Source organism: Ornithorhynchus anatinus, chromosome 9, assembly GCF_004115215.2.
Source record: "Ornithorhynchus anatinus isolate Pmale09 chromosome 9, mOrnAna1.pri.v4, whole genome shotgun sequence".
Taxonomy (NCBI): domain Eukaryota; kingdom Metazoa; phylum Chordata; class Mammalia; order Monotremata; family Ornithorhynchidae; genus Ornithorhynchus; species Ornithorhynchus anatinus.
This window is the reverse complement of record NC_041736.1, coordinates 54,721,352-54,793,440: the sequence shown is the minus strand read 5'-3', so window position 1 is coordinate 54,793,440 and position 72,089 is coordinate 54,721,352. Positions and strand designations below refer to the sequence as shown.

The following is a 72,089-nucleotide window of genomic DNA, read 5'->3' as shown; positions in this document are numbered from 1 at the left end:
AGGACTGAGAGCTGGTTATTTAGAGAAGCCAGACAGTTGGAAAACAATGAGAGAAATCCCAGACTAACTAGAATGAAGCCTAAACTTCTCTTTACCTCACGAAATCCACCTACATGTGCCCAGCCGTCCGATGGATCCGTTTCTTTGGGGATTTGAATTCCTCGGGTCCTTTGGGCTCGGAGGAAGAAACGGCTTCCTTTGAATCCAAATTATTTATGGTACGAAACTATGTTTAATTGTTCGAATTATTTTTGGGACAAAGATCCTCAGATACTATACAGTTACTCAATGACTGTTACAGATGTTAACAAGAAACTCTGTCAAATGGGATTGTGTTTCTGTAGTCTGTTGCAAATTCCGACGATACGAGGCCTTTCTTCCCTCCGTTCCCCCTGTCAAACAACCCCCCCCAGCAGAGGAAATAATAAATTGTCTACGTTCCCACATCTTTCTGTCATCCACACATGCTCTGAACCCCTTTTCCTGGATTTTAAAATATGGCAACAAGTTTCATATACTCCCTATTACATCCCAGTATATTAATTAGTTTTCAAGACCCCTAAGCAGTAAAAAAAAATCCAGTCGTTCAAGGTCACAGTTTGACTTATTTACCATTGACGAATAACCTGGCCGAATCCGCACTGAGCAACTGTGTTCAATAGAAAATATATCGTCATTCAAGTTAACAAAAGAATCTTTCTCTGCCATCTCACTACAATGGCCCTTCAAATGAACATCGCCTGAATAAAATCCTAACCACATTTTCACTCTCATTAACCACAGTAGGGTACCACACAATTTGCCTAGCTCCTGCTTAGAGCTCCGTGCACCATTTTAGCAGCAGCAGTTTGATGGGTTTTATGGCAGGTGATATATGGAGTGGGAGTTTCGGGAGTCGTAAACAGAAGCCACAGTGTATCACAATGTGGTTTTAGGGATATAATGACTGTGTTGTAAAGCAAAGGATGACAATACCGCACTGGGCTTGGGGTAGCGAACCAATAGACCAAACCGCTCGACATAACTCAAGCTCATGACGCGGGATCCTTGGCGGACGCCGGCCTTCCTCTCCCTTTCATTAATTACTTTTGATGAATCTGACGAGGAGCTACTAAAACGGAAATAAATCCACCGCCGCCCCTGGAAAAAGGATACCTTTTCTCTTTCTGGTTCTCACCCGATTCCTTTCCTCCCCCATCCTGTTCAGCCCCCGGCCGGCAATCGGGCGGAGCCGACGGGTAAACAGCTGCATGTGCTCCCGGCTCAGATGGCAGGCTAAGAGGGGCACGGCGGAGAAGAAATGGTCCAGGACAAGGAGCAGGAGCAGACCACCCATCGCCCTCCCGGGAGACAGAGCCCACAGCGGAGGGGTCTCCCACACTGTCCTGACTTAAACCCCTGCAACGGCGAGCGGGAAGCAACAAGGCCAAGTGGACCCTGCGGACAGGGAATGCGTCTGTTTATTGTTATATTGTATTCTCCCAAGCGCTCAGTACAGTACTCTGTATGCAGTAAGCGTTCAACAGATACGATAGAATGAATAAATGCACCAACCCTGCCCGCAGTGGTAAGCAGCGTGTCCAAATGGGAAGACCGTAGACCTGGGAGCCCGGTGACCTGGGCTCTAATCCCGGCTCTGCCACGTGCCTCCTATGTGACTTTGGGTTAGTCACTTGACTGCTCTATGCCTCAGTTTCCTCATCTGAAAAATGGGCACAAAATATCCATTCCTCTTCCCCCTTAGACTTGGAGCCCCGTGTGGGAGCGGGACTGTGTCCAACCTGACTCACTTGTGTCTACCTCAGGGCTTGGTACACCGCTCGAAACATAGTAAGCACTTCACAGATATCATTAGCATCATTATTATTATTACCTTTATTTTGATCATAAAGATTCCATGCCGAGCCGTGAGAGTTCCTGTTTTTTCATCGACGTCTAGGCATCTGGCATGCCGGCTTGGTGGGAGATCATGTGACCCGCTTCGACTCGGATATATTAGACCGAAACCTTCCGTCGGTCAATCGTATTTTTTGAGCGCTCACTGTGTGCAGAGCACTGTACTAAGCACTTGGGAGAGTACAATACAACAATAAGAGACACATTCCCTGCCCACAACGTAATCGGTAGTAGTTATAACAGTAGCAGGTATTTAGCACAGACTGAGCATGACTGAGAAGGAGCTTACAGTCTATTCAGGAGACAAGCAATAATATCTGCAACTCGACTGCTCAAAATAAATGAGTATGTATGTCCCATTAGCACTTACATACTAAATACATACTAAGCTAGCACTCATGCATATATCTTTAAACGCCGTTGCTTTCTTCTACCTGTAATTTATTTTAGGGTCTGCCTTTCCTCTCGCTTGTTCATACCTCGAGGACACGAATTATGACTAAGTCTTTTGTACTCTCCTAAGAGCTTAGTGTACCGAGAAAGTACTCAAGAAATACTATAGACTGATTGATCTATACATGAGTTCCAGGAGGTGTACATAATGAGCCCCTGCACTGTGCTAAGAGCTGGGGTACATATGAGGTCATCCGAGTAGAACGGACCCCTGTCCCACAAGGGACCCATAGTCTGGAAACTTTCTCTTCAGTCCAGAGGCTTCTTGAAAGCGTCACTTTTTCTCTCAGGCCAGCGGGAGGTGGGCAAGCAGGAGGCAGACCACGGGTTGGAATGATCATCCGAAGTCTCTCCGGCTCTTGAAAATGACTCAGCACTAGCCCAGAGCACCCTCCCAGTGTGAGATTTTCACTTTCTGCATACCTCCTGGGGGAGGTTGGGCTGGTGAAAACATGCTGGGGGCTGGTAAATGGTGGTACTTATTTGCAAGGGTGGCATAAAAACATACCCTGCGGGATCTCGCCTCCCAGCCCGGTTCCTTCTGCCAGGCTCGCAACTACGGTCTTTTCGAGGTGTTCAAACGATCCAGTTCGTTTTCTGCTCCTTTTTATATCAAGTAAATGACTGACCCACGTGTATCACATCCCTATTTGTCAACAGATCACAAGCACAGTCTGTGGAGATCTGGTGACAGGTCTCATTAACTGTGAGCTCTCCCAATAATGTGTGTAATCAGTTGTTAATGGCGATATGCTATTCTGTGATGACTGCGCCATTAATGAGTGTCACTACCACTCCACACAGTGGAAGTCCTCTACCTGTCTGAAACTAGGGTATGAAACTCCATTAATGCGGCACTCCTCGCCAGTGACAGCTCGCTCTCTCCAGATGCCCGGGACTCTCTACAGCACGTCACCGGGCACCGCTCCGGACGTCGGAACGCCAGGAGTCACGTGGAGTTTGGAGAGGGGCAAGGGGGCAGGCTTGTCTGGGGCACCCCTCTGGCCCGACTCAATCTCAGGACCCAGGGAAGAAAGAAGCCCCTCTTCCAGACAATCTGACTGAAATCGGGCCAACAGGATGAGTTCTCGGAGGACTGATGTCCTCATCTTGCCACTTGTCTGCTGTGAGACCTTGGGCAAGTCATTTCACTTCTCTGGGCCTCAGGTACCCCATCTGTACAATGGGGATTAAATCCAGCGCTCTCCTTAGTCTGGGAGCCCTAAGCAGGTGGGAACTATGGACAAATTTATTAGCTTGTATCTACCCTAGTGCTGAGAACAGTGGCTGGCACATAGTAAGTGCTTAACAAGTAGAATTATCCCTATCATCTTCAGACATGGGTCCACATCCATTCCAATTACCAGGAGGGTCAGGACTCCTGAGATTGATTGCAACTCACTCATGTTCTCTATCCCCGTCATGCACACAACCCCTCCTGCCAATCAACCCTATTTATTGAGCCCCTCCTGGGCTCAGAACACTTCACTAAATGGTTGGGAGAATACCGTAGATTTAGAAGACACTATCCCTGCCCTCCGGGAACTTTTGATCTAGCAGGGGCGGCAGACACAAAACAACAGATGAAGAAGTTGTGCAATGAGTAAGACCTTAAATAGAAGGGTAAGTGACACGTACAGAAATGCTATAGCATAGATGAGCATATAGAGAGTATATATAGAATATAATGAGAGTCATCCACAGTTGAACAGGAAACCACTGATGGTGAAGGTCTCCTCCTACGAGAGAGTGTGTGTGTATGTGTGTGTGTGGATGGAAAAAGCCAACGTGGGACCCAAAGTCCGGGCCCCAGTGGGAACACCAAAAAGCTGTCACTTGTTGTGATATTGTACTTAATGCTTGTAAGGCCTGGTGGTGATTTTTCCTAAACATGCGGCTACACAATAATTGAGGTATTTGTTAAGAACTTAATATGTACTAAGTGCTGGGATGGATACATGGTAATCAAGTACCACAGGGGGCTCCCAACAAGTAGGAGGGAGAACAGATACTGAATTCCCATTTTGAAGATGAGGAAACTAAGGCATAGAGAAGTCACATGTCTTGTCCAAGGTCACCCAACAGGTAAATGGTGGAACCAGAATTATACCTCAGGCCCTCCGCCTCCCAGTCCTGTGCTCCTTCCCTTTTCTGCATCACCTTTGCTTTTGCATTCACATTGACAAGCACAGGAAAATTCACCCCACCCATACTCCTGGGCCATTTATGATCATATTCTTACACTCTTGTGGCTCCCCTAGCTGTAATTTCTTTTACTGTTCATCTCCTCCACTAGACTGTATTCTCCTTGTGGGCCTGGGAGCTAGAAGGACCTGGGTTCTAATCCCAGCTCCACCACTTGTCTGCTATGTGACCTTGGGTAAATCGCTTCAATTCTCTGGGCCTCTGTTACCTCATCTGTAAAATGGGAGTGTGAACCCCATGTGGGACAGACAGGGACTGTGTCTAACCTGATTACTTTTTATCTACCCCAGGGCTTAGAACAGTACTTATTATTATTTTATTATTATTATTACAAATAATATTATCATTTTATTATTATTATAAGTGCTGAGTACAGTGCTCTACATTCAATAAGCCTTCAATAAACACTACTGGTTGACTGGTTGACTTTCTAGGCTCATTCCAGCTCAGTATACAAATGAGGTGCCAGAGGGCCACAATTCAGCTCTGCTGAATGAGGCAAATAGTTACATTCTGCCCTCCAGGGCAGTCTTGATATGGCTCAGAGCTTTTGAACCATGGTATGGCTGCTTACTCAGTCAGCCACACCAACCAGCTCACCCTCACCTGGAAACTCCACCTGGCTCCCACCTGCCCTGGGAGATTCTTTCATCTGAAACCAAAACTTTCCTTGCCATCGGGAAGTCTGTCCAAAAAGATCCGAGGCGCAGGACCACTGATTCACGGCCTCAGTCCATCCCGACCTCCTCCAATCACAGGGTTTTTACTGCTTTCACCATAAAGAAAGAGAGAGTTAATGTTAAAGACCTGACAAGGGGTCATCACACATTGTTGGAGCGAAATAAAGGAGGAGACATTTGCAAGGAGCTGGAAGAAAGGGAGAGACTCGGCTTACACAAGTTCTTCCTCTCTGGCTGGCAACTCAGTTGCTGAACAGAGACCAGCTTCTATTGTTCCAGAAAAGCTACTTAACCAGAGTCACTGAGGAAAGAGTTGAAAGCTCCTGGATGGGAAATGGAGTTGGGGGCCAAATCTAGGTCCCAAGAGGAGAAAACAGTTCAGCAGAATTAGCAGATATATTCCCTGCCCATAACGGGCTTAAAGTCTATAGAGGGAAACAGACACTGATATGAACAAATAATTTGTTGGTTGTAATTTAAAGATATGAACATAAATGCTGTGGGGTTGGGGGTGGGGTGACTATAAAATGTCCAAGGGGCACAGGTTTTCATGTAAAGACGACACAGAAGGGAGAGAGAGACGGGGAAAAGAGGACTTCATCAGGGAAGGCCTCTTGGAGGAGATTTGAACTTACTAATGCTTTGAAGGTGGAAAAAGTGGTGGTCTGGCATATGTGGAGGGGGACGGAGTTCCAGGTTTCGGGGAGGATGTGGGAAAGGGGTCGACGGCAAAATAGATGAGATCCGGGCAGCCTGCGGAGTCTGGTTGGAACGGGATAAACTCAAACTCAGCTAGGCCCGGGGCAGTTTGGGACAACTCCCTGTCTTCTCAGAAACTCTTGCTCCCCTGCATCAGGATGGTAAAAGGGCCCAGTTCCGATGAACCAAAGTGGGACGGGCCAGTCCTTACCTCCAGAGGGTACCACGGCGTGCCACATCATCAGGATTGACGGAGGGGCCAGCTGCGGTAGAGTCACATAGGGGCTACGGGGGACCTGACCCAGAAATGACCCCTACCACAATCGAGTCCATGCCACTCAGTACCAGGCAAGAAGGATAATAATGTTGGTATTTGTTAAGCGCTTACTATGTGCAGAGCACTGTTCTAAGTGCTGGGGTAGACACAGGGGAATCAGGATGTCCCACGTGGGGCTCACAGTCTTAATCTCCATTTTACAGATGAGGTAACTGAGGCACAGAGAAGTTAAGTGACTTGCCCACAGTCACACAGCTGACAAGTGGCAGAGCTGGGATTCAAACTCGTGACCTCTGACTCCGAAGCCCGTGCTCTTTCCACTGAGCCACGCTGCTTCTCTGACCGTGAAGGATGACCGTGCTTCGGCCGGGATCTGCACGACCACTCTCCAGACCCCGAGACCCCCGTGCTGCCCTACTGCAGTCGGCCCCTCGGTCGATCCTGACAGACCGTGATCTCCGGCAGTCGTAATCTCACGAGACTCTTTCCTCCAAGAAAAGGAGATCCTTCAGAAACAGCGAGCGGGTTCACAAAGAGTCAGAGGTTTTCTCAGCCAAGAGCCATTTGTAGCTGCTTTGAAAACCCTCTTTTTCCACTCGGGAGAAAACCATGTCTCCGATGCCCCATTCTGACACAAACCTGAAGGCGGAATTCTAAACAGGGCTCTGCAATGCAGAATTGAATTACATTTCATCTCTCTCGGCCAGCCGCCTTCCCCGCTTTCTGTTCATTTGCCGCAGCTGCAGAAGTATTGAGTGCCGAGAGATAAACTTGGTTTTCGAAACCGTGCGAGTCATTATGAATGGCCTTGTGTCCAGGAAAAGGTTGAGGAGGTCTTTTGTTGTTCTAGTTTAGTTTGTCCCTGACATAGCAGCCTAATCTTTTCACATAATAACCGTCCTGATACACAGGCCCGAGTCAAAGTCACAAGTCAATAAATCCATTCCGTCCTCTCTTTCAGGCAAAGTGTTGAATAGCGGAGAGTGTACAGTGTCACCAAATCACGCAGTCTATCACGTCAAGGTCGCCGGCGCACCGCGAGAAAACTTTCTTCCTTATTAACGGCCAGGGCGTGAGCGGCCAGAGAGAGGTCTGCACGGCCAGGGCTGACGCGGGGGACTCAAAGGCCAGTGAAGAGGAAAGCCAGGGGGTGCTTGAGGCTGTAGTGGCCGTTACATAGAAAGGTTGGACTGGTATAGAGAGCAAAGGCCTGGGAGTCAGGGGAGCCGGGTGCAAAGCCTACTTCTCCCATCAGCGCACTGTATGAGACCACGAGCAAGTCACTTTAAACCTTTCAGGGGCTCAGTTTTCCTCATCTGTAAAGGAAAAGACAGCCAAACTTCCTCCTCTGTAGGTAGTAATAATAATAATAATGATGATGATGATGGTATTTGTTAAGCGCTTACTATGTGCCAAGCACTGATCTAAGCACTGGGGTAAATACAAGGTAATCAGGTTGTTCCACGTGGGGCTCACAGTCTTAATCCCCATTTTAACAGGTGAGGTAACTGAGGCACAGAAAAGTTAAGTGACTTGCCCAAAGTCACACAGCTGATAAATGGCAGAGCCAGGATTAGAAAACACCACCTCCGACTCCTAAGCCTGTGCTCTTTCCACTAAGCCATGCAGTGCTTAATAAATGTCATTCTTAGATTGTGATCCACAAGTGGGACTGAGTCCTAACCCCGTTTCCACCGTAACACTTAACACATAGTAAGCATTTGATAAGGGCCATAATTATTCTTTTCAGCTGGTCTGTTGCCCCCATCACATCCTGCAGTGGATCGGGATGCATTTTTCACCTTCAAAGCCAATTCTTTCCTGAATAATCGCTTCATCTCCCCCCATTACTCCGTACTTGAGTCCGGACACCCTAAGCCCTTCAGTATTCACCCCAACTCCACAGCATTTATGTACGTATCCTGGCTTCTCCTTTCTGTAGCTTAATGCCTGCCTCCCCTACAAGTTTGCAAGTTGCTTGAAGGCAGGGATCACATCTACTTACTCTACTGTGTTCTCCAAAGCCCTAAATGCAGTGGCCTGTACCCAGTAATTGCTCAATAAATTCCACTGATTGATTAATTCATATGGGCCTGGGAGGAGCAGGCAGACTCAGGAGCCAAATTACTATCTGTAATTTATTTTATTTAATACCAGTCCCCTGGAGACTGTAAGATCCTTGTAGGCAGAGCTGGAGTCAACCAACTCTATTATATTTTACCTTCCCAAGTGTTTAGTATAATGCTCTACACACGACGCTCAATAAATAACACTGATCGATTGGTTGATTAACGGAGTCTCAGAGGTTCTCCATGGAGGAACACAGTAAGTGCTGGCCGACTAGGAAAACCAGGTCACCGTGCTATCCTGGATACCAGGTGGTGAAAGCACTCTGGGAAAGCAGCCTGGCCTAGAGAAAAGAGCACGGGCCTGGGAATCGGAGGACCTGGGTTCTAATCCGAGCTCCGCCACTCTTCGCTGTGTATTCTTGGGCAAGTCACTTAACTTCTATGCTTCTGAGTTGTGCAAAATGGGGATTCAACCTGTGCTCCCTTCTACTGAGACTGGTACTTGATTATCTTGTATCTTCCCCAGGGTTCAGTACAGTTCTTGGTACATAGCAAGTGTTCAACAAATAATACAATTATTAATTATGGTCATTATTATTATCCCTGTCCTCCTGCCTTGTGATCTAGAGTGTGAGCTCATTTTGAGCAGAGTACATGTCTACCAACTCGGATAATAATTGTGGTATTCATTAAACACTTACTATGTGCCGGAAACTGTACCGAGATCTGGGTTGGATCCAAGCAAATCAGGTTGGACACAGTCCCTGTCACACATGGGGCTCACTGTCTCAATCCCCATTTTACAGCTGAGGCAACTGATACACAGAGAAGTGAAGTGATTTGCCCACAGCAGACAAGTGGCAGAGCCAGGATTAGAACCAATGGCCTTTTGACTCCCAGGCCCGTGCTCGATCCACTACGCCATGTTGTATTCTCCTAATCAAGTAGTACCATGCTCTGCACAGAGTAAGCGCTGATCAACACCATTAAATGACGGACTGATCACCCAGGATCTCTAGGGCCATAGTCCCTCCAGGGGCACAGGTTGGGGGTGAATCCGCCCTACGGAGTTGGGGAATCCCAGAGAAGACAGTCACTGAATTCACTAGAACCTACACAGGAGGTTCCTTGCCAATCCAGCCCGCTAGGCCGCCGCTGAAATCTGGCTATGTCTTGCGTACGCCGCCCCTTTGATGTCTCTTTTAACATGTACTACACTGCCTCTCCCAGAGAAACCCACGGCGACGCTCCAAATTATCTCTTCACCTTTGGTATAAAAATAAAACTCGCTGATCCAGGTTCCTTAGAAGCAGGCAACTCTGAGTTACCGTTTGTTTACTTTGCTAAGGGACTTACAGCTCTTCCAGGTTCATAAATTCCTGTGGTAGGCTGGGGGAGGGAGTATAAATTAAGTTGAAGAATAGGACGGCATTTGTATACACTCCAATCGTCTAAATGGCTTCTTAGGAAAAAATAGTCCAGCTTTTCAACCTTCATCGCTTTTCTTTCCCCTCAATTTCCCCTCAGTGGATAAGAATAATAATAATTATGGTATTTGTCAAGCGCTTACTATGTGCCAAGCACTATTCTAAGCGTTGGGGTAGATACAAGGTAATCAGGTTGTCCCACGTGGGGCCCACAGTCTTAATCCCCATTTTCAGGTGAGGTAACTGAGGCACAGAGAAGTGAAGTGACTTGCTCACAGACACACAGCTGACAAGTGGCGGAGCCGGGATTAGGACCCACATCCTCTGACTTCCAAGCCCGTGCTCTTGCCACTAAGCCACGCAGCTTCTCTTAATGAATTTGATGAATTTGGTGCACGTCTAAGGGAGGGATTGATCACAAACAGCGTGGCCTAGTGGAAGGAGCAAGAATCTGGGAATCAGAGACCCTGGGTTCTAATTCGGGCTCTGCCGCTTCCCTGCTGTGACCTTGGGCAAATCAGTTTACTTCTCTGTGCTTCATTTCCCTCATGTGCAAATAGGGATTCAATACCTGTTCTCCCTCCTATTTAGACTGTGAGCCTTATGTGGGAACTGATTTATCTCATATCTACCAACTCCATTATATTATGCTATCCCAACCACTTAGTACAGCGCTCTGTACACAATAAGCACTCAATAAATAGAATTGATCTACCCCAGTGCTTAGTACAGTTCTTGACATTCAGTAGGCACTGAACAAATACTGCAATTATCACACCAACCAGACACCCAAGCAGAGTGCTGTTTTTGTGCGGGGGATGGGTCTCCAAACAACGAGGTGGATAGGATAAATGACTTTCGATCCCCACAGGTGAAGGAGTCGTTCCTTCAGACTGGCAAAGACGTCTGTTTGCTCTGGTGTCTGGTATTTAGGAAGTTCTACCAGTGTGAAGAGCTGAATTCCCCCCTCGTCAAGGCTCCAGTTTTCACTGACCGCAACAATACTGGCGGCTTCGCAATAATAATAATAATAATTCTGGTATTTGTTAAGTGCTTACTATGAGCCAGGCACTCTACTAAGCTCTGGGTGGTTACAAGCAAATTGGGTTGGACACAGTACTTGTCCCACAGGGGGCTCATAGTCTCAATCCCCATTTGTCAGATGAGGTAAGTGAAGCACAGAGAAGTGAAGTGACTTGCCCAACGTCACACCGCAGACAAGTGGCAGAGCTAGGATTAGAACCCATGACCTTCTTTGCGATGTCTGTCTGTCCTTAACTCTCCAACCTCCCACTGCACTCAACCAATCCCCCTACTAGACTGTAAATCCAGTGTGGGCAGGGATTGTCTTTATTGCTGAATTGTACTTTCCAAGCACTTAGTACAGTGTTCTGCACACAGTAAGTGCTCAATAAATACAACTGAATGAATGAACCAATCGATCTCTACTATTCACTAAGTGACTATGGCATGTAAAACATTGTACTAAGAATTTGGGAGAGTACCACAGAGTAAGTAGATATAATCCTCTCAAAGCCTCACTGAAGGTACATCACCTCCAAAAGGCCTCCCTAGACTAAGCATCTGCTTAAATACAGACTAGACTTAGTACAATGTTCTGCACACAGTAAGAGTTTGATGCGATCGAATGAAACGATTGAACTCAGCCCCACTTTTCTCCTCTCCCACTCCCTTCCGCATCACCCTGACTTGCTCCCTTTTCTCTTCCCCTCACCCAGCCCCACAGCACTTACATACATATCTATTATTTTATTTATTTGTATTGATGTCTGTCTCCCCGCCTCTAGACTATAAGCTCGTTGTGAGCAGGGAATGTCACTGTTTAGTTTTGTATTGTACTTTCCCAAGTGCAGTGTTCTGCGCACAGTAAGCGCTCAATAAGTACGACTGAATGAATGAATGAATCCCTGCCCTTGAGGAGCTTCCAATCTGGCAGGGAAGGCAGACACTCCAATCATGTAAGGGAAGAGTAGGGAGGAGAAGGGGGAGGGAAAGGAAGTGGGCCAGGGCTGACCAAACAGGAGGCTGGAGGAGAAATGACCACCTTCTTTAACCCATCAGTGCTGTAAGGGTTTTTGAGCAAGCTACTTATCTTCTGAGGGCCCCACATTCCTCATAAGTTAAGAAAACTCTGCATTTATCTACCAGTAAGAAGCACTGCAAGCAGGAACTCAGGTCTAATTAACACCTTAAAATAATACGGCTTTCCTATACTGGCCTAGAGGAGAGATTACTGCACAGTAATTATCACGTTAGAGTGCATATTTTGTGTGTATGCGTATACATATGCATACTATCGTTATAGATATTACAGTTATATATATACATATACATAGATTATTTCAAAATTATACCTGTGCACAGACACACTAAAGATGCCAAATATACACACTAAGTATGCAATATATATGCACACCATATGTAGTGGTCTATGTACACACTAAATATGCACTATGCATATTATGGATATACGACATACACGTATACTACATATTTATAAATACAAAAACAAAATATGCAATACACTCACACCCTGCATATACATACATACACTGTATATTTATACTATATAGTTATGTATACACAATCGCTAAATATATACTAAGTCTAAATAGAGCTGTCCTTGATGTTTTAAAGCAACCCTGCTGGACATGGCATTCCATTAGGGTGCGTCACTGAGGGACACTCTTCCACAAAATTAGAGTAGGGTCCTTTTCCATTCCCTTCCTCATCAATGGATCAAACCATCATACTCACTGAGCACTTACTGCTTGCAGAGCACTGTACTAAGTTTGTGGGAGAGTACAAATACCATAATTATTATTATTACATTATAAACAGAATTGGTAGACATATCCCCTACTCATAAAGAACTTACAGTCTAGAAGGTACATCCAGGGTAATTCTTGGGCCCAGCAATTCAGTTGGGCTGAGGCAGCAGGAGGCACAGCTATCTCTCCCTCAACAGGATCATAAAGCAACTGGCATCTCTCCCTGGGCACCTAGAGAGAAGCAGCCTGGCCTCGTGGATAGAACACGGGCCTGGGAGTCAACAAGACCTGAGTTCTAGTTCTGGCTCTACCACTTGTTTGCTGTGTGACCTTGGGTAAGTCACTTAGCTTCTCTGTGCCTTAGTTACCTCATCTGCAAAATGAGGAGTAAGACTGTGAGCCCCATGTGGGACAGGGACTGTGTCTAACCTCATCAGATTGTAACCACTGCAGGGCTTGGTAGAGTGCCTGGCACATATTAAGTCCTTAGAGAAGCAGCGTGGCTCAGTGGAAAGAGCACGGGCTTGGGAGTCAGAGGTCATGGATTCGAATCCCGGCTCCACCACTTGTCAGCTGTGTGACTGTGGGCAAGTCACTTCACTTCTCTGTGCCTCAGTTACCTCATCTGTAAAATGGGGATTAAAACTGGGAGCCCCACGTGGGACAACCTGATCACCCTGTATTTACCCCAGCGCTAAGAACAGTGCTCGGCACATAGTAAGCACTTAACAAATACTAACATTATCATTATTATTCGATACCATAAAAAAGGGCTCCAAACAAGTGACCCTGCCCCTCCTTGCCCCTCACACCACCTGGAAAAATTGTTATTTCCCCTTTCCCGGGGAGAGAAAACTCCACAGTGTCCTTGACCCAAACCAGGGTGTCTTCTCACTTTTGAGGAAACCAGTCAGTAGTATTGATTGAGTGCCTACTGCACACAGAGAACTGTTCAGTAGAGGCACAAGATTCCTGCAAGGATTTTACAATCTAATAGGGGAAGTCGATCTCCTACATAGAAGAAGAGCTCAAAGAGTCCAGTGGGTGAGTCAGTCTATACAGAAGGGTGACGAGAGACTGAGTGACCTGAGTGAAGAAAGTTATGCCAAGCTAAATCCTCTTCTCTGCAGGTTGCAACGTATTACTTTCTTGCCCCTCTTTCCTCTCATGTAAAAAAATGTCCTTGGGGCCGAGGCGAGATCATTTGACAAGTGTTCATTCTGACAGAAAATGAGAATTTGAACCCTCGACTCTGATCATCAGAGGCTATGGCCACAGTCCCCCTCACAGCCAACTTGCCCTCTCAAATATCTGTTCCCTGGGCCCTTGCTGTCAAAACAAATGGATCAATTTGTTTTTTTAAGATATGTGACAATGGAACTCCTTTCTTAAGGAAGCAGAGTGTCCTAAAAGTGAAGACAAACACATCAGGCTACAGCATATTCCCTCTCATAATTCTTCAGGACCAGCAACTTCAGTCATCCTTCTTGTAATAATGATAACAATAATGATAATAACAATGACAGAGGTATTTGTTAAGTGTTTACTAAGCGCCAAGCACTGTACTAAGTGCTAGGGCAGATACAAGATAACCAAGTCTGTCACAGTCAAAGGAATTTTAGGGCAGCAGTGTGGTCTCCGTGGCGGCTATACATACATCCCATGCAAACCTCCTGAAAATAAAACTGTTTAGTGCCGCTAATTGAAAGACAGCCTTACCCTGCCTGCGATAATTGACATTAAGTACTGTTTGGGGTAGGAAATCAGCCATTTCCAATTGACATTAAATAGGAGATCATTTACCATCTATAGATATAAGCCAGCCCCATTGTGTTGACTTAGTGAGAAATGATTTGGCCCATGTTAAAAAAAATGTTTTGTGAAGTGAGATTTCTCAGACAAGTGAATTTTAAGTCCGCTTAATACCTCCATTAGAAAAACGGAAAAACATTTCTCAGTCTCTCTTCAGGCTTAAACAGGCACCGAATGTTCTTCGGAAGACACCACACATCAACCAATGAATCGATCAATGGCGTAGAGTGCTTATTGTGTGCAGAGCATTGTACTAAATTAGGTCCTAGTGGGCAGGGAACACGTTGACCGACTCTCTTATATTGTACTCTCCGAAGCAGTTAGTACAGAGCTCTGCATCGGTAAGTGCTCAGTAAACACTACTGATTGATTACTAAGCTAGAGGGAATACAGTCCCTCTAGACCGTAAGCTCATTGTAGGCAGGGAACGTTTCTGTTTATTGTTATATTGTACTATCCCAAATGCTTAGTACAGTGCTCTGCACACAAAGTGCTCAATAAATATGATTGAATGAATAAACACTTGGGAGAGTTCAATACAATAGAGTTGGTAGGCACAAACCTTGTGCACAAGGAGCTTGTAGATCAGAAGTACTTGGGAGAAAGCACGACACACCACTCAGTTTGGGGATGGTGATTCAGAAAGGACCAGAAATCTGGGCATCCCTAGATCCCTGTTCCCGTCAACTGCAAACTCCTTGAGGGTAGGGATTGTCTCAACTCTACTGCATTTTCGCAAGTGCTTTGCAGAGTCCATTAGGTGCTCAAAAAAATACAGTAGATTGACCAGTAATAGCAAGAGAGGTAACAGAAATGGCATTTATTGAGCACTTGCTGAGTTCAATACACCATACTAAGCTCTTGGAAAAGTCCAAGAGGAGATTTACATTCAGGTTCTTCAGGGATTTGTTACTGCTGCTTCCATCCTGACTAAGGACAGTCTGTACTAAAACGCAAAAAGAAAAGATGCCACCAGAATCAGTCTGGTCAGAATCAATCTGTATTCCCCCAATTCGCTCTAGTTGCAGGATCACTGCCTTGGCCAGATGGGCTGGGGACGGACTTTTTTTTTCCTTATCGCCTCTTGGAGCAATTATCCAAGTGGAACTGGAGAAAATCCTTTCAGTGTTGGCATAGCTAAGTGCTCTATCGCTAGAAGTGCTAGATCGATTGAGGATCGTCAGAGGCCTTTCTTGTGGCCTATATAATAATTATGGTACTTGTTAAGTGCTTACTTTATGCCCAGCACTGTTCTAAATCCTGGGAGAGTTACAAGTTAATCTGGATGGACGCAGTCCCTGTCCCACATGGGGCTCACGCTTTTATCCCCATTTTACAGATGAGGTAACTGAGGCACAGAGAAGTTAAGTGACACTCGCCCGAGGTCACACAGCAGATATGTGGCAGAGCCGGGATTAGAACTCAGCTTTCTTATGACTCCCAGGCCCACGCTCTATCCACTTAGCCACATTGCTTCTCACATATGACACATATACGGTGACCTGTCCTTTTTTGCTTGAGTGCACCGACCACCTGCTTAATCAAAGTAGAACAGGTGAAACGCACGTCCTCAAGTTCTTTCCGAGACCCTGTCCCTTTGTGTGGATTGCAAGAAGGGGGAAAGAGGGATTTGCCCTCTTATGCATTCCAGGATAAAGAGCTGCACGAGCCTTAAGTGAAAATTATGCTCTTCACATTTTATTTCTCTGCTAAGAGCCAGCCTCCATCAGAGTGTAGTGGACAGGCAGAGGTTAACTGAAGAGCACAGAGTGGTGGAAAAGCCTTCACATAGTCTGTTCCTTTTTAATGATCCTCCACTCATTCTCTCTTCTGGCACCCTAAAAAAGAAACAGAGTGAAAAGTTTTGCCTCTCCAGTCAAGCCTGCAAATTTCCTGTCCTTTTTGGCAGTGGGGTGGAAAAGCAAAATGCTTACCTGCTGTTTGCTCTCTCCAATAGGCATACCTTAATTGTTCGGGGTTTTTATTTGAAGTATCTGGTGGCGAGAGGCTGAGGAAGCAATATTGAAGGGAATTGAGCGGTTTTGGTTAAGCCGGCGCGCTTTGTGCTCAAAGCAACGACCTTACCAGATTTTTCTCAGCTAAGCAGAGTACAGTTTGGGGAATTCTGGTGGGAGACTCTGCAGCTGATCTATTTTTCACTCTAGATCAAAGCCCAAGGAGCAGGTAAAGACCCAGGGCTCAACCATCACCCCCACCCCCGACCAGAGGGAAATTTACATCATCACATCTACAGCTTGGTGCTGGGTGGTTATTAAAAGGTATTTTAAAGGGGGAAAGCAAGGGACCTAATCACCGTAAGTCAAACACTGTGCAAAATGCTGGAGTTGATTCAATACAATCAGATCAGCCATCGTTCCTGCCCCTCAAGGGACCACAGTCTGAGGGAGAACAAACCGACATTTCATCCCCCTTTGCCAGAGGAGGAAACGGAGGCACAGAGACACAAACTATCAGAGGCATTTATTGAGCCCTTACTGTGTGTAGAGCACTGTACTAAGCACTTACAATATAAAAGAGTTCGTAGACATGTTCCTGTCCACAATGAACTTACAGTCTAGAGGAGAAATGAAGAGGCTTGTCCCAGATCTCGCACAGTTAATAATAATAATAATGTTGGTATTTGTTAAGCGCTTACTATGTGCCGAGCACTGTTCTAAGCGCTGGGGTAGACATAGGGGAATCAGCTTGTCCCACGTGGGGCTCACAGTCTTAATCCCCATTTTACAGATGAGGGAACTGAGGCCCAGAGAAGTTAAGTGACTTGCCCACAGTCACACAGCCGACAAGTGGCAGAGCTGGGATTCGAACTCATGAGCCCTGACTCCAAAGCCCGTGCTCTTTCCACTGAGCCACGCTGCTTCTTCACACAGTTGGTCAGGGATGGGCCAAGACCAGAACCCCAGTCTCTTGACATCCACTCACGCTCTCTTTCCACTGAGGTCTTTCTTCAAATTTCTTAATGACGAGGAGTCACCCACCCACCGAATATTCCGCATTATTTTTCCGCTGCCCAAAGGATGCGCCATCAATGCTGAAATGTAAACGACTCATTTCAATCTGAAAGTGATGCTCACTTGAGCTGGAGGGAGATGGGATGGAGAGTTGTCTCACCCCCATCACAGCAGACTCTCACGCGCACAACGGTCCATTCTGAAACTATCAGGGGGAACACCGACAGCCGCCTGTATGTTGGGGTGGAATTCTTTCTTCTGTTAACATATTATCGCTTCGACAAGTTGAAACCAGCTGAAAGTCTCAGTAATTACCGTTACTACTGCACTATTAATAATGAATCTATTTAAATCACTTAACTTATAATTATATAACTATAGATCTTTAAGTCCTGAGCCTACTTGGCTGGACCAAAACTTTCAATGGGAGATTGGTTTTTTTTGTTGGTTTTCCTGGAGAAAACTGGGTAGAATGTGCACAACAGACACTTATTGTACTGTCTCTGTTGAACCAAGCTTACCAGGCTGGAGAAGGAGGTGGGGAAGGTGTTACAAGGGGACGCAGAACCTATTTCCACTTGCCAACAAGCTCATGTTGCATTTCTTGCTGAGGGTTTTGGAAAAAGGCTACGTTCTTATTGGCCAGGCACTTACTGTATGCAGAACACTGTATAAAGTGATTAGGAGAATACAGTACCACATTAAACAGATACGTTCCCTGCCCACAGTGAGTGTACAGTCTAGAGGGAACTGTCACCTAGGCCAGACTGTCCCAGCCAAAGTACTACTGCCCTTCACTTATTCATTCAATTGTATTTATTGAGTGCTTACTGTATGCAGAGCACTGTACTAAGCGCTTGGAAAGTACAATTCAGCAACAAATAGAGACAATTCCTACCCAACAGCGGGCTCACAGTCTAGGAACATCCAGGCCCGCTGCGGTCTGCAGAAGGCGTTTTCTCAACAAAAAGGAATCTCTACATCTACAAGCAACAGTAGAAGAGCAGCTGCTAGGAAAGAGGGGAAAAAGCAGAGGTCAGACGAGAGGCATAACAGGACACTTCTAGCCGCTTCATTTCCTCTACCCCTACACACTGTACACTGAATATTTTAAATTGACATTCTGATTTAGCAAAGGCCCAGTCATTTTTTTCCCCTTTTATTTTTGGTTAAAGAATTAAACGAGACTCTCGTTACTAGGAATGGAAGTGATACGGCTGTGGCTGTGATTAACTCCGATCAGGGTTGAAGTTAATATTGCTTCTCCCCTGCAGTATTTTTAATTACACTCCTGATTTTATATTTGGAGCCCGTCAAAGACCTGTTCTGGTAAATTGTCAAGCAACCACAAGTCAAATATGTGTTAAATATGAGAAAATACTGCCATTTTTATCTGATTTGTGGTTCATTCACACTACGTTATCTACTTTTAATTAAATACCATAAAATACCCATGGTCAGCAGTTTGACTTTTCATTTCCTTACCATGTCAGTAATTCAACTTGATTGTTGCCACGTACCCTAGAATTACATTTTAAAGATGCTACCCCTCCGCAGAACAGATCCAATATCTGGCCAATTGGAGTCAGTGCTTTCAGTAGCCACAGCGTCCTCCCTAGCAGCATCCCCAGGACCAGAGACGCACATACCCCGAGCTCTGGAAGCTCAGAGTGAACGTTTTGGACAATACGGTGGCTTTTTAGCTCTGGATGGGGCTTTTGAGTTTTGAGTTTCGTCTATTTTCCTTGCGGGGGATAGTCTACTAAGCTTGTTACGTAGGGATATGACTTGGTTCCTTCAGGCCCCTCCAAAGTTCTGAAATAAAGGACTTTCCAAGTATTTTTTAATTTTTGAATTGTATTGTTAAGTGCTTACTATATGTCAGGCAGTCTTCTAATTGCTGGGGTAGATACAAGGTAACCAAGTCGAATACAGTCCCTGTCCCTCATGGGGCTCACGGTCTTAATCCCCATTTTACAGATGAGGTAAAAGAGGCACAGAGAAGCAAAATGACTTGTCCAAGGTCACACAGCAGACTAGGGGCAGAACCGGGGCTAGAACTCAGATCTTTCTGACTCCCAGGCCCACGTTCTTTCCACTAAGTCATGCTGGTTCTCTCAAGTTTTAAACCACCTTGGAGTTCACGGCTTTATACACTGTGCTCTGCAGGCAGTTCCATAAAACGAACTGATAATAATAGTGTATCTACTAAGCACATAGTATGCGCTGAGCACTGTACTAAATCCTGGGATAGATACAAGATAATCAGACTGGATACAATTCATTCCAGTCCCATATTAGGCTCGCATTCTAGGGAGAAGGAAGAAAAGGTATAGAATCCCCATTTTAGGGATGAGAAAACTGAGGCCCAGTGACTTATCCAAAGACTTAGAGTAGGGAGGTGCCAGAGCCAGGAATAGAACCCAGGCCCCCTGCCTCCCAAGGTTACACTACTTTAATCCATTTTTCCCTTCAGTTCTTAGTCTAGCCCCTCAGAGGAGCCGAGTTCCAGTGCCAGCTCTGCCACTGGACCGCTGTGTAACCTTGAACAAGTAGCTTAACTTCTCTGGGCCTCAGTTTCCCTTCCATGACCTGGGGATATTTTCCCTCCTTTTTCAGTTGTGAGCCCCATGAGGGGCAGTCTACCTCCAGCCGTTAGCACAGTGCTCAGCACATAGCACGAGTGCTCAGCACATAGCACGAGCTCGATGTATAGAGGCCTTGCTATCGTTGTAACTAGGTAGTCCCGATGCACAGCCCAAAGGGTGGGTGCCCAAGGCCTTTGAGGGATTGCCACCTGCAGCAATCTCTCAGGGAGTCATTTCCCTCCCAAACACATTCCTCTACAATGACACCACCCCCTAGAAGGTAATGTCTGCTCATTCTGTTGTATTATAGTCTCCTGAGCCTTGGTACAGTGCTCTGTACATAGTAAGCAGTCAATAAATACCAATGATAGATTGATTGGAGGGGTGGCGTGTCTGCTTCCGCTCCGGGCCCAGCTGGGGCTCCCCAGGAAGCTCAGATAGGAGAGTCGGGTTCAACAATAATATTATTAATACAACCTTCTCATCCAAGCACTTTACAGCTCCAAAGTGCTTGACAAACGTTAATTAATTGATCGTTAACTACACCCCAGCGAGGTAGGTAAGTATTATTCAAGTATTCTCTTGAACGTTCAAGTCTGGATTACAGAAAATCCAGAGTGGATTGCTGTTTTTTCCTGTTCCACTCTTGCTAAATCCAGGGTTTGGGAGTGACTTATGAATGGAGAATGGACTTGTTTGGAGAACGTTTGAAGCATTTCCAAATTGGAGGGGTTTGGCGTTTTCCTAAATGAAATCAAAACAGTCCCTTTGAGGTAAATTCCCCAAAGCTCGTGAGGTTTTTGGAGTGTCCCTGAGAAAATTGGAGGGCTTTTTTGCTTTAATTGTTCCCCTTTTTTCCCAAGATCATTGGAACATGTTTTTCATCCACTTTTATTTGAAACTCAGGCATGCTAATGTCAATCTCGGTCACTGGGGTGGAAATAAAATGAAAAACACTAAACAAAGGGTTGAAGGAAGCCAGGAGATATATGGTTGAGAGTTTCAGATGGAGATTTAGATTGGATTGGGTCTTTGCGTCAAAAGCAGGGTGGTCACTGACAGTGGGGGCAGACACCGGAGAGACACGTGAGATGTCACCCGTTTCGCTGGGCCCGCGGCAAAGCGGACTGATGTCATACGTGCCGTTTTTCAAGAATCTGCCTGGCTGCACCGTACCTAGAGCGTTTTTCTCTGTGGGGGCCCTGGACTCCATCTTCTCCCAGAGTTGTTGCCTTATTAATAGAGGTGGTATTTGTTAAGCGCTTACTGTGTGTCAAACACTGTACTAAGCACTGAGGTAGGTAGAAGCTCAGTGGCTCAGTGGAAAGAGCACGGGCTTTGAAGTCAGAGGTCATGGGTTCAAATCCCGGCTTGGCCATTTGTCAGCTGTGTGACTTTGGGCAAGTCACTTAACTTCTCGGTGCCTCAGTTACCTAATCTGTAAAATGGGGATTAAGACTGTGAGCCCCACGTGGGACAACCTGATTCCCTTGTGTCTACCCCAGCGCTTAGAACAGTGCTCGGCACATAGTAAGCGCTTAACAAATACCAACATTATTATTACAAGATCATCAGGTCCCACATGAGGTTCACAGTCTAAGCCTTCAGAGAAGCATCGTGGCCTAATGGAAAGAGCACAGATGAAGGAGTCAGAAGGACCTGGGTTCTAATCCCAGCTCTACCACTTGTCTGCTCTGTGACCTTGGGTAAGTCACTTAACTTCTCTGTGCCTCAGTTACCTCATCTGTACAACAGAGATCAGTACTGTGAGACCCATGTGGAATACGGACTTTTCAACTTGATTAGCTTGTATCTATCCCAGTGCTTAGTACAATGCCTTGCACATAATAAGCACTTAACAAATACCATAAAAAACCAGTAGAGTTTAGTGGAAAGGGCACAGGCTTGGGAATCAGGAGAACTGCATTCCAATTCCAACTCTCAACTCTGTCCCTTAACTGCTCTGCGACCCTGGGCAAATCACTTTTTTAAAAAAAATGGCATTTGTTAAGCCCTTACTATGTGTCAAACACCATTCAAAGCACTGGGGTAGATCAAGTTAATCTCTGTGCCTCAATTTCCTCTTCTGTAAAATGGAATAAAATACCTGTTCTCCCTCCTACTTAAACCATGAGCCCGATGAGGAACAGCATCCGCTTCCGACCTGATTATCGTGCATCTACTCCAGCGCTTAGTAGAAGCGCTCAGCACATAGTAAGTGCTTTACAAATACCTCAGTGATCACGATTATTTCACTAATTCTGTCAGAAAGGTATCTGAGTCCCTCATGTTTAGATGCTTTGAATGATTATTTCTGATGATCATGGGGGCCCAAAGCTGCTGCATCAAAACAGAATAGCAGAGAGGAGAGAGACAGACTCAGGAGAAGGGTGAGAGTCTCTGGCAAATCAGTAATGGCTCAAGGATCATAAACTAGGGACAGGGCATCTAACCTCATCTCTCTGCCACAACCTAGTTTACATTGAGGATGGGGATGAAGCAACATAATAGTAATAATAGAAGTGGTATTTAGGCACATACTCGGTGCTGGGGTAGATACAAGATAATCAGGTTAGACAAATATATGAATTTAACACCAACGTACGTTTAGCAAAGCACTATCTTATGGACTCCCTGATCCTGTAGCGGTCATCGCTTTTGTTCACCTGTCCATTCAGTTTTCTCTTCCATATCCCCCTCTTCCCTGGTCTCGCACCGCAAAGCTGGGTTACCATCAGACTCAAGTTGCATTTCAAGGCCACGTTTGTGGAGACCCGGGTCTTGATGTAAAGGATGGCTCTGCCACTTGTCTGCTGTGTGACCTTGGGCAAGTCACTTAACTTCTCTGTGACTCGGTTACATCATCAGTAAAATGAGGATTTAAAGTGTGAGCCCCACATGGGACAAGCTGATTATCTACCCCAGTGCTTAGAACAGTGGTTGGCTCATGGTCAGCACTTAACAAATACCGTAATTATTATTATTAGATGATCCTGAGGAACTGAGCTTGAAGTGCCTTTCTGATAGGTCTCACACCCCAAAGGAGATTGAATACTACAGCCCCGCATAAACCTTCAATTGGTCTGAAACTTAATGCTTCATACGATCAGCCTCCAGTAGAACATCGTGGCATTTTTAATTCTGTTTTTTACTGCTCTGCCTATCAGTGCATCATTGGAAAGGGTGAAGAATTTAGTGGCAAAGCAGACAGAGGAAACATTTTAAAATACTGTGAACACGACCTAAGGCAGTGAAGCTCGTCTGATGAGTCCTGGGAGACACCACACTGGCTGGTGTGTCAAGAGCAGGGTGGCTCTTCAGGAGGACAGACACAGGAAAAAACTTGAAGCTAAAAAGGCAGGATCTGGCCCCACTATTACAATCCATCAGCACAATAACGTACAGTCCCATGTGATCTGGAGCCCTGGACCCTGTATCAGTCATTTCAGACATACTTGTATTGCGATTTGCTTGTATCTACCCCAGCGCCTAGGACGGTGCCCGGCAAATAGTAAGCGCTGAAGAATTGCCACAGTTATTATTAAATACTAATGATTGATAGTCTCGGCTCCCTGCTGTGTGACCTTGTGCAGGTCACTTAACTTGTCTGTGCCTCAGTTTTTTCACTTGTAAAAAGAGCATTAAATACCATTCCCCCTCCCCACAAGACCATGAGCACCAAGTGAGACAGGGACTGTGTTCAACTTGATCATCTTGCAACTATGCTGGTGTTTAGAGGAGAGCTTGGCACATAGCACTGAATAGCATTATTATTATTATCATTATTATGATTGTGTTGGCTTGGCAGGAATCCCAGCAAGCCCAGAGCACCAAGGGCAAGTCTCTTTGGGATTTGGAGAACAGACTGGGCTGTCATTTGGCTGATAACTGGGAGACTGCTGCAGCAGGCCAACCAGAATGGTTTACTTCAGTCCAGAAAGGAGCAGGGTTCTGAGAGAAAGTTTTAATTATAATGATGATCATAACTGTGGTATTTGTTGAGCACTGACTATGTGCCAGCCACTATTCTGAGCGCTGAAGTAGATGCAAGGTATTCAGGTTGGACACAGTCCCTATCCCACCTAGGGTTCCCACTAGGCCATGCTGCTTCTCTTTAAGAGGCTCAGGATACAAAGAGTCAAAAACACATGGCAGCACACAGTGATACAAACACACCCGACAGCACCAGAAGACAATCTTTTCTGCAGCGTGCCCTGCATCTACCTCTTCGGCCCCAAATCAATCAAAAATTCCTCACCGTCGGTGGAGCCTTTAAGGTACAGACATGAGTGGGCATGGTTGAACGTAGGCAGATACACGATGGTCAAATTTGGGAACCCGGGATTGTAAAGCAAGATAATCTGCCAGAGCTCTGGGTATGTCCAGAGAGCTTTGACTTCTCAGACACTGAGAATTAGTGGACATTCTTGGAAAGCCCAGGGGAAAGGAGAACAAAGGCAACTCAAGGAATGGGTAGGTTTCATCATCAAATGGGCACCATTCATCCATCGATCAGTGTGGGCTAATGGATAGAGCACGCAGGCCCGGGAGTCAGAAGGACCTGGGTTCTGATCCCATCTCTGCCACTTGTCTGTTGTGCGATCCTGGGCAAGTCACTGGAGATGAAAAATGGGTATAAGACAAGTGAGCCCTCTGCGGGACATGGACTGTGTCCAATCTAATGAGCCTGCATCTATCCCGGTGCTTAGAATGCAGCCTGGCACACAGTAAGTGCTTAAATTTAAAAAAAAAAAGGCCACCAGCCAGAGTTCAGTGATGCTACTCAGCAAGAAAGCCAGGGATCAGGCAGCCCAGTCAAGGCTTACAATCCCTGCCCCATGAGGGCAGCTGGGCAACGGAGCCAAGCAGGAGAGGTAACCAATCTCTGTGGTTCCAACAGGAGGGCACAGAGCCTACCAGTCTTCTCTCCTTATTTCCTCCTCCTTCATCCTGATCCAGGCCCCTCAAAGGAGGCAACTTCAGGCTAGTCACTTTAGCAATGGTCCCAGGAGTCTCGAGAGCCCCAAGAGGTGTCTCCTCTCCTTCCAGACAAACATTTCCAGGCTCTCCCTGCTCAGATTTGAAGTCATTTCCCCTCTCAACACAGACATGCTTCTGCTGCAAACTCCAACCAGGTTTGAAACTCAGTTGAAAGGCTCCAAGGTAGCTCTGAACTAATAATTCCTTCCAGCTTTTTCAATTTGGCTTGAGAGGTTCCAGAAGAGCAATACAATTTGGGGGCTTTTTTTTGTAAGTACTTAACAAATACCACAATCATTATTATCTTATTATTATAGGAACGATGGAAAAAAAAACATTGTGAGGAGGGCTCTGTGTATTTAGGAGAGACTGGGGAAGGAGTTTGGTGGTCTCAGAGAGATCTGCGATTCAACAAGGGAAAAATCCATCTGGGAGACTGAATGCCTGGTTTCCTCAGGATAACTTCCCTGAGAGATATTAAAGTGTGAATTATACGGAAATGCAAAAATGCCCTAGGTTTCTTATACTGAGAGGCCAAGCCAGAATTGATCATTACATGCCTCCAAAACATTCCTTATAGGCAGCAGTCATGTCTAATATATCGATCAATGGTGTTTACTGACAGTTTTCTGTGGGCAGAACACTGTACTAAGCGTCTTGAAGAATACAACAGAGTTGGTAGAGAAACATTCCTTGTGCATTTTCTGTTGTGCCGTACACGTGCGAACATTTAGTCCAGTGCTCTGCACCCATTCAACGTTTAATAAATACCCTTGATTAAATGATTGTGACGAGCATTAAGTGCAGTGGGGAGAAGATACAGAGGAACGTATCAGGATTGGCTGGATACCACAACTTGAGAACTGAATCACTTATGGAACCTTCCCAGATTCCCCCTAATTGTCCACTGAAAACACTGCAGACCTCCCTGGTTTGTCCCCGACAATGGGTAATAATAATAATTGCGATATTCTTTAAGCACTCACTATATGCCGAGCACTGAACTAAACACTGGGGTTGATACAGATATATACAGAACACAGTCCCTGTCCCACATAGGTCTCACGATCCCAGGGGAGAGAGGAGAGGTATTGAATCCTCACTTTATGGAAGAGGTAACTGAGGCACAGAGATATGAAGGTCACACAGACTCAGTGGTATTTATTGACTGCTTACTATGTGCAGAGCACTCTAAATGCTTGGGAGAGAATAATACAACAGAATTAGCAGAAACATTCCCTACCCAGAAGAGTCAGAATTCGAACGCAAGTCCTCTGAATCCCAATCCTGGGCTTTTTCCATTAGGCTAAACTGTTTTTCACGTAGGCCTGCCTCTGCTGCTGCCGCAAGTGTCTCTGTGGATCGCGGTGACTTCTTCCCGTCCTCTTGTAGCCTCCCAGGGAAGCCTGAGGCCACGTTCATTAATGGCAGAGAAATCAGCACACCGAGACCCCCAGATGAAAGATACCGTAGCGGCACGGGGGATTATTATTTATTTATCCTTATTATTAGCCAGTGGAATGCTCAGCCGTACTAGTATTCATCATTATGTGCTCTAATTACTTTAAAAAAAAAAAAATCACTTTGGAGTAGCCCTCTCCTCGGGAAGGTTTATAGACCAGAGGCATGACACTCAATATACACATCTCATTATGTATTATTAACAGGCGCTCACGCCCGTGTCCTCTTAAAATTGGGAAGTGCATTCAAGCTATTAGAAAGGCTAAGCTGCCAGGATGGAATAGGCCGGGCTTTGAAGGTCTTCCCGCTTCTGGACATGGAGGATTGGGAGCCAAGGAGGCCAACGGAGAGGAATCAAGCCCTAAAACCAAATTCAAAACTCTCACGCTTGGGCCTCTGTCTCTCCTCGAGGCGGCACCGAAGCCCACTTCCCTTTAGGAATGTGTTACTGCTTGACAAGTCGATGAGGCAAGGAGAATAATTATGGCGATTATCAAGCACTTAACAGGTGCCAAGCACTGGGCTAAGTGCTGGGGCAGAAGCCGGATGATATCAGAATCCGTCCCCATCTCACTCCTGACTGAAGAGTTAAAGGGAGAGGAAGTATTTTATTGCTCTCTTACTAATGGGAAAATGATCTTCATTGCATCTACTTCCTCTCATTCATTCATTCGTATTTATTGAGCACTTACTGTGTGCAGAGCACTGTACTAAGCTCTTGAAAAGTACAACTCAGCAACAAAGAGAGACAATCCCCACCCACAGCGGGCTCACAGTCTAGAGGAGGGGAGACGGACATCGAAACAAATGAACAGACATCAATAACATCAATAAAAATAAACAGAATTAGATATATATACACATCAGAACAAGTAAAAGAGGCATTAACATAAATAAATAGAATTATACATATGTACATATATACACAAGTGCTGTGGGACGGGGGGAGTAGAGCAAAGGCAGCGAGTCGGGGTGAGGCGAAGGAGGAGGGGGAGCTGAGGAAAAGGGGGTCTTAGTCTCTCCCTTCTGCATCACTTGAATTTGTATTCTTTATTAACTTCACTCTCAGCCCCACAGCACTTATGTACCTATCCATTAGTGATTTTCATGTCTGTTTCTCCTTCTATACTGTAAGGTCCTCATGGGCATGGACCATATCTCTCAACTCGGTTATAACATGCTCTCCCAAGAGCCTAGTACAGCGTTCTGCACACAGTAAGCTCTCAAGAGATACAAGTGATCGCTTGAGGTGCAGAGAGATCACCCAACTTGCTCAGGGTCTCCCAACAGGCCAGACCCAGAGCTGGGACAGGGAAGCAGTCTCCTTCTCCTCCTCCTCATCATAAAAATGGTGGAATTTTAAAAGCACTTACACTGTAGATGCAGGATAACCCGATAGGTCACAGTCCGTCCCATTCATTCATTCAGTCCTATCTACTGAGCACTTAGAGTGTGCAGAGCACTGTAAATAGCAGCTTGGTAGAGTATACTGCAACAATAAACAGACACATTCCCTGCCCACAACGAACTTACAGTCCCACCTAGGGCTCGCAGTCTAAGGGGGGAAGGAGAACAGGTATTTAATCCATTTTACAGATGAGGAAACTAAGGCAGAGAGTGTTAAGTGACTTGTCCAAGGTCACCCAGCACAGTTGGGATTAAAAGCCACATCTCACAACTTCCAGGCCAGCGCTCTTTTCCACTAATAAGAATAATGATAATGATGATGATGGTATTTGCTAAGGCTTTTGTGCCAGGCACTGTGCTAACCTCTGAGGCGGATAGAAGCTAATCAGGTTGGACACAGTTTCGGTTCCGTATAGAGCTCACAGTCTCAAAGCCCATTTTACAAGTGAGGTAACTGAGGCACAGAGAAGTGAAGTGACTTACCCAAGGCCATACAGCTAGCAAGTGGAGGAGCCAGGATTAGAACTCGTGACCAGCTCACTCCCAGGCCCATGTTCCATCCATTACGTTATGCTGTTTCCCACACCATGCCTGGATGGATGGCTTGAGGTGTGAGGGGGGATTCGGGTGGCTATATATTTTCATTTCTAGTCAATCTTGTGATCACAGGTGGGACTCGACTCTCATCTTAGCTCCTTTCGAGGCAGGAGCGGGCCCAGCAGCCTAACAATCCTGAGCCACAGAACTCAGAAACCTCTTCCCATTTGGTTCCACGTTTCCTCTCGCACAAAAGACTTTTGGAACCAATCAGGCCAGCTCCAAGCTGGTCAGCACCAGCTCTCCCCTGCGCTCTGGGCAGGAGCACTCTGAGGTGAGGTTAGGAGGAAGACGCCGCTAGCCTGTTGGTTCTTGTTCTCTGTTTTGTTCACCTTCTGAGGCTTGGACGGGGCTGCAAGGCCTGAAATCTCATGCCAAGCCTAGCTCTGTAGCCAAGCACACAAAATGTAGGAGTTCCAGACACCCGCTGAAAACGTGTGACCTGCCAATAGAGTGACCTAGTGGATAGAGCAGGGGCCTGGGAGTCAAAGGGACCTGGGTTCTAATTCCTGCTCCGCCACTTGTTTGTTGTGCGACCTTGACCAAGTCGCTTCGCTTCTCTGTGCCTCAGTTACCTCATCTCTAAAATGGGGATTAGGACTGTGATCCCCATGTGGGACAGGGACTGTGTCCACCTTGATTAGCTTGTTTCTATCGCAGCACTGAGTATGGAGCTCTGAACACAGTAAGTGCTCAACTGCTTGATTAATTGTGCACCTTTGCCCACTGGGCTGGTGCATCCCCTAGTCATTTCATACAGCTGTAATCTGTGTTAATCTGCCGAAATTCTAAGACTCGGGAATTTAGAACCCTTCCCAGATAAACTGAGGTTCCAGGACGAATCGATTTTTTGGAGGGGTGAAGGAGTTAAAATACTGTTCTGTTGAGAATGGCCGAAGTCTGTGCCGCTCTACTCTACTGCTACTGTGGTTTGGGGGGTGTTTGGCTGTGGCAGCAGCAGCTGGTCAGGGAACTGGCCACAGGCACGTATGGGGTGAACCCTGGGGGCCTGGGCAAGGGCCCTCTGGCTCCGAACGGCTTCTGAGGGCCTCCTTCCATCCGTTACCTCGACCTGGCTGCTGGCAGCCCCCCGCCCCCTCCCACCGCACCTCTGCTAAATTATCCAGAAAAATAGGTTGCAGTCCGAGCTCGCCAACACGTGGGGTCATTTTGAAGAGGAGCGGGGCACCCAGAAGGGGCACAAATTGTGATCCCCTTATGGGACCCGATAAGCCTTTATCTACCTAGTGCTTGGCTCATAGTGAGCACTTAACAAAAAACACGATTATTGCTATTTTGATGATAGTGATGATGATATGTCCCTTCTGGGTAGGCAGGAGAATAGGTACTCAATCCCCATTTTGCAGATGAGACAACTGAGACACAGAGAAGTTGAGTGACTTGCCCAAGGCCACACAGCAGGCAAGTGGTGGAACCGGGATTAGAACCCAGGTCCTTCTGACTCCCAGACCCGTACCCTATCCACTAGATCATGCTGCTTCTCGTTGCTTCTCACTATGCACTGAGCACTCTTGTTCTCAGCAGAGCAGGGCGTCCAAGCTCGAACCCAGGTCCTCTGATTCCCAGGGCCAGGCTCTACCCATTAGGCCACACTGCTTCCCATGCAGAGTGCGCCAGGCCCACTCTGACCGCTCCTAAACTCCCAGTTCCGGGATCCTCGACAGACACACACTCAACCGCTCTGAAGCGACCATCTAGATGCGCTAAATCACACGGGGTAACCTAACTTTGGCGGCTCCTTTTTGAGTTAGGGCAGGGCGCGTGACTGTCGGTTTGTTTACGTGGGTGGGTAATGGTATGTTTTTAATTAGGTAGGCAAAGACTAAATTAAACCACATCAAATGGATCATGTTTCTTTCATTTCATATCATTCTCCTCTCCGGCCCCGTGCAGGAGGGGGGATTGGCTTGATCACGATTCCTCTTTAATAGTTCCAGCTAAAATCCCCATCTCGTGGCCAGCTCCATAATTGATTAAATACAACTGTGGATCCCCATTATCAGGAAGTGCAATTTTGCTAGTGTCGCTTCAAGTCTAAAATACCTCAAGGGTAATTACTGGATGGGATGCAACACGGAAGGCTTTGAAGTGGGGGGAAGAAAAGATTACGGGGGGGGGGGGGGGGGAGAAATGGAGACTTTCTGTGCCTTCAATTTGCCTTCATAGCCTAGTCTCTGCCCCGGCTGCCAACTTAGCTAGTGTGGGGGAGGGAGGGAGGGTCCGGGTGGATGGGGGGGGGGGGGGGAGGCTGCAGTTCCTCAGGGACAGGGTCAAAAAGGCCATGTAGAATTCCCCTAGTTTTTCCGGTTGGGTCCTAATGGAAGTCTCATGCCGCTCCACTTCCTTTCTCCGACTATCTGCTCTGCCTGACTTGCCGAGACTGGTGTCCACTCCAGCCGCGGAGGAGGGCACTTTCTCCGACCGACTAAATCATTTACCCGGCCGGCAATTATAGGCCACTACACTCGGCACTTTAAAAGGCCTCTTTGCAGTTCAAGCAGAGGAGGCTCTAAACCTAATTCAAAAACGGAGAGGGATTTTTTTTAATTTTTAATTAATAATAGGTTAGAAGTAAAAACCATTATTAGTGACAGTACATAATGGGAAAACCAGAGCTGCATTGTTAAGAGGACTATTTAAAGAAATGTTAATGAATTGAATTTGAAGTTCTTCTTCGTCAACCAGGAGACAACTAATGGTTTCAAAGTGAGAAAGTGAAGAGTTATTAAATGTTGTATATTTATTGCACTAATAACTATACTGCCAGAGGCTGGAGAGATGTAAATTTAGGTCCAAATCCCATTTAACCATTTAGGTGGGGAGGAGTAAGAGTTACACCAAGGAGTTGTATGCACCGGGCTAAGACACATACCAAGGCATTGTGGTGACGAGCGCCTTGAATAAGAAAGGAATCGCTCGTGTTCTTCGCGGGCCAGCTCGGGAGAAGTAAGAATTAAAAGCTTCATTTTTACTGCAGCTTAGAGCGGGACAAGGCCCAAATTCCTGGACTCTGACATTGCCTGGAGTGTGGGATTGGGGGTTTATTTGTGCTTTGGTAAAACCCTTCCAGTGTTCTGGTTTTCAGGCCTCCCAGAAGGAGTTCAAGTTCCTTGCTGTATGGTCTGGTCTGCGTATGGGGGTGGGGGAGGGCGGTGAAATCGCCCCGGCCCCCACCCCCCACCCCTTCAAATAAACTCTCAGAGAAGGCAGCTGCCCCCAACTCCCCTGCAAAAGGCAAAGCCCACCCAAGCCCTTGGGAGCTCTCTGGCAGGAATATTTAGTTCAGTGCTCTATACACAGTAAGCACTCAATAAAAGTGATTAATTGATGGGCTACCTTAGTTTTGCTACTACTGGAAACCAATCTCCACAGCATCATCAGGGAGACTGGTCAACTATCTCATAGTCCCTAGTGTTCTAGACATTGTTAATAATTATAATGGTATTTGTTAAGGGCTTACTCTGTGCCAGACACTGTACAGAGCACTGAGGTGGATACAACCAAATCAAGATAGACACAGTCCCTGTCCCACGTGGGGCTCACAGACCCTATCCCCATTTTAAAGATGAGGTGATCGAAGCCCAGGGAAGTGAAGTGACTCGCCCAAGGTCACACAGCAGACAGGTGGCAGAGTCGGGATTAGAACCCACGATCTTCCGATGCCCAGGCTTGTGTCCTATCCACTTCACCATGCCGATGTGCTGGAGCTAAGGTGACCGGGCCAATGTCAGTGGCTTCATGCACTGAGTTTTTTCATATTTAATAGTAATGAGGTTTTTTTCCCTGACTTCAGAGGGAAAAAAAAGTCTCAAACAATGATGTGAAGATGCCCAATATTAGTCTCTTATTTTAAATCTATGGAACACACTACTAAAGGGCTAAACTCAACACTGCAAGTACATAATTGTTAGTGTCTGTATACACATGCACACAGTGTGTCTACATATATACACACATACATACTGGCAACTCATGGAGTCTCGGGTGGAGCTATGCATGAAGTGTGGCTGAATGAGAAGCAGCGTGGCCCAGTGAAAAGAGCCCAGGCTTGGGAGTCAGAGGTCATGGGTTCTAATCGTGACTCTACCACTTGTCAGCTGTGTGATTTTGGGTAAGTCACTTACCTTCTCTGGGCCTCAGTTACCTCATCTGTAAAATGGGGATTAAGACTGTGAGCCCCTCGTAGGACAACCTGATTACCTCGTATCCCCCCACACACAGCTTAGAACAGTGCTTGGCACAGAGTAAGTGCTTAACAAATGTCATCATTATTATTATTATTATTATTAAAAGGCTAATACAGCACAGACACTCCCTGTCACTTTATGTGGATATAAAGATGCAGCTGGTTCCACTAATGCAATTGTACCCTACCAAGCCTCTCTGCTTTCCAGCCTGCCTCTGAGGGCCCCTAATCTTCAAGTAAACCTTTGCTAAAGGAGAGAAATCCCTTCTATCTACTGCTACCCAGGCGGCTTGTCCAGCCCATGGAGTAGTCTCCCACCAGGGAACCGTGTCCCGCTATTTTAATTATTCATTCTCCTTCCTCTATTTGCTTAGGTTCCCTTTCAGGCCACCATGAAGCAGCTGTTTGGGAAGCAACAAGTAACTAAAACTAATAATAATAGTAATTGTGGTAATTGGTAAGTACCTACTCTGTGCCAAACACCGTACTAAGCCCTGGGGTTGATCAGTCAGTGATATTTATTGATCATTTTGTGCGGAGCACCGTTCTAGATGCTGTGGAAACAACATAAATGGATTGGACCCAGTATGAGTGTGGAATAGCCAGGAATACCTACAGTTTCTTGGAAATGAACAAAATTCAGTTGCTCTAAGCAGGCGCCTCGCAAATGTTTTTAAGGGGATGCTTTATACAGCAGCGTCTATTTCCCTGGACTACCAAAATGCTACACATTGTAACATAATTTTAGGAAAGGGTCATCAGTGCCTTTACTTTAATAGCGGATGTACAGGCTACAGTACTTTGACATCCTAATTAAAGTGTTAACTTTCTATGGAGACAGTAATGTTTGCTCAGAAGAGAAGTAAAACTGTGATGTTTGCAGATATCATTTCAGTTGTATTGCTTCCAGGGAGTATTTTATTTGTACAAACCCGAAATCTTTTCTCTACTCCATGTAAAAAATAGATTAGTCCCTTGATAGCCTCGAAAGTCATATCACTCGCAAGAAAATGAATAATGCATTACATCCTACTTAAATGAAAAGAATCGGGGAAGGTGTGCGGATGGTCGAAAGGCCATCCTCTGCCAGGTCTGAAGACCGTCTGCCTCCGGCAGGGTCTCCTCCAGACGCTCAGAAAGGAAAAGCGAGATTATGTCGGAAGACTTCTGGTGTCCCTTAGACGTCTCCCCCGCTGACCTGTCACGAAGACTGAACCGTGTCCCAGCCCGAAACCAACCGCGTGGACCTCAAGAGGATAAGACGTGTCAGAAGGAGCAGAGTGTCCCTTGGGGTTGGAAGAGAGAGAGCCCCTCTGTGGCAAATCAATCGATCGCTGTTGGTCATTGAGCTTGACTGTGAGCGGAGCACTGGCTTGAGCACTTGAGAGAGTCTGATGGAGTAGGCGTTCCTGATCTTTGTCCTCTATTGTGTGCGGAGCACCATACTAAGCAGTTGAGTCCAGTAGAGTTAGCAGATATGATCCCTGCCTTCAAAGATGATTGCAAGCTACTGCATGCAGAGCAGTGGACTAAACAATGGGGAGAGTACAATAGAATTAGTACACTTGTCACCTGCCCTTAATAATAATAATAATAATGTTGGTATTTGTTAAGCGCTTACTATGTGCCGAGCACTGTTCTAAGCGCTGGGGTAGACACAGGGGAATCAGGTTGTCCCACGTGGGGCTCACAGTCTTAATCCCCATTTTACAGATGAGGGAACTGAGGCACCGAGAAGTTAAGTGACTTGCCCAAAGTCACACAGCTGGGAAGTGGCAGAGCTGGGGTTCGAACCCATGACCTCTGACTCCAAAGCCCGCGCTCTTTCCAGTGAGCCACGCTGCTTCTGTGAGCTTGCGGTCCAATGGGGCCCGAGAAGAGGACTGTGTGGACCCTGACTCCACCTAAGTCTCCCCATTCAGCATTCCTGGAGTCAGCATGGGGGAAAAGCACAAGATTGGGGGGTGGGATATGCAGCTTTCTGCCCCAGCTCTTCAACTGGCCAGCCTCTCGGTGCCTCAGTTTCCTCATCCGTAAAACAGGGGTAGGACACCTAGTTCTCCCTACCTATTAGAATGGAAGCTTCGTCTGAGCACACCATGTTCTCTCTGCCCCTGGTTTAGCACAGTGCTTTGGCCCTGACTGGGAACTCTGGGATTGAAAATTGGCAAGTGCACAACGCATCTCCCTCCTCACCAGAGCCTCCTAGGCCCAGGAGAGAAGGCTATGAAGGAAGTAGGGGAAAAATGAATAAGGGGACCTCAAGGTCCCCCTGTCTGAGTATCCACAGGGCCTCCGCGGGCCACCCACCATCTCCTGTTAGGGGCTGCCACAGGGTGTTGCTGATTCAACAGGCACCCTTCTCCAGCTTCCCAGATAGCACTGATCCGGGGAAAACATTATTCACGCTAACATGCCAATTTCCTGCCTGAGTTAGCTGGAGTCGATAAAACTGTAGAAGCAGTAAGTCCCAGGTGGTGGACACTGCCAGAGCCCCAGGTCAGAACGATCGGCCCCACTGGGTAGCCATGATGTCGCAGTGGGTATCTCATCCCACGAGCATCCTGCATGACCTAGGCGAAAGGGCAGAGGCCCAAGAGTCGGAAGACCTGAGTTCTAATCCCAGTTCTACCATGTCCCTGCAGTGAGACCTTGGACAATGTACTTCATTAGGCCTCTGATTCCTCATCCGTAAAATGGAGACCAAATACCTGTTCTTCCTCCTTCTTCCTCTCCTTTTAGAGTCTGAGCCATATTTGGGACAGGAACTTTGAGCAGGTTTGTTTCATATAAATATAGAATGGCTTTAAAGTGCTTACTGTGAGCCAGGCACTGTACTAATTGCTAGGGGAGATACAAACTAATCAGGTTGGGCACAGTCCATGTCCCACTTGGGTCTCACTTTTCATCCCCATTTTACAGATGAGGTAACTGAGGCACAGAGAAGTGACTTGCCCAGGCTCACACAGCGGACAAGTGGCAGAGCGGGGGATTAGAACCCAGGTCTTTCTAAGTCCCGGGCCCGTGCTTTAACACTAGGCCACACTGCTTCCCAAGGCTTTCTTGTATCCATCCCAGGACTAAGTACAGTGCTTAGCATAAAGTAAGCACTGTTATTAGTACTGGTAGTATCCTGCAGGGGGCGAGGAGTAGCAGCGGTGGTGTGGCCTAGTGGATAAATATAATCCCGTTTCCACCACTTACCTGCTGGGTGACCTTGGGCAAGTCACTGACGTAGAGAAGTTAAGTCACTTAGAGAGCAGCGTGGCTCAGTGGAAAGAGCCCAGGCTTGGGAGTCAGAATTCGTGGGTTCTAATCCCAGCTCCGCCACTTGTCAGCTGTGTGACTTCGGGCAAGTCACTTAACTTCTCTGGGCCTCAGTGACCTCATCTTTCAAATGGGGATCGAGACTATGTGCCACTGGTGGGGACAACCTAATAATCTTGTATCTATCCCAGCACTTAGAACAGTGCTTGGCACATAGTAAGCACTTAATAATAATAATAATGTGGGTATTTGTTAAGCACTTACTATGTGCTTAGAACATGGGTAGATACAGGGTAATCAGATTGTCCAATGTGAGGCTCACAGTCTTAATCCCCATTTTACAGATGAGGTAACTGAGGCCCAGAGAAGTTAAGTGACTTGCCCACAGTCACACAGCTGACAAGTGGCAGAGTCACATTCGAACCCATGACCTCTGACTCCCAAGCCCGGGCTCTTTCCACTGAGCTATGCTGCTTAACAAATATCAACATTATTATTAACTTCTCTGGGCCTCAGTTCCCTCATCTGTGAAACAGAAATTAAGACTGTGAAAGCCATGCGGGACATGGACTATGTTGAACCCAATTAGTTTGCATCTATTCATTCATTCAATAGTATTTATTGAGCTCTTACTATGTGCAGAGCACTGTACTAAACGTTTGGAAGGTATAATTCGGCAACAGATAGAGACAATCCCCGCCCAGTAACGGGCTCATGGTCTAAACGGGGGAGACAGAAGGCCAAGCAAAACAGAACAAAACAAGACGACATCATCAAGATAAATAGAATCATGGGGATAGACACCTCATTAACAAAATAAATAGGGTAATAAATGATATATACAAATAAGCACAGTGCTGAGGGGAGAGGAAGAGGAGGAGAGGGAAAGGAAGCGCTCAGTCTGGGAAGGCCTCCTGGAGGAGGTGAGCTCTCAGTAGGAGAGATTCCAGTGCTTGGCAAATAGTAAGTGTTTAAATACCATAAAAAAGGGAAGGGAGGGCTGATCCAGAGCTTGGAAGTTTGATGTCATTGTAGGGAAGGGAAACACTAAAAATGTCATAATAGAAGATGGTGTTTGGTTCACCACAACCTGGAGAAAACGATTTTTCTGCTTATTTTCTTTGGAACGCAAGTTTCAAACAAGCCTCCCCAAATGGGTAACCAAAATTGAGAACTAGAATCAATTCCCTTCCTACCCCTTCAAGCAGATCTTTGCTACTTTTCAGCAGGATAGTTCAGAGTTTTTATAGGTAAAGAAGGAGAGCGTGTCTATTTTCATTTCTCAAAGAATTCCTTTCTCCACCTCCCTGCACCCTTGGACCTTGCCACACATTGGTGTAACTAGAGCCGAAAGCATGTTTCCGACACAACCAATCTCAACGTCTATTATCAAAATTAGATCTTTTCAGCGGATGACGATTATGTATTGTACAGTTGGGCACAGAGAAATCGGGGACCCCATTGTCAGGCTTTGGGTACTGACTTAGTACGTTCCCTAATTCTCTTTGGTATTGCAAGATGTAGCGCTTCTTCTGAGGCCTCCCTTAAGGTTCATATTGTCTCTCAATAAATGAGAAACAGGGCAAAAACGGTGAGGGGAGGACTACGGTGTGAAAAGTCTTTTTCCTTTCACTCACTGGCCAGTGGTTTGATTACCAGCTGTCCAACCTTCAGTGATTTCAGAAAGGAGATGATTCATCCCGCTTCCCGCAAATAACTTCCATGGGGCTGCTGCTGAGACTGATTCCTCCCTACTCAATCAATGGTATTTATAGAGGCCGTACTGTGTACAGAGAGCTGTGCTAAGCAGTTGGGAGAGTACAATACAATTGAATTGGTAGCCATGATCCCTGCCCTAGAGGAGCTCCTCCTTTCCTTTGCTGGAGATCAGAATTTGAGGCATTAAACTTGGGACCCAGAAAGTAGCCCTTTAGTAGCCTGGTAATTAGTGTGACAAATCACAAAATTCTGCCAGCTCTCAGAAATCTTGTCAAGGGCACTTAGTAAGTACTATCAAGTGCCAAACAATATACAAGACAATTGGAGTGTAGTGGGCTTAGTAGACATGATCCCTGCTCTCAAAAAGTTTACAGTCTAGGACAATCCCTCAGAACTAGGATTCCTGATTCCTGGGTACCTGGCACGGGGCTGGTTTAGTCAAAAGCCCCTAGTTTGCAAAAGCAAGAAAATACAAAAGTCACGAGGGATGTCCCACCAGCTCTGTTCATTCATTCATTCGCATTTGAAAGTTTACTGGGTGCAGAACACTGTACTAAGCCCTTGAGAGGGTACATCAATAAGCAGACATTCCCTGCCCACAACGAGCTTACTGCTAAATGCCAAGAGAGCACTAATGATTACGCTTTGGGGTTAGTTTGAATTACAGAAAAGAAGCATTGGCCCCAGAGCCTGGAAGACCAGCAGCATCCAACTCCTGCTCGCTCAACTCAGCAATTTACAGCCACACTTAGTCGTGAGGGAAGGATGGCAACTCTTTGTGTGGCCAAGTGGATAATGGTCTGGAAGTCAGAAGGGCATGGGTTCTAATTCTGACTCTGCCCTGGTTTGCCGTGTGACCTCAGGCAAGTCACTTAACTTCTCTGTGCCTTAGTCACCTCATCTGCAACACGGGGATTAAGACGGAGCCCAGTGTGGGACATGGATTTCGCCTAACCCACTTAACTTGGATCTACCCCAGCTCTTAGTACAGTGCCTGGCATATTAAACACCATTAAACAAAATTAAGCAGCATGGCTTAGTGGATAGAACACAAACCTGGGCGTCGGAAGATCATGGGTTCTAAACCCGGCTCTGCCATTTGTCTGCTGTGTGACCTTGGGCAAGATACTTCACTTCTCAGGGCCTCAGTTACCTCATCTGGAAAATGGGGATTGAGACTGGGAGCCCCACGTGGGACAGGGGACTGCGTACAACCCAATTTGCCTGTAACCTCTCCAGTGCTTAGTACAGTGCCTGGCACAGAGTAAGCACTTAACAAAACCACAATCATCATCATTAAACGACAACAACAACAACAAAAAAAAACCAGCAGTCTGAGACCAATAGAGTCTGCCCAGTTTCTCCTCCAAGGTCACGATGCGTGTTCTCAAACTAGGGGCATATATTGAAGGAGCTGAGGGACCAGGTTTTCAGTCATCTATCTTTACAGACTTCTCTGAATGGTTTGGGATTTGTCATAGTAACTGACTGCTACTAGAAATAAACTGTAAGTCAATTCCATGCTTCCATAACTCACGGCCCAGGCTTGTTCACAGAGATTTAGTGATTCTGCTGATGGACAACCAGCTTCTTGAAGCTTTCATTTTCACTTAGTGGCTGTAACTCCTACACCATGCTGACCTTCCAGAACCAACTTTCCTCATCTCCCCACCCCTCTCAGATTTCAAATCGCTCCCCATAGCGGGTGAATCAGACCAAGCAACCCTGGAGATCTGCCACACAATGGTAACTTCAAACTCATCCAAGGCAGGGATTACATCTCTCAACCCTTCTGGCCACCCCCTCCAAGCACTGATAATGGTATGTCGTGAGCCCGCATTGGATTTGAGGCACTGTGCTAAGCACTTGGGGAAGTACAACGGGGAAAAAAAAGGCAGCAGGGGTCTAGTGATAAAAGCAAGAGATTGGGAGCCAGAGGGCCCAGATTCTAATCCCCAATCTGTCCTGCTGTGTAACTTTAACTGTCCCTGCGGCCTTAGTCTCCTCATCTGTAAAGTGAAAATTAATTATCTGTTCTTTCCCCCTAAAACCAAGACCCTCAGGTGGGTCAGGGATTGTGTCTGATCTGATTGTAGGTCCTTCAGGATTTAGGTATAAATAACACTTTAGCACCACAATTATCACTATTACACAAGGGTGACAGGCAGAGTTACAAATAGGGGAATCGGAAGGGAGAACACATCTTGTCCACTGGAAGAGTGTCTTTATTTTACAAGGCAGCAAGGAAAGTAACCCAGGAGGAGTGCAAAAATATCCAGCGTCTTGCGAAAAATGGTAGTGGCTCAAGGAACTAGAGTAGCCTCACCCTCCCCCTACTTTCCTTTGAGGGCTCTTATCTCCCAGAAGCTTCTAAACTGTTGATCAAACCTGCAGGAGGTTTGCCACAACAAGATATTTCCCCCTTTCCATTATTTACCATCTGATTCAATGCCATTTTCTGATACATTTTGTCCAAACCATTTAGGAATATGCCGACAGTAGGCAGCGTCTGCCAGTTGAGTTGGGATGCAATTATGCTGTTAGCAAACTCAACCGCAAAATCTCCAAGCGAGTGGGAGAATGCGTGAAATGGTGCCATGAGGGAAGGAGAGAAGCAAAGCTTCACCAGAGGACTTCTGCCTGTCTGCCCCAAGAGGTTGGAGAATTTTTTGCTCCCTCCTTCACCCCCCCAAATGGCAGGGGGCCCCAACCAGAAGTCAGTGGCTATTTCGTGGGGACTGCTCAGTCCTAGAGAAGCCAGCAAGAAGGAGCAGCCCAACATGATACAAGATGTTTGGTGATTGACAGGCTCTTGGGGGAGACCAGAGGAAAAGAGGCTAGTCTGCTGCCTCAGGAGAAGGGAAAGGAATTAACAAATGACACATCTTCACGGGAGAAAAACAAAGTTCCCTCCACACTGTTTCGAGAATTAAGAACAGGAAACTGGCCTCCTCCCCCTCATCCCAAGATCCCACCCCTTCTCTCCCTCCCCAACCCCACTCTTAAATGGTATGTGCATTTTTTATGAATCAGGCCCTTAGTTTTAATTGCTTCTTACAGCACAGGCCAATTAAGGATGGGTTGGCAGAGAAAGGATCTTTCCCAGAGTCTTTGAAGTTAGGAGAGGTGGAGTCTGCTTTGCCTGAGGCTCCCATTCACACATTTGTCCAAAAAAATGTGACCACCATTAAACACCTCTCCTACTAATGCTTACTTTATATGGGTTGAAAGCAAAAACTCCAGACCCCTAAGTTCCCCCTTCGCCCCCATCTCTTGCTTTCAAATAAAATCAATTACAACGTCTCTACTTGTCTGAGCCTTGCAGAGCTAAATCCCAATATATCCAGACCTAGAATTGTACCTTGAGAAGCTGCCAATAGAGCTGGAAAGCCCTCTGAGATCTCCCCTCTTTTTATCTCTAATTGATCCTCTGCACCTTTACGGAATCCTGAGGTTAAAGATTAAGAGTTTTTAAAACATTCAATGGAATTTCTAATTTATACGGAGCACCGCCTAATGGACTCACGGCGTCAGCGGGGCAACTGTTGGAAGTTACAGAGGAGGGAAACTTGAGAAAGAATCAAAATGTGGGTTTTAAAGTCACATAGCAATCTCTCGTATGATGCATAAAACATTTCTCCGCTTTTTCCACTGTTGTGACTTTAGTAAATACCTTCAGTGGGGTTTATAGAACTAACGCTTTGAAGCATCGTTAACAAATAGTGTCTCTCGATTGCAAGCTTACTGGAGACAGGGAATGTGTCATACTGTGCTCTCCCAAGTGCTTGGAACAGCACTCTGCACATAGTAAGTACTCGTTAAATACGAACGACTGACTGAAATAATCGACTTGCAGCTCATCTGGTTCTACACCAGTCTTATGCCCTATCTTCACCCCAGAGCAAAAAGGAGAGGTTTGGGGATGGTGACAGTCATTCATTCATTCATTCAATAGTATTTAATAATAATGTTGGTATTTGTTAAGCGCTTACTATGTGCCGAGCACCGTTCTAAGCGCTGGGGTAGACATAGGGGAATCAGGTTGTCCCACGTGGGGCTCACAGTCTTAATCCCCATTTTACAGATGAGGGAACTGAGGCACAGAGAAGTTAAGTGACTTGCCCACAGTCACACAGCCGACAAGTGGCAGAGCTGGGATTCGAACTCATGAGCCCTGACTCCAAAGCCCGTGCTCTTTCCACTGAGCCACGCAGTATTTATTGAGCGCTTACTACGTGCAGAACACTGTACTAAGCGCTTGGAATGAACAAGTCGGCAACAGATAGAGGCAGTCCCTGCCTTTTTACGGGCTTACAGTCAATGCCTTGGTCTCCCTCTTGAGCCACTGGTTCAAATTCAATTCATTCATTCATTCAATCGTATTTGATAGCCCTTACTGTGTGCAGAGCACTGTACTAAGTGCTTGGAAAGTACAATTCAGCACCAAATAGAGACAATCCCGGCCCACAACGGGCTCACAGCCTGGGGTGGGGCGGGGGGGGAGACAGGCATCAAAACAAGAGGCATCAATATAAATAGAATTATAAATATATACACATCATTAATATAAATAGAATTATAAATATGTACGTATCTACACAAGTGCTGGAGGGGTAGAGAAAAGGGAGCGAGTTGGGGCAACGGGGAGGGGAGGGGGAGCAGAGGAAAAGACGGGCTTAGTCCAGGATAGCCTCCTGGAGGAGGTGAGCCTTCAGTAGGGCTTTAACTTGGGAAAGGCACAACTGGCTACCAGAGGAAGCCGGCCGAAAGCTCCTTGGAAGCAGGAAACTGGGCTTGTGCTTCAGTTGGACTTCCCCCAATGCTCAGTGAAGTGCCTTGCACTCAGTAGGTGCTCACTGTTTTGGCTACTTCCAGCCAAATCCCTGTTTCTTATGGGATTAGGATCAGAACGAGCCATCTCTAGGAACATGAAGAAGCAGATTCCTTCAGCCATTCCTCCCCACCAGGTAACCCTCTAGAGGTTCCAGGGGAAATACTCAATGGTTCCTATTCCTGGGTTCTAATCCCAGCTCCACCCTTTATCTACCATGTGACCTTGGGCCAGCACTTAACTTCTCTTTGCCTCAGTTTCCCCATTTGCAAAATGGGGATTCGATCTCTAGTCTCCCTCCCCCTTAGATCCCCTTTGACATGAGCCCCCTTGTGGGACAGGGACTATGTCCCACCTGATTATCTTGTGTCAACTGTAGCATTAAGTACAGTGCTTGGCACTGTAAGCACTTAAGTACCATTATTATCATCATCATCATTCCCTAGGGGAGTGAGCCAACATACTTCCAAACAAGTCTCTTAGCTGGCTAGAATGAATTTGTCTATCCTGCAACTCTAGACACAGATTTCACTCTCCACAAGAGAGAAAACTCTCAGTCCGCTCTGTAACTACTGTAGCACCTTTCACAAAGAGGTTTGGGAATTTTTTTGTAAAACTACACACCCTGCCACTCTGCAGACATCAGCTAATTGAACAATATAAAAAAAATTCCCAATTTACACTAAACATTACAATGAAGCCTTCTCATTCTCCTAATGAAGGAACTAAGCATCGAGATAAAAGTAAAGTGATTTATTGGGGAGGGGGGGTTCAGCCACTGTCCAAATAAAATAGTAAATCAGCTAGGCAGTAACTACTTCAGCTCAGCTTGTGCTCATTAACTCTTTGCCAGCTGTAAAGACATTCTAAAAGCTCGGTTTTAATTCCATAAGCCAGCCCATAAGCCGATCCTAAACAATAATTAGTATTGGACTTGTTAAACGGTGACTGGAACCTTCCCCCAAGCTCTTCAGGACGTGCTTGCTTAGAGTCATTCCTGAAATGCCAGCCATTCAACAAGCCTCACTCCTTTCTCTTGTTCACACCCCTCCCTCTCCTTTCACATCCACCAGACCACTACCCTCCCCATGTTCAGAGCTCTTCCAAAAAAAATACCCCACACAAACATGCACACTTCCTCCAGGAAACCTTTCTTGATTAAACTTCATCTCCCCACACAAACCCAACTAAACACTGAGTTTTCACCCCCTTACATACTCCCTGGTGCATCATCCAGAGTCCTCATCCCCCACCCCACACTCATTTCCCCTCCCCCTCAGCAGTTAAACTCTGTGACTTCTCCCTGCTTGGAATTTATTGTAGTTTCATTCGCCAGTAGACTGTGAACTCACTGAAGGCAAGAATCATGCCTACTGCATTGTATCAAGGGCTTAGTAAGGTGCTGTGGAAACAGTCAGTGTCTAATGAGGAACATCATGGCCTAGTGGCTCCTCCAGGTCCAGGAGCTAAAGGAACCGGGCTTTAATCCTGGCTCCAGCCCTTGCCTGCTGTGTGACCTTGGGCAAGTAACTTCACTTTTCTGTATCTCATTTTCCTCATCTGTAAGGTGGGGATTCAGTACCTGATTTCCTTCAGATTGTGAGACCCAATGTGGGGCAGTTGGTAGACATGATCCCTGCAGTCAGAATTCTCAAGACACTAAAAGAGTCGCAAAGAGTGAAAGACACTAAAGCTTCCTAGGGGTGGGCTTTTGGTTTTATGTTGGAAGACATTTGGCAAAATAACATTCTGCCACAGACCTCCAATCTAGACCCTGAAAGTAAATGTGATGTGGGGGAAGACTGGTGGTGAAGGTAATGGAAAAATTTCACTCTCTCTTCTCTCTAATTAGAGTTAAAGAAAGCCTGGAGTGGTTTACCAAAAAAAAGTCAGATAACTCACCCTGAAGAAGTGGATCTGAGGACTAAATTTTCCAGCTAGTGTCTTTGTATGTGGGTGCAGTTTTTGTCCCTGCAATTAGTTCCCTGAAGCCCTTAATCTGAGGGTCAGCTGGTTAATTGTGCCTGCTAACTGCTCATGGCTCCAACTGGGAGATATCAGTTGTGCACCCTGTTTCTGCAGACACAAACAATGGAGACATGCACAACAAAGCCGGAATTTTTTTTTTTTAAAGATTTGAAGGATTTCAAAATGGCCTTGGGAATCCAAAATAGGTTCTAAAAGGTTTTAGAATCCCTTCTGAAGGACAAGTCTCAGGCCACCCTGGGGTTTAAGCACAGACTAGAAATGTTGTTGTTCTTGTTGTCTTATGCTGTTCAGTCATGTCTGACCCACAGATATGCAGAAAAGACTATTTCCTAGTGGCTAGAGCCCAGGGTCTGGTAGTCAGAGGCCCTGGGTTTTAATCCTGACTCCACCACTAGCCTGTTTAACCTTGGGCAAATTACTCCTTTAAAAAAAAAATGGTACTTTAATGGGACTTGTTAAGGTTTTACTATATGCCAGGCATTGTTCTAAACTCTGAGGTAGATACAAGCTAATCAAAATGGACACAGTCCATGTTCCACAAGGGGCTCAGTCTTAATCCTCATTTTACAGATGAGGTAACAAACACAGAGAAGTTAAGTGACTTATCTAAGGTCACACAGCAGACAAGTGGCAGAGCTGGGCTAGAACCCAGGCCCTTCAGACTCCCAGGCTCGCGGTCTATCCACTAGTCCACGCTGCTTCCCTGAACTTCAGTTCTCTTATCTGAAAATAGGATTCAAAACTTCCTCTCTTACCTAGGCTGTGAGCCTCATGTGGGACAAGGATTGAGTCCCCAGACTGCTTACACTGCATCTACCCTAGCAGGGGAAAACATCCACTGCTTTTGTTCTTTCTCTGTCCAAGAGGGTGTGGACCTAGCAGGAGGAAATTTTTTCCCCCCCAAAAAATCACTTCCCAGATCCCATTTAATGCATTTACGTTAACTAGAACCAGTCCCTTCTCAACGCTGGCGAGGGTAGGACAGGCCTGGAGCCATTCCACCACACTGTCAGAAGCCCAAAGTGGAGCTCTCCTACTCCAATAAAATCAGGCCTGATGGTGGCCCACAGGGGAGCCGAAGGATGGGAACGTGTCTACCAACTGTTTTATTGGATTCTCCCAAGTGCTTAATACGTGCTCTGCACACAGTAAGCACTCAGTACGATCAATTACATTTTATATTAGTGTCAGTCTCCCTCTCTAGACTGTAACCTCATTATGGGCCAGGAATATGTCTGCTAATTCTGTTGAGTTGTACTCTCCCATGTGCTTATTACAGTGTCCTGCACATAGTAAGCACTCAATACAGTTCATTCATTACATTTCATATTAGTGTCTCTCTCCCCCTCTGGACTGTAAACTCGTTATGGGCAGGGAAGGTGTCTGCTAATTCTGATGTACTGTCCCAAGCACTTAATACAGTGCTCTGCACATAGTAAGCCCTCAGTAAATATGACCGATAGTGATGATTTAACGAGGGGAAGTCTTGCACACCCAGGGATTAAACGAAGGGGTTCTTGAAGCTAAACACCGAAGTTATATCAGCCTTAAGGCAGGCAGCATTGAAAAACTAGCGGATTACTTAAAGCCCGGGAAAACAGACGGTAAAGTTTATCAAGTATTTTTAGCCAGAATTGCTGCTGCTCCCAGGGACTTGAGCCTCCAATGCCAAAGGTAAACAAAGTTTTCACAGGACAGGAGCCAATAAGCAATCTCTCCAGAACCTGCTAAGTCAGAAGGAAAATACAATTAATCACAGTCCGCTCCCAGTGAGAGAGCTGAAATACTATAAATGAGGAAATGTTAATATGGGCTGGTTTTTCCTTCTCTCCCCGCCCCCTCCCAATAAATAGCCTTGCGTTTTTGTCCGTGCTGCTTGGAGCCAAGCCTGTGAAATAAATAGAGTTTGGAGTTGTGACTTTTTTTCTACTTTTCACCATTTGACCTTTATTCATCTGACAACGGAGGCAGAGCAGAGCAGACGTGCATTCCTCAAAAGTCCAACCTCTGACGCCCCAAGGCTCTTGTGAGTAGGGTGTGGGGGGGCGTCTCACGTTCAAGGGAGAATTAGGGATTTTTTTTTTCAAGTCTCTTCTCTCTGCTCTCAAGAAATAGAGTGACAAAGGGCTCCTCTTTCCCGTATCCCTGATAGATGGCCAACCTCAGCAGAGTCTTGGAGAGGTGCGTGCTATCTCTATTGACCAGTGAATGCTGAATATTTTGTTTATTTTCACAAATAAGGAGAGTCCATTTCAGGGAGGTAATGCTATCATCTTTCAGGCAAACTCATCTAGAGTGCATTAACTGGAGCTTTGAAGTCCCCGATCAGTGGATGGAGGGGCAACGGAGTCCTCTGAGAACAGAATCCCAAACATCCCCGTTCACCTCTGCGGCAGGCGGGGTGTTCATCCCGAATTCACTTCCGACAGCTCTCCGCCCCCCTTTTCCTTGATTCAGAAAAGTTTAGAATTCCCGGGACCTCCGCTTCCTTTCATCAATGCCACCTAAGTGAATTTAGAAAAATAGTTTTATGAAAATGTTTTAGATGCCATATCTTCAATCCATAAAATTTATCGTACCTTTACGTAGAATTATACTGGAGTTAAGACACATAAATCAATTTATAAGGTCTAATGACATCTAAACGCTTAAAAACTAAAAGGCGATGTAGTAAATTCAAATTACCATTACCAATGTAAGCTTTGTAGTCGGTGTGTGACCCGCTAAGGATTATATTTAACTCCCCTGAGAGTGGTTTATCATAAAACTTTATACTTTTATTACGGTGAATTATTAACTCCTCCATGATGTGAGTCATTCTCTGCTCTGACTATGGCTTTTTTAATGACGGTATAATAGACATCTTGCTAATAGCTAAAGGATTGTTACCTCTGAGGTAAGGGTGGGGGGAGAAAAAAAATGGAGAGAAAAGAAACATAGAAATCACATATTTCCCAAGGGAACAAAAGCAACAATTTGAACAAAGAACTGTTTGAGGCTGTAGAACTCAGAGACCTCTACATTCTGCCCCTGAAGTAAAACAATGCTCTACCAAGGTAATGTCTCAAGGAAATGCAGTGCAAATGTCAGACCTCGGTGAGATGCAGATTTATAGCCCAAGCAATCCCTTTTCCAACCAAAAATGTGAAACTATCTGACTGCCAGTGATCCTTTTTTACCCATAAGTCTGAGGTTTTCCAGTCATTTGATCATGGCACAGTGGCTTTAACTCACCCAACAACCACAAAAGATATTAAATGCTTACTATGTGCCAAGCACTGTGCTAAGCACTGAGGTAGATACAATCAGAAATCCCCCATCCCACTTGGATCTCAGTCTAAGAGAGAGGCAGAACTGGTATTTAATCTTCCTTCTATACCTAGGAAATTGAGGCGCAGAGAAGTTTAGCGATTTGCCCAAGGTCACACAGCAGGCAAGTGAGGGAGCTGGGATTAGAACTCAGCAGGCCAGCGGCTGTGTCCCACCTGATTATCTTGACTTTTTCCCAGTGTTTAGCCCATAATAACCGTTTAAAATTTACCATCATTTAATAATGATATTTGTTAAGCACTTTCTGTGTGTCATGCACCACGTCATGCATAATAGTGAGTCAGATCCTCACTCAGTTCTGTGGTCTTTCCATTAGGACCCACCGCTACTCTTATGTCAAAGGAGAAGATGCACCATCACTGGGTGAGTTATGGCATTTATTGTGGTTGCTTCAGCGATACATGGGTCCTTCTCATAATTTCCATAGGAGTCAGAGGTCATGGGTTCGAATCCCGGCTCTGCCACTGGTCAGCTGTGTGACTGTGGGCAAGTTACTTCACTTCTCTGTGCCTCAGTTCCCTCAACTGTAAAATGGGGATTGACTGTGAGCCTCACGTGGGACATCCCGATGACCCTGTATCTCCCCCAGCGCTTAAAACAGTGCTGTGCACATAGTAAGCACTTAACAAATACCAACATTATTATTATTATAAACCACTTCGACATGTTGCAACCCTGCCCGTGCATTTACTCGCTCTCCAGGCCCATGACCGGCAGGGACGAAATAGCACTGCATTAACCACTAGCACTAGAATCAACTCCTTCCCACGGGTTCTTGGTCCTGAGAGGTTCAGGACCGGGGTTCCTCTGTCATTCCCGATGGGAAACTCCATCCATACATCCCATGATCTCCCACATTTGTGAGAGCACAAATGAGGAGCAGGGTTGCCGAGTGGGAAGTGCAAGGGCCTGGGAATCAGAGAAGCTGGGTTATAATTCTGGCTCTGGCCTTTGCCTGCTATGTGACCTTAGGCAAGTCACTTAAACTTCACTCTGCCTCAGTTTCCTCATCTGTAAAACAGGGGTTCAATGACTGTTCTCCTCTACTTAGATTGTTATGCCCCTGTGAGACAGGGAACGTCAATATGATTACTTTTCACCTGCCTCAGCGCTTCACACATAGTAATACTCCTAGTATTGCTAATAGTAATAATAATAATAATCTGCAAGCACAGTATTTCTTTCCCACTCATCTCTTCTGTGGTTGGTAACAGATGAAGTTGGGGTAAAGCTCATGGTTGGAAGTTCTTAAACTGCACCTTTTCCACAATTGAGTGTTTTCCCTTCCAAGAGGTTGAAGAAACTCCAGAGAACCAGAGCCCCACAGTACCCAGCCTCTATGGTCTAAAATCAGTCAAGTGCTTTAATGGGAGGCTTGAGATGCATCCCCCCTGCTTACTTAATAGGGAAAAGGAGGAGGAAAGACACCTGAAAGTGGTTGCACCTTATAATAAATATACTCCTCCAGAAAATTATAAGTGCCTGAAAACAGGAGTTTATAATGAAAGTATCTCCTCAACCATAGCTACAGCATCACTATAGAGACACTATAATGTAATAAACTGTCCTATTATGCCTCACTCTTTAGATTTAAAAAGGCAGTGGTTGCAGATTAAATAAATGCCAACTGATTATTAAAAATTTTTTTAAGCAGGATTAACAACTATGTCACCCAATAACTGCATTTTATTCAGGTGTAATAAGGCATACATGAGAAATTTAATTTAAAGTGGTGCAAGGAACCAAAAACATTATTCTAAGCGGACCATGAAAACCAAGGAAAAAAAATAGAACCACTTAAAGGCAAAGCTTTTCCCTCAAATTGTCTTTATGAAGGAAGAGCAGAAAAGGTCACCTAGCAGATTTAGAAATGGCAGTGCATGGTTTGGAGTCTTCTCTGTTCCCTGGACAGAGCGGGCTCCGATATCCTAGTCACTTGCTTCGTATCCAACGACAGTCGCTAGGTACAGTATTTGTTAAGTGGTCCCTGTCTAGAATCTGGCTTGGAGTGGTTTGACAAAATTCAGATCTCAGTCTCGAGCACCGTACTAAATCCTGGAGTAGATACAAGATAATCAGATTAGACACAGTCCCTGTCCCACATTTGGCACCCAGTCAAAGTAGTAGGAAAATGTAAGCCCCATTTTACAGATGAGGAAACTGAGGCACAGAGAAGTGACTTTCCCGAAAGTCACTGGAATTCCAGTCCCTTGCTCTTTCCACTAAATCGGGAGGGGGTTGGGTGAATAAGGAAAACATCCTCTCTCATCACACCTTAATAACCATCTGTGAGGAGACCAGCAAACCACCTGTGAGGACAGCAGCAAACCACTTCCACCTATCCGGGCCCTTATCTAATAAATGTGGCACACATCCCTAAAGATACCTCAGTTGCCTTGTCCTTGTGTTTACTGTTATGCTAATTCAAGCTTGCACTGTGAGACAGGCAGATTAACCTTAAACTTGGGATCTGTCCGGTAAGAGAGTCGGAAGAATGTTTGCAAACGGCTAGAGGAAGAAAAAAAAAATGCACTGCTGACAAATGACTCCATTTATAGTCCAGATTTCGGACACCCTGTCCTTAGTCACAAGTGACATCTAATTTGTCCTTAAAAAAACCAGCCCTTACATCTTTGTTACTTGAGGCTTTAGGTTAAGACGGCTGGATGTCCCTCATAAATCTGATCTCCTGCTGGGCTTGTCTGGTGACCAGTAGCCACCCAGTAGCAAGGGGAAGGACCTGTTTTCTCCTTTGCCAGGGGAGGGAAGGAACGAGCCTAAAGGTTAACCTTAAAAATTCCTCGGCGTGTATGGAAAAAGAGGTGAGCCATTCCTAGAACGAGAGGAGGGCATAGAAGGTGGAAGAGGCAGGAAACCTTAAAGAGTAAATTAAGAAGGAAAAAGTATATCTAGACACGCGCACACACAGACGGTATATAGCCCCATATATATCTACTGTACTTCACAGCCCAGGCTCTCACCGGCGCTCTATACTGTACCGGGACATCCGTCAACTCTAATCAATACGTGCGGTGTTAGTCACGGATGATAAATTTGAAAAGGATTATAACTGTAAACAGTGATCAATAGAGACGTGCTGGAGGAGACAGAGAGGAAAAAGCCAACCCCGAGATGTTTCGTGGTTAATAAAATAGGGAGGGGGGGAGTACGGGCGGTCAGCGTTAAGATTCCAGCAAGACCCACTCATTTCAGAGCTTTTCTGAAGGGAACTCGGGATAATCAGTACTAAGAAGCACCTTATTAATTTCTGGTATATTTACTGATCCCTCTTCTTGGCAGTTAGTGTCCACTAGTGTTGGGTATGAGAGAGGCCTAAGTATGCAGTGCCTACAGTGGCCCTCTTGACCGATTCATCAATTATTTACATTAAATGTCTATCTCCCCCTCTAGACTGTAAGGTCATTTTGGGGAGGGAACATGTCTACCAACTCTTATATTGTGCACTCCTAAGTGTTTAGTATAATGCTTTGCTCACAGCAAGCACTCAATAAATACGACTGATTGGTCAATTAGACTGTAAGTCTTCTACGGGCAGGGAACACGTCTACAAAGAGCATAGTACAGTCCTGTGCGCGCAGTAAGTTTTCAATAAATACCCCTGGTTTGATTGATTTCTGTCTCTCTCTCACACACACACACAGAGACACCTCCCTCCCCTGCTCTCATCTCCCTCCTTCCCCATCTCTATCACGGGCTCATGACAGATCAGGGCATTCATGAGTGTGACATTGCTCTCCGCAGACAAATGCAAGTGAGGATCCAAGTGAAGAAAAAAAATTGGAGAGGGGGTCCTTCCCCATCTCCCCCGTGCCCCGGTGGCTAGAATGATCAGTCTTGTCACCGCCAGGTCGTAGCGAGAGGTGACGGGGACCGGATACCTTGGCTTCCTTGCTGACGTCTGCAAGCAGATTCCTTAAAAATAAAATAAAATCAAATAGACCTGCCACAGCCAGCACTTACCCAGTTCCTCTAGGACACCTCTCCGATCAGGTCTTCCACCACCTCTGGAGTCGCAGCTCCGGGCTTGACATATAAATTTTTTTTCTGCTGACCTTTCCGCGTCCTTTCTGCCACAGTGTGTAAACCATAAGCTGATATATGAAGGCAATTTTTAGTGGTGCCACTTGTATCTGAGTGATTGCACACACTTTATGTTTCTGGCCTGCCACCCTCCCACCTTTTGAAGATCTCTCTATTTCTTTTAAAGGAACTGCAACAAAGGTGAAGGCAAGTTTAACTGCTTCGAGACTTTGATGAGCCGACGGCATCGGTGTGGGATGTCCCAGATTCAGGCACCAAATCCCTTCTTCTCTCCTGCCCACCTCCTAGTAATGTTTGGGGAATGGGGAGGGGATGGAGGAGAGAGAAGAGATATGGCAGAGGGGGTGGGTGGTATTAGAAAGAAAATCGACGCTGGCAAATCTGTGTTTGCATTCTCTCTTGTCGAAGTTACCACGGGTCAGTCTTCCCTGCTAGACTCTAAGTGCCTCAAGGGCAGGGATCTTGTCTTATCAATAATAATGATAATGGTATTTGTTAATCACTTCTTATTTGCTGAGCATGGTTCTAAGCACTGGTAGATACTCCTGATCGATTACTGAGCAGCATAAAAAAGGCAAAGTCGCAGCTTCAAGAACCTCTGGTTAAGGAGTCAGAGATAAATGAATAATAACTGTGGTCTTCGCCAAGTGCTTACTATGTGTCAAACACTGTTCTAAGCGCTGGGGTAGACACGTTAATCTGGTCAGACAGAGCCCGCGTCCCACACGGGGCTCCCAGTCTGAGTAGGAACGAGAATAAGGGATGCTGAAAGCATGTCTTCAGTTGGGCAGATCTCCTCAGTCGCCGGCCACTCGGGGCCATTCCTACACCCTGGGCAACAGGTGAGCAAAAACCTCTGAAAGCAAGTGGGCCAAAGGGGTCTGCCCTTAGGACTCTACCACTTGCCCAACAAACATTCCAAAGATGTTATCCCACTCCCAGGTGAAGATGAAGAGGGTGACCATCCCAAGCAGCACCGTCGGCCAGAAAGAATGGTCCACGCGCAAGCCGATGGGGTGGACTATCAGCATTTTCACAGCAGATGGGGGCCACTGCAGGAACTCACCTGGAGCCCCAGGTGAAACCCCCAGGCCGAACACTGAGAAGGTTACAGGCTATGTGGGCCAGGAAGTTACAGCTTCATGCGGTCAGCTTAATAATAATAATTGTGGAATTTGTTTAGCACTTACTATATATCAGGCACTGTACTAAGTGCTGAGGTGGATACATGCAAATCAGGTTGGGTCCTTGTCCCACATGGGGCTCACAGTCTTAATCCCCATTTTACAGATGAGGCGCAGGCACAGGCCCAAGGCCACCCCCCAGACAAGTGGCGGAGTCGGATTCGAACGCATGACCTTCTGCTCCACGGGGCAAGGAGAGTCCCAGCCTCCCACATCCTTTCTGGTGCTTCCTCCCTGGCCTCCGTAGCCTACTCAGCCAAGGCACCCACCCTGTCCATCAAGATGCAGGTCCGGAGCCAGACTTCCCGGCGGTCCCCACCACAGCCTAGTTGAACAGCAGGAGGGACCCCAAAGGCCACAGCAGGGGAGGTGAGGGGAAAAAGGGGAGGAGAACGCTGCTGCTGCTGCTGCTGCTGCTGAGAAAGGTTGCAGATCTGCACTAGTGGGCTGGTGACCCTCATGATATTGATGACAATTAGTAGACAGAGATTAAAATGGAAATGAGCAGAGGATGCGTCTGTCACTTTATCCATCAGCTGCGGCTAGCCCCAGGCAGTGGATGCACGCTGGGTTTTTTGTGTTCTTGTTATTCCCTTGTTCTGCTCAATTGGTTTCAGTGGTGCCCTTATTTGTAGAGGGAGACACAGAGACAGAGAGACACAGAGAGACAGGCAATGCATCTTTTGCTGCCCTTCACCGGCAATCACCTCAGAGCAAAGACTGTGTGAGACCCCAACAATCGTCTGTTCTCCTCATTCTAGAATTGAACAGCAAAGGGGGGGTGGTCTTCGTGTTTTCATTTCATCTGTTCATTTGCACCCCCAAACACACTCATATACACAGCTTTTGTAACTTTAATTGATCCACATTTATCCCGGGGAAGCCAGCTGTTTTCCTCTGGTGAAGAACCAGAGGAGAGGGCCTTAAGATGAAGTAGGAGAGATTGGATTTAGGGCAGAGGAAGAACTGTCAGCAATTTAGGGGTCAAAACTCTGGAATAGGTTAGCAAGGAAAATGCTCACAACTGTCTTCCCTGGAGAATGCTAAAACCAGAACAGGTGCCCTTTAGTCTGGGATGGGTTAAGTAAAGACCACGTGGAGGCAGGTAATAATAATAATAATAATGTTGGTATTTGTTAAGCACTTGCTATGTGCCAAGCACTGTTCTAAGAGCTGAGGTAGATACAGGATGATCAGGTTGTCCCACGTGAGGCTCACAGTCCTAATCCCCATTTTACAGATGAGGTAACTGAGGCATAGAGAAGGTAAGTGATTTGCCCAAAGTCACACAGCTGATAGGTGGGAGAGCTGGATTAGAACCCATGACCTCTGACTCCTAAGCCCGTGCTCTTTCCACTGAGCCATGCTGCTTCTTGGCTAGGCAATCTGACAAAGGCTCTCTCTACTTCACCCCGCTAATTGGTTCTAGAATGGAGTTTCCCTAGTCTTGGGGATGCCGCTCATAAAACACGAACACAAAAAGATCCCTTCACACAAGAGATGTCATTCTTACTAGAGATGCCCACAGTTCAAGGCTGTAAACTCACTGTGAGCAGGGAATGTGTCTGTCTATTGCATAGTATACTCCCCCAAGAGTTTAGTACGGTATTCTGTACACAGTAAATGCTCAATGAATACAACTGAATGAGTAAATGAATGGCAAGCTCTATTTCCAAATCCTCATCTGAGAAACCCAACAAGGTCACCCTCTGCATCTTGGGTGCCCAAATAAGATGCAGGAGGCATTTTCTTTTACACATATGGAGTCCCACCACACTCTGTTTAGAGGAGACAGAATTCAACTCCAAGTCTGGTCATCGGTGGAAGCAGAGTAACTTTTGGCTGCTCCCTGTTGCTTGAGAATGGCAGAGCCAAGGGAAGAAAGGAGAGGAAACAAGTCACGTGGGTGGAATTTGTTTTGTTTTGGAAGCAGCATGGCCTAATGGATAGAGCACGGGCCTGGGAATTGGGAGGAACTGCGTTCTAATCCCAGCTCTGCTACTTGTCTGTTGTGTACTTTGGGCAAGTCACTTCACTTCTCTGTGCCTCAGTTACCTCATCTGTAAAATTTGTAAGCCCGTCAAACGGCAGGGACTGTCTCTATCTGTTGCCGACTTGTTCATCCCAAGCGCTTAGTACAGTGCTCGGCACATAGTAAGCGCTCAATAAATACTATTGAATGAATGAACAACCTGATTCCCCTATGTCTACCCCAGCGCTTAGAACAGTCCTCGGCACATAGTAAGCGCTTAACAAATACCAACATTATTAAAATGGATGTGGTGAGTCCCATGTGGGACAGAGACAGTGTCCAAGTTGATTAGCTTGTATCCCTCCCAGCGCTTAGAACAGTATTTGACAAATACCATCAATATTATTATTAAATGCAGGCTCAGAAGTCGATGAGGACCAACCCTAGAGCCTATTTGTCTATCCTGCCTTTATCTCTCTCCTTAAATGTCCAGCCCCACCTTCCTCACACCCAAGAGTTTGCCAGGTCTCTGCTAGAGTTCATCCTATCCTCACACCTTTACACCAGGTCACAAATTTGCCAGATGCCACCAGGATTCCTAAGAGCCAAAGACCTTTGGTACATGGGTTTCATAAGTCTCTCTTTTAGACTTTCATGGGAAAAAAAGAAAAAGAAAAAAAGAGCTACCCCAATCTCCTTGCCACCCTGTTAATCTCAGATACCTTTGCAAGCTCCAGAAACAAAGGTGTTACTTCAACCCCAAATAGGAGAGAGAAAAAGGCACTATGCTGCTTGACATTCAGTAGTATGTCAGCAACATGTACTAAACACTTGATAATGATGGTAATGATGAAGAGCTTACCATGCGCCATTACAGGGTAGATAAATGATAATCAGAGAGGATAAAGTCCTATAGGGGGTTTACAATTGAAAAGGGAGAGAGAACAGGTATTTTAACCCCGTAGAACAGTATTTATTGAGTGCCCATTTGGTTCAGGCCAAATTACTAGGCACTTGGGACAGTACAGTCAATCAGTTGTATTTACTGAGCACCTGCTGCATGTACTAAGCGCTTGGAAGAGTACAATACATGAGTTTTAGACACATTCCCTGCCCAAAGGGAGTTTACAAGCTAATGGGAGAAACACATCAAAATATCTACATCTTGAAGGGTCAAAATACATATGTGTTAAGGAGGGTTAAAGTAAATCCATAAAAGTGTTAGAGTTGGCTGAGAAATGATATGGGAAATTAAGAGGGGAAAAATTGTTGGAGGAGTTGGGATTTGAACGAGAGGCAAATCGTCTGATATCAGGAGGGGGTTTCAAACCAAGCGAATAGTGAGCAAAGGGATACAATCAGGAGTGTTGCCTACTGGATAGAGCACAGGTCTGGGAGTCAGAAGGACTCCAGTTCTAATCCTGACTCTGCCACTTAACTGCTGTGACCTTGGGCAAGTCAATTCACGTCTTTGTGTCTCAATTACCTCATCTGTGATTAATACTGTGACTCCATGTGGGACATGGACTGTGTCCAACCTGATTAGTTTGGATCTACTTAGGACAGTGCCCGGCTCATAGTAAGCACTTAAATATGAAATAAAATAAAAGAGTGGAGAATAGTGAAGGGCTTGGGAGGAACAGATATGGGGAGTAGAAAAGAGGTGAAATAGGAGAAAAGAGCAGATAGGTAAGATGGGGTCCAATGATGGAGAGCCTCAAAATAGATCTCTGTGTAAAGAGACACAGGGAGCTAGTAGAGGATTTTGAGGGTCAGAGAGAGGTGGGCCAAGTGATACTTCAGGAAAATGATTCACACGGCAGCCGTTCAGCAGAGATTGGAGTGGGGAGATGCTGAAGGCTGGAAGGGCAGCGAGGAAGCTGGTACAATAGTGTAGCCATGGCAAGACCAGAGCTTGTGAGTCAATCATATTTATTGAGTGCTTACTGTGTGCAGAGCACATAACTAAACATTTGGGGGAGTACAACAGTCAACCCATTCCCCGCCCACAACGAGCTTACAGTTTTGTAGGAAACTGAAGCCCAGAGAAGTCAAATGACTTGTCCATGGTCGCACAGCAGGCAAGTGGCAGAGCTAGGACTAGAACTTGGTCTCCCAACTCCCCACAGAAACATATCAGATCATGGCTCCCCCAGTGATCCCAGAGCACTGCTTGGGCTAAGCATTTCCAAATGAGAGAAGAGGATGGAAGTTATCTTTTAGAATCTGTCTACACCCCTCGGGTGGGGACAGCAAAGAGGACTAAGATAGTTTAGCAACGTGGTAAGGCAGTTGTAATGCCAGCCTATGTGACCCCATTGTCCCAAGCACAAGCCCTTTGCCACTCCCTCCCTGGCAGGGTTAAGAGAAAAGTGAGGCCTGGGTCCATACCCATAACATCAAGAAGACACATCTGGCTCTGTACCTCTTCCAAATTCCAAAAGAGATGCCATCAGCCCTCAGGTGACTTGGCATGGAAATGAAAAGCCAAACAAGGACCAATCAGCTCCCAAGGAGCTTTCCTTGTCCATGAATACCTGCATTGATGAATTTTGCAAAATACAGAGCCCAGACAAGTAGAAACGCCCTGTTAGAAACCTCCTCTGGCTTCGGCTCCGGGCCGGGTGCTTCCCCGTAACTGAATCCTGAACCCCCAAGTTGTGTCTACCCTCCGCCCTAAAGTATTGCTTGGAGAGCAGAGGAGAACAGGTATTGTCCAGGATGGGAGTCTTGGCTCTCCCAGCTCTGCAGTTGAATGTTCACATCCAGCTGTGGCACTTCACTACAGATCATTTTACACGCCCTGCAGTTTAAGCACCCCCTCATCTTCAGATCTCTTCACCTTCTTCCTCCTAGCTCTAATCTCTGCCTGTCTGCCCTCTAGATTGTCAACTCTTCGAGGGAGGGAGCGTATTTAACTCCCTTGGACTCTCCCAAGCAGGAGCTTACCGAATGCTAGCGATTTCCAAGGAGATGGGAAATGGACGGACCAGTTACCAGTGACACTTCCATCCTTAACTTGGGTTTCCCAGACACCCAAGCACTCAAGCTCTGACCCATTCTCACCGAGCACCTTGAAGCGGAAAGCTGACTTCACCTAAACTGGGTCAGAAAATTTGTTTCTTTGTGCAGCTTGCTGGTGTTTCTCCAAGGGCACTCTGTGATTTTACAAGGATTTTTTTTTTTTCCATCACGAAGATGATATCATTGACATATTAGCAGCTTTGTGCTTAGGTGACACCGAGCAATTACCCAGAGTTCTTTTCAACTTAATCCAACCTATACACTGACCTGCTGTTACTGCCGTTTCCTCTCCCTACCTCCCAACATTTATGTGGACAAATTTGCCCTCCAAAAGCCTTAGAGTTTCTCTTGCTTCTTGTAACGGCTAGTCCTGGAATAGAATTCCCACGCAAGTGTCACCTTGGGTATTTTTTTTTTCTGTTCATGGCCAGAAGGTTACTAAGGAAGGTTGCTGGCAGAAGGAGAGTGAAATGTGCATCTGCCTCGAGGCACACACATTCATTAATTCATTCATTTGTATTTACTGAGCACTTACTGTGTTCGGAGCAGTGTACTAAGCACTTAAGAGAGTACAATATAGCAAACAGATACATTCCCTGCCCACAATGAGCACACAGTCTAGAGTCATGAGGAAATTTCATGGGTAGGTGCTGGAATGCTCTTAGACTGTAAGCTTCTTGCTAGCAGAAACCAGGTCTACTAACCCCATTGCACTCACTCTTAGGGCTTAGAGTACAGTGGTCTGACTGGCAGTCAGTCAATTGTATTTACTGAGCGCAGAGAACTGTACTTGGGAGTGTACAATACAACAATAAACAGACACAACAAGCTCACTGCAACATCACAAGTCTGGTATCTGACACCTAAGGCCTCTTTATCCCAACTCAGGACAGACAAATGTCCAAACTGACCTCAGTCAGCCAACCACTTTTTTTAATATTATTTCTTAAGCACCTATGTGCCAGCACTGGGGTAGATACAAAGTAATCAAGCTGGTTACCGTCCATGTCCCACTTGGGTTCACAGTCGTTATCTCCATTTCAGAGATGAGGTAACTAAGACAAGGTGAAGTTAAATGACTTGCCTAAGGTCACCCAGGAGACAAGTAATGGACCGGCATTAGAACCCAGGTCCTCTGACTCCTCTTTCCACTAGGCCATGCTGTTTCTCTTTTAGCATGGACTCCCATTTATAAAATATCACCAGAAGGATTTTTCCTAGTAAAGTCCAGGTTTAGGACCGGTTCAACCTCAGTTAGAGCATCCACTAGCAAAGTTCTCAGTCAAGGTTTGGAGCTGTGGCCCACTCTCCAACTCACAGAGAGTGTTGATCCAAGGTGGCTGAACGAGAAGGTTCTTAGGTCAAGCAATCCAACTAAAGGCCACCTTTAAACCCCCTTCCACAATCCCACTTCGGCAAATGATAGACAATAAGAGATGAGACCAATGACAGAGAGCAAGAAATGTCCATTAAAAAAAAGAAAAACCATAATCCACTGAGGACCCTGAAAACCCAAGAGAAAATGGAAAATTAGAAACCTATAGCCAGGGAAAAACAGAAACAAAACAGATCAACAACCCACAGAGCAAAACAGCATACAAATTGGAGCGATCGATATGAATAACAAGAAAACCAAAGCTATGGATCAAAATCTAAACCACACCAGCTAGCTCTGAAATAACCACTTATGTCTCCAAATACAGGAACAATGCAACTTCTCAAAGATAAATCATTGACACTAATTATCTACAAAGATTTGGTGAAAACAAGGCCTAGGTTTTATTAAGAGGGCAGATATCTCAAAAATAAAAAATAAAAATATTAAGCCCCAAGTAGAGAACATTCTTCACTAACAGTTTCTTGTCCTTCATCAGTGCCATCTTCCCCGCAGGATACAGATTGGCACCTGCTCTGCCAGGACATGGTTCTTGGGGATTCAGGGTGGCAGAGTCCAGGCCCAAGGAGCTCATAGTTGAGTTGGGGAGATAGGGCAGAGAAACAGAGGGGAATACAGACAGCCATTAACCCACCTGATACCAGTCATCTCACATAGCAGGAGCTAGAGAAGGGGGCTACTATCCTTCACCCTTTTCTACCCCTGCTCTCAGCCATCAGGGGGCTCTGACCAGCTGGGGCACAGAAGTCCATGTGCTTGTGCTTACACAAGGGATAAACATCTGAGCCTCTCACTTATACCCATTTGATAGGAAGCACCTCAAGGGCAGCCATCACTGTCTTCATCTTTCTCCCATATATCTCTTCTGTGGCACAAGGCAGGATCAGTAAACAGAACTCCCACCCAGCCACACCAGGCAATTAACACACACACCCCCTTTGACCACGGGTAGTTTAGTGAAGCAGTGCTTTTGAACAACGTTATCTTGGATTGTTCTGGCAATTCAGCCATGGAAGGCATCTCAGCAGGTTCACAGGAAGGAATGCCCTCCCCCCACTCCCCATATTACTGAGTGAGAGAAATCAACACCCCCATCCCAAATGGGGCCTTACCTGCAAGCTTCTCCTTGGAGGTCTACAGGGCAGAAAACATCAATCACCCCCAAACAGCACCACTCCACGACAAACCTCCCAGTACTTCTACTCCTCCCATGTTTCATCTGCCCTTGTCTGAGCCTCAGCTGGGAGTGAGTTCTGCAGCCCCTTCTTAAAGGGGCAGTAACATTTTCTCCCAAGCAGGGTACTAATCTAAGTCCAAGTTCTGATGTTTGGAATGCCTGCTTAAAAAAGAGATGGAGTGAGGGAGACCAAAAAGAACTACTGATGTGCTGATTCCCAATGACCAGTGATCGCTGCCCTGGCCAGGCCCAATATAGAAGCAGAGAGAATGAATGGGAGGAAGCAGTTGACTCCCAGCCCATTGCCTCCAGAAAAGTTTTCAGATGATCAGGTTGGAACACTGATTGCTCCCTCCCAGACTCCTCAAGGAGTTTCCAGAATGTGGAGAGACAGGGCAGGGTTCAAGCAGATGTAGAGACCTGTTGAAGTGGGGATTTGTGGCCTGGCCCACTTAGGAAGCCAAGCCAGCTTTTTGTTCTGCCTGCGTGCTCAATTCTGGAAAGGCAGCAGGGTAATGAAATACAGTATAACCTTGTCACAGTCAACCCTGGTTAACTGAAGGGCAGTAATGTTCTTGACACAATGATTTCCTCCTCTGTTTATCTAAGTGCTTCGAATGTCCCTGAAACATTTTGGGATAAATAAGTTGCAATGCCTGTGAGAAAGCCATTCTCCTTGCACTTCATAGGAGAGGATGTTCCTGTATTTCAGAGTCAGCCTGGCAGGAACAGCCTCCCTTCTCTATCTCCTCCCCTGTGCCTTCTTACCTCCTCCCCAAGTGGCAAGCAATCAGTCAGTGGTATTTATTGAGCACTTACTGTGTGCAGAGTTCAATACTAAAAACTGGGGAAAAGTCACTGTTCCTTGTGGGCAGAGACTGTGGGTACTTTATTCTATTGTATTTTTCCCAGCTTTTAATACTGTACTCTGCAGTGACTTGTCCAACATCTCATCCAAACACAGAGCAGGTCAGTGGAAGAACTGGGATTAGAAACTAGGTCTCCTAACTCTTTCCACTGACGCACACCACCACAAGCAAGTCATTCATTCATTCAATCATATTTGATCACTCTACTGGGTGCAAAGCATTATTAATAATAATAACAGTATTCGTTGAGTGCTTACTATGTGCCAGGCGCTGTATTATGTGTTGGAGTGGATACAAGCAAAGCGAGTTGAACTTAGTCCCTGTCCTTCGTGGGGCTCACAGCCTCAATCCCCATTTTACAGATGAGGTAACAGGCTCAGAGAAGTGAAGTGACTTGCCCTAGATCACACAGCAGACAAGTGGCAGAGCCGGGATTAGGAGACCTAAACTTCTGACTTCAGACCTCCCGGCTGTGCCACTTGTCAGCTGTGTGATTATGGGCAAGTCACTTGACTTCTCTGTGCCTCAGTTACCTCATCTGTAAAATGGGCATTAAGATTGTGAGCCTCACGTGAGACAACCTGATGACCCCAGGGCTTAGAACAGTGCTCTGCACAGAGTAAGCGCTTAACAAATACCAACATTATCATTATTATTATTATGACTCCTAGACTCGTGCTCTATCCACTACGCCAAGCTGCTTCTCATCCTAAGCACTTGTTTGAATACAATAATGTACAGACACATTCCCTGCCCACAAGGACCTTACAGTCTAGAGGCAGTGCTTGAGGGACAAGCCACTACTTTTCTCCAAACTCGCCAGAAAAATGAGCCCTCAAGAAATGATTTGGAATAAATGTTCTGCATATTTGGGAGCCCAACCAAAAACTCTGCCTGAAAAATATGAGTGATTCAGAGAGTTTCAGCGATAAGTTTCATTTGTCCACGTAGACACGGCCGATAGTGGAGGGATAAACTGGACCCCAGGTCTAACCCGGAGCCTCCTAGATATCTCAAAAATCCGGGCTCCAAATGGAAGAAGAGGGGGCAAAACCGACAGGGGATCTCTAACTCAAGCTTAGAGTGAATGGGAAAGACTAAGAATTGAAACAGAAAAATGTCCCTCAGGCCATCCTACTGGATGCCGGCTCTCTAGAGCACTGCAGCAAAGAAGCTCTGAGCATCCACCTGGCATGAGAAATCACCCCCATCCACTCAGCTACAGGACATGGTATTACAATTACTCTCCAAATCCATCTCCCCTGTTCTGCCCTCGGCACCCAGTAAGACTTTTGCAGGGTAATAAAAACAAACCAGAGCATTTCTTTCACTGCGTTCACCTTTCCTATATGAATCTGGAGTAATTACAACCTTCCTGTTTCAAAAGCCGTTTCCTTTTTCCCTGATTGCTTAGTTAAAACAAACAGTAAGGCGGTGGCTATTGATCTTCCTATTAAATAGTTCTGGTAAACATTTTGACTAGCTTCACAAACTTAATACAGATGTTCCAACTGTATAGATCACTACTGACAGCTTTGGGTAATGCAAGGGAGAGAAAGGAAAGAGAGACAGAGAGAGGAAGAGGGAGAGAATGAGAGAGAGAGGGAGAAAGAAAGAGCCGATGCTGTAAAACAAACATCCTTCTCACGGTTGTGAGCGAGCCTAATTAGCTGTGGTCTGAGTCGTTGCTGCAGCTATGAATCGTGTGTGTGTTTCTGTTTCATATCCTGCAGGTAAAGAATAAAATTCCTTTCACCTTATGCAGGAGGCTACTACACGGAGACGTATTTAGCAGAGAGGAGTTCTCAGCTTGCATTTCCAGGCCCCCATTCGCTCTCCCGAGAACATTCACAATCGAAGAGGTACCGCTGTCTCTGTGGAGATCCCTAAATGCATTAAGCTCTATTCAGCGGTAATTTGATTTCAAAGGGGCCAGGCACAAAGGGCGCATTGGATTATGGGAGCTGGCCTCAGTGGAGCCTAACACTGCTAACTTGAGACCGAGTTCCACAACCTCTTTCCCTACAGGAAGCACTATCTTCCCCTCCCCAACACTCCAGGCTTGGACTTTACCTAGCTACCCATCAGAAAACCCTGCTCCCCGTCTGACTCAACCTAAAAATGAATTCACCTGGACCCTGTACTGGACCCAGAATGGAGGACTGATCAGAGGCCCTGGACAAGGAGGGAGAAAGATCCATGGCAGCCAAGGGACACCCCAGCATGGCAAACAGTAGACACACACATACCCACCTTTTTTGTTTCCCCTCTGCCTGGGCCCTGGGAAGAGCCATCTCCATGTCGTGAGGCAGGATATTCACATCCAGGTGGGTCAAGCTGCCATGACTCATGCCTTGACAAGAGTCTTCCGCAAACAGGAAAGCTTATTTACTCTTCCCTTTGCCTGGGCCACACACTATTGGACACTTAGCTCTCTCATAAACAATAGTGGCAGAGGCCCTAAGGACCTGGTAACAACAATAAAGCTCATTGTTCAACTGGGAGATGGTAGACAGAGATCAAAAGGCGAGCTTACTGCAAGGGAAAGCGCTGCAAAAAAAGACAGTGCTGCTGCTGATGAAGGGCCACTTGCCCTCTCCATTGGAGTGGCATCAGAATTAGGCGGCCAGTCTCTTGGAGTGTTTGTGAAATCACCTGTGAAGAGCAATTTTTCTTATCCCCTTCTGCTCCCGAGATGGCCCCGTCCCCGCTACGACCCTTGTCCTCTCCGTGACCTGTATGCTATGTCATTTATCGTCTCTGTGGCTCAGTTTCCTCCTCTGTAAAATGGGCTGTACCTGGTGGGCCAACCCTCAGACTTGAAATATTGGAAGTGGAGAGGCATGTGGAGAGGGATCTGGAAGCCTATCCATTATGAATTTATTTTGTCAACATGGGTGCCCTTTCCCTCAGTCAATCAACCAGCCAATTACTCAATACAGGATATTGAGAACTTACTGCATGCAGAGCATTCTACTAAACATTTGAGTGAATACAATAGCATTGGTAAATATGATCCCTGCCCTCTAGGGGTTCATTCATTCATCCAATCATATTTATTGAGCACTTACTATGTGCAAAGGACTGTACTAAGCACTTTAAATAATGTAATCAGTGGGTTCTTATCCCAGCTCCACCATTTGTCTGCTATGTGACCTTGGGGAAGTCGCTTAACTTCTCTGTACCTCAGTTACCTCATATCTAAAATGGAGATCTAGACTGAGTCCCATGTTCATTCATTCATTCAATAGTACTTATTGAGCGCTTACTATGTGCAGAGCACTGTACTAAGCGCTTGGAATGAACAAGTCGGCAACAGATAGAGACAGTCCCTGCCGTTTGACGGGCTCACGGTCTAATTGGGGGAGACGGGCAGACAAGAACATTGGCAATAAAATGTGGGACGTGGACAGTGTCTGATCTGATTAGCTTGTGTCTACCCCAGTGTTTAGTATAGTGCTGGGCACATAGTAAACACTTTTAATTACCATTAAAAAAAATAATAATAATAATAATAATGTTGGTATTTGTTAAGCGCTTACTATGTGCCGAGCACTGTTCTAAGCGCTGGGGTAGACATAGGGGAATCAGGTTGTCCCACGTGGGGCTCACAGTCTTAATCCCCATTTTACAGATGAGGGAACTGAGGCACAGAGAAGTTAAGTGACTTGCCCACAGTCACACAGCCAACAAGTAGCAGAGCTGGGATTCGAACTCATGAGCCCTGACTCCAAAGCCCGTGCTCTTTCCACTGAGCCACGCTGCAGGAAATAGGTGTCCTGATTTCCTTGAACCACATAGACTGATGATATGGAATTCCTGCCCTTGTTTTAAAGCAACTTGGGACTAAAGCAGGTAATAATAATAATAATAATGGCATTTGTTAAGCACGTACTATGTGCAAAGCACTGTTCTAAGCACTGGGGAGGATACAAGGTGATCTGCTTGTTCCACGTGGGGCTCACAGTCTTAATGTCCATTTTACAGATGAGGTGACTGAGGCACAGATAAGTTAAGTGACTTGCCCAAAGTCACACAGCTGACAAGCTGCAGAGCTGGGATTTGAACCCGTGATCTCTGACTCCCCAGCTTGTGTTCTTTCCACTGAGCCACGCGCTAACCGCAAAGTAAGTAATCAGAGACATGTTATCTCCAGACAGGTCAGGAATCCATTTTAGGAAGATGGTGGGAAAATGGTACTGTACTGTTCAAGTGCTTAGACTGAATTCAATAGTCACTTAAAAATACCACTACCATCACCACCACCTCGTGGAAAGACCAAAGACCTGGGTAGCAGAGGACCTGTCTTCTAATCACTTAACTTCTCTGTGCCTCAGTTACCTCATCTGTAAAATGGGGATTAACTGTGAGCCTCAGGTGGGACAACCTGATTACCCTGTATCTACCCCAGTGCTTAGAACAGTGCTTGGCACATAGTGAGCGCTTAACAAATACCAACATTATTAATCCCTGCCCTGACACTTGTCTGATATTCTTGAGGTTCTGGGGGTGGACTTGGAGGCAAGGCTAGTTAGTATTTAAAGCCTCCCTCATATTTTGTTAATGAGGTGTACAGTCCCCTTGATTATATTTATTGCTATTGTTTTTGTCTGTCTCCCCCGATTAGACTGTAAACCCATCAATGGGCAGGGATTGTCTCTATCTGTTGCCAAATTGTACATTCCAAGCGCTTAGTACAGTGCTCTGCACATAGTAAGCGCTCAATAAATACTATTGAATAAATGAATATGTGACCTAAGACGAATTATTTATCGTCTCTGTGTCTCTGTTTCTTCATCTGTAAAATGGGGATTAAAAACCTGTTCTCGGTCCTACTCTTGGACTGTGAGCCTGATGAGGGACAGGGATCGTGTCAGAGATGATTATTTTGTACCTAACCCAGTGCTTTGTATAATGGGTGGCACATAGAAAGCACTTAACACATACAATTATTATTATTACTACTTCGGTCCCCCCGACTAAATTATAAACTCCTTGAGGGCAGGGGTCACATCAGCCAACAGTATTGTACTCTCCCGAGCATTTAGTATTGCACTCTGCACAATTCAGCACTCAATAAATGCCATTAATTAATTGACTGATTACTACTATTGCTACTAGACGTTTTGCACTGGAAAGGTCTTTTGCAGTGACTTAGTATCCACTCACCTTGTTTCAATAGGCGATGGAATCTTCTGTCATAAATGATGGATGAGAAAGCCAAAGTTCAGCACCCTAGGCTAGGCTAACTCCTGTGGAAACAGGAAGCCTGGTCTTTATAATCCGAACAAGTTTACCAGCACCTGCCCTGTCATTAGAATTTGTTCCTAGGCAGAATTAAGCTGACCTGCTCTGAATCATCGCGTCCATCAGCAAGAATTTCCCGAGTCTCTGCAGAAGTTGAGAAGGAGCACGGCCTAGTGAGTGAGCATGGGCCAGGGAGTCAGAAGGACTTGGATTCTAATCCCAGCTCCCCCACTTGTCTGCTGCATGACCTGGGGCAAGTCACAACTTCTCTGTGCCTCAGTTCCCTCATCTGTAAAGTGGGGATTAAGACTGTGAATCCCACGTAGGATGTGGACTGTGTCCAACCTGATTATCTTGTATCTACCCCAGTGCCTGGCACGTAGAAGTACTCAACAAATACCATAAAATAAAAAAAACCTAGTAGCCCAAAAGACATGAGAAGCAGCGTGGTTCAATGGCAAGAGCCCGGGCTTGGGAGTCAGAGGTCATGGGTTCGAATCCCAGCTCTGCCACTTGTCAGCTGTGTGACTGTGGGCAAGTCACTTCACTTCTCTGTGCCTCAGTCCCCTCATCTGTAAAATGGGGATCAAGACTGTGAGCCTCATGTGAGACCACCTGATTACCCTGTATCTCCCCCAGTGCTTAGAACAGTGCTCTGCACATAGTAAGCGCTTAACAAATACCAACTATGTTATTATTATTATGCCTCTCTTCTCTTTCTTTACCCTCAATTCATTCATTCATTCAATCAATCGTATTTATCGAGCGCTTACTGTGTGCAGATCACTGTACTAAGTCCTTGGAAAGTACAATTCAGCAATAAAGCAATTCAGCGATTCAATCCCACCCCTGCCATGTGAGGAAGCAGACTGTAAACTCCCGGCAGGCCCTTTGAGTGTCTAACTCTACAGCACCCTCCCAAGAGTGCAGTCCTCGGGCAGACAGCCTGTGCTCAATGAATATGACTGATTATTGGATTAACTGATATGCATGGAGGAGCCCTCCCTTCAATGCCCGCATCTTGGAAAATGGTGTTTCTTTCCTCTACACATGATTTATCTTGACAGCCTTCCAATTCGAAGATATAAGTGGTGGATGCAGAAGAAAGAGCATCTTGGGATGCTAGTCTTTATAGATCTCGTCCCTATCTTGAATTCAGTCTTTCCTCCAGATGCTGATGTTAAACAACCCATATGGAACTTGGTCCACTTTAGAAATTCTATGGACTAAGGGTCTTAAGTGCCTGGATCTCGGCTTCCAACCTTCAGCCAAATTAAATGTGCCACGTGTATGTTTTATTTAAAAATGAAAAAAAGAAAAATCTAGTGTGAAAGCGATGTAAAGGTTCTAACCTCAATGAGAGGAAGAAGAATCTGTATGATACCAGACACTCCACTTAACTGACCTTATTATGACTGGCCTTTGAGGAATTTTCAGGATAATGAGTAATTTCGTCTACCATGTAGCAATCTGTGGCAGGATTAGTCAGACATTATGGTCATCAGAAAACCACACATATCGATGTCTTTCAGATTAACAGATGATGCCTCTGACGGCATCGTTTCCTGTGTCGGATCTCACTGCCGTTAGCGGGTCTCGTCTGGAGAGGATTCGCTTCAAACCTGGCTCTGCCACCCACAATTCCAGAGATTCTCTGGAACAAGGATGCCGGCTGTTACCTGCTGAACACGAGGAGCAGATTAAGTGGCTGAGGGAGCAGAAGGCAGGGATTCATTCACATACGAGCAGGTGGGACGTCATATGCTGCAAATCAGAACTCACACAAAACAGAGCACAAAAGCAAGGAAACAACTTTCAGTGCGTGGTGTGGTGTGGGAATCGATCTCCAACAACATGGTCCCCACGGAAAATCACCAGAGTACAGTTTACACCACTGGACAACTGGCCTCAGCTCCGCTCCATGATGGCAGGCTCCAGGTTTACTGACTCTAAAGTACTCACCCTAGCTCTTACTTAGAACAGTGTTCTGCACAGTGATCCCTCAATAAATACTACTGATGGCTTTTTTATAGTATCTGCTAAGCGTTTACCATGTGCCAGGCACTCTAGATACGAGCTAATCAGGTTGGACACAGTCCATGTCCCTCATGGGGCTCACAGTCTCAACCCCATTTTACAGATGAGATAACTGAGAAGTTAAGTGACTTTTCCAAGGTCGAACAGCAGACCAGTGACAGTACCTCTGATTTCCAGGCCTGTGCTCTCCTCACTAAGCCAGACTGTGTGATTATTCTCCCCTTGGAGCTGACCTCAGAGGCCAACTAACCCAGACTTGCAAAGACCTTATGAGTGCTCAGGCCTCAGAATTTCTAATTGTTACCTATCTGTGCATTGGTTCCGACCACATTTCCCAATGCCAATTCCCCCGGTCATACCTTCAGCCTACTATTGCCCATTTATCAGTTGACTAAGAATCTTCCTATTTGTTGGTATCCACCCTGGCACATAGTAAGCATTTAACAAATATCATAATAATAAAAATAATTCATGCTTTACCCATCTTCCTATTTGTTGGTATCCACCCTGGCACATAGTAAGCGTTTAACAAATATAATAATAAAAATAATTCATGCTTTACCCACTCAGTCACTTTCCCTACCCATAACGTGCTTATAGTCTAGAATGATTAGAGCAATTTTAAATAAGAAATAAAAATGTTTCACCAATCTATTTTTGGATTCTCCACTGACAAAAAATGCTTAGGAAACAAGATTCCTTGCAAAGCTTTCATTTTTTTCCAGTCTCCCAAGAACGCTGAGGCTTAACTGGTGGCCTAAGAGACAAAACTTCAAAAAAGAGCCTCAATGAATTTGGGTGGAATTAGAAAATAACTTGACTGGTAATGCCTTCTAGAAGACCTCCAAGGCCCGTCTAAGGGATTAGTAACAGTGGTAGCCTGGTAGGTAAGAGTTCATTTGCCCAAAGAGCCAATTCATGCCATTACCTCACCACAGGGTTAACGTCCAAATCCAGAGAAGGGCTAATTAAAGAAGAGGAAGACAGCAGGTGGTCTTTGATAGTAGCTTCCGCACACCAAGGTGAGGAGATGTCAGAACATACATTTTCATAAATGTTTCAGCAAAAATTTGAGTAATTTTTTGAGGTCTTATATTTTACCTTTCAAACACTTTCGGAGGCATCGAATCTTATGCCCCCCGCTGCACTCCTCTAAAATCCTCCTGAAGACTTCCAGTTTCGTCCTGGTGAATGGAAGTCGAGGTCAGTGTTCTCCCTGGGTTTCGATAAGGACATAGCAAATAGTGCAACTGGACCCATCCAGTGGTGTCTCCAGTCAATCAGGCTTCGGAGAGTGACAGAAAGGTGCTGGGAGGAACGAGTAGACCAGTGATATTAACGAATGCCTTCTTTTTGCAGAACACTGTACTAAGCACTTGCTAGAGTGTTAAGCTCTCTGTGGGCAGGCAACTGTCCCTTGTTCATTTTGAATTTCCCAAGCACCTAGTACAGTGCATTGCAGAAAGAGGTCACTCAATAAATACTACTATTACCTGGGGGAGTACATGGGAGTAAAACCTAGGGTCCCTGCCCTCTAGAAGCTTTCAGTCTAGTGGGTGAGACTGGCAGATAATGCCATCTGCAGGTAGTTGTGGAAAGCGGATGTTTGGTGTGATAAATAGATAAATAAATGTAGGTGAATAATCAGAAGTGCTAATGACTACCTCCTTGACATCTGTCCATCAGGCCATCCTACATCCTTAACCTCTCCCTACAAAACCCACCAGTGCTGGGCAGCAGCGGCTTGGGAGAGAGTCAAGGGCAGAGACTCGTTTACAGTATGGAAGGCGACAATGGTAAACCACTTTCACATTTTTACCAAGAAAGCTCTATGGATACACTAGCAGAACGATTGCACCCCGCCCCCAGCCACCACCCACCCCACCCCTACCCGGCCCTGGGGAACTTTCACCACCCCTTCCTTAGAATCTTTCAGCCCATTACTATATCTGTTATTTTTGTCCTGCACGACTTGATGTGCTTCTTGTGGATCGGGAAGGTGTCTGTCAACTCTATTCTATTGTTCTCTCCTAAAAACTTAGTACAGTGCTCGGCATATAGTATGTTTTCAATAAATATCTTTGAATGATTAATTAACCTGGCCATGAATTCTATATACTTACCCACTGAGTGAAGCAGTTTTACTCTGTTCTATTTTTCTTTTCTCTTCTCTCTGTAAATTATTTTGTGCCTTTCTTCTGCTCAATCATATAAGTTTTCCAATTAATCAGTCGTATTTATTGAGTGCTCCCTGTGTTTAGAACACTGCACTAAGCGCTTGGGAGAGTACAATATAACACAGTTGGTAGACATATTCCCTGTTCACAGTGAGTTTACAGTCTAGAGGGGGAGACAGACATTAATATAATCCCTGCCTTTGAAGTCAGGGTTCATGTCTACCAACTCAGCATGGTTTAGTGGCTTAGCGCGGCTTAGTAGAAGGAGCCTGGGCTTAGGAGTCAGAGGTCATGGGTTCTAATTCCGGCTCTGCTACTTGTCTGCTGTGTGACCTTGGGCAAGTCACTTAACTTCTCTGCGCCTCAGTTCCCTCAGCTGTAAAATGGGGATTAAGACTGTGAGCCCCATGTGGGACAACCTGATTACCTTACATCTACGCCAACGCTTAGAACAGTGCTTGGCACATAGTAAGCACTTAACAAATGCCATCATTATTGTTACCAACTCAAGTGCTCCCAAGCACTTAGTAGAGTGCTGTGAACAAACCAAGTGTTCAATAAATATTTTCAATTATTGATTTGTTGGAATCAAAATAAATGCCCCTCAAGAGACTCAAGAGAATTTAGCATTAAGATGGGCAAAAGACTAACATAGGAGGTTGGGCAAAGTATGGCCCAAGGGCCAGGACTGGATGACAAAGCAATTTTACCCAGCCCATGGGGCAGATTTAGTCTGACTTCAAGACAAATGCCCCTTCCCTGGCTCCAGGCCCAGCAACTCTGTAAATGGTGGCTTCTCTGAACCAGCAGGGGTTGCTGTTAGAAGCCCCCGGAATGCCAAGATGCTAAGAATGGGCATAGGCACAGCTACATGTCAGAAGGAGCTCCCACATCAGGAGTCTGCCTCTCTTCCTTGAAAACTGCCCTTGCTCTTCACTGTCAGCTTGCTCTCAGTCCCAAAAAGGAGTAGAGAGCCTGAGGGCTATAATCCTTTCCCACCCGGACTGAACAGTCTTAAGATGGAACCAGGTTTTTTGGGCTAGATTGATGAGTTTAAGGGAAGCACAGATGCCATTATCTAATTAGGGATTTTCTTCTCTTGGGAATGTTGCGGAAAGGGCTACTCCACTTCCTCTCCCTTGCATTCAGGACAGCCCACAGTCATTCTCCTAAAACACATTCAGTGGCCACATATCAGAATGAAGTGTCCATTTCTTGACCTAGGCATCTCCTGTCAGGGCTGAAAAGACCCAAAATGGTGGCTTTCTCAACCCTTGGCTGACACC

General features: G+C 45.9%; 1 long non-coding RNA gene across 1 annotated transcript; it reads right to left on the bottom strand.

The window, feature by feature from the left end:
• Nucleotides 1–15,986: 15,986 nt before the first annotated feature.
• Nucleotides 15,987–60,609, bottom strand: LOC114814319. The gene is made up of 3 exons (XR_003762097.2): nucleotides 60,409–60,609; nucleotides 16,245–16,318; nucleotides 15,987–16,148 (listed from the first exon to the last, which is right to left on the bottom strand). It is a non-coding gene; the product is annotated as an uncharacterized LOC114814319 (long non-coding RNA).
• Nucleotides 60,610–72,089: the final 11,480 nt, after the last annotated feature.